The 72,089-nt window shown below is 42.0% G+C and overlaps 1 protein-coding gene across 1 annotated transcript; it reads left to right on the top strand.

The window, feature by feature from the left end:
• The first annotated feature begins 14,477 nt into the window (after window positions 1-14,477).
• Window positions 14,478-63,552, top strand: DSG2 (desmoglein 2). The gene is made up of 16 exons (XM_052660369.1): window positions 14,478-14,551; window positions 14,768-14,837; window positions 33,178-33,213; window positions 35,939-36,073; window positions 40,943-41,104; window positions 41,230-41,374; window positions 42,209-42,375; window positions 45,144-45,281; window positions 45,395-45,580; window positions 49,349-49,614; window positions 53,462-53,604; window positions 53,899-54,126; window positions 57,275-57,502; window positions 59,267-59,388; window positions 60,471-60,821; window positions 62,527-63,552. The coding sequence occupies exons 1-16, from the start codon at window positions 14,478-14,480 to the stop codon at window positions 63,550-63,552; spliced, it is 3,477 nt and encodes a 1,158-aa protein (XP_052516329.1).
• The last annotated feature ends 8,537 nt before the right edge of the window (window positions 63,553-72,089 follow it).

Genomic DNA, 72,089 nt, shown 5'->3' with positions numbered 1-72,089 from the left:
AGAAATAAAAAGGTAGGCACAGATGAAAGAATGCACGTACTTGATTTGCCACTATTTTGATGGCTATGTGAGTTTATTTTTCAGGTCACAGTAAGCAGCTTTCCTCCACATTTAATAACAGAAACAAGCTACCTGGAGGTCATGGAACCTCTTTCCCAATAAACTCCTTAAAAATTACTTTGATAACACATTTTAACAGAAGAGGTAATTTGACATGCATATAGATATAAAAATACTTTTATATGTTAAACTTTTTATTTGATATTTATGTATATTGCAAAATTATTATAATAAGTCTAGTTAATATCCTTTACCATACAAAAAAATCTTTTTTCTGTGATAAGGACTTTTAAGGTTTACTCTTAGCAACTTTTAAATATGCAGTTCAATACTGCTAACTATATGACCCTGCTGTACCTTACATCCCCAGAAGTTATTTATTTTTTAGCTAGAAGTTTGTACCTTTTGCTTCCACCCATTTTGCCCATCTCCCAACCACTTCACCTCTGGCAATCACCAGTCTTGCTCTGTATCTGTGAACTTGGTTTTTGTTTTTTAAAATAATAACTTTAAATGAGTCCTTCCACCTCAGTGTTTCCATGATTTGTGGGAAACAACACATTTTAAACAACTACAGCAAATATTTACTACTTAAAGCCAATTCTACTTATACCTTTATTCCCATGAAGGATATGGGACCACCTTATTTTTAATTTTATGCCTCAGAATATCCCTGATGTTTTCTATGGGCTGAATTTGTCACTATTAAGTTAGCAAACAATAAATTTCATATAAAAACAGAGCATCAAATTATGATAAAAGCAAAATACTGATACTGAATAAGTATGTCCTCATTTCTGTAGAAGGTAGAGGAAATATTTATATTCTTTCATAATCAAAAGAGGATTGCAAAGAACTTTCTTAATTATAAAGCAGTACAGAATCAGGTAACCCTGGATTTATGTAAATGGCATAATGATATGGTTTCTGCTCCTGCAAGGAGGCATTGTTACTAAACCAAAATTGGGTATTTAAACACAAAATGTGAGATTAGCTTAGTCATGCCTTTCATGTCCTGCTCACTAGTACTGACTGTTATGGTCCTAACTACTAGGAGAAACATACACACACACACACATATACACATGCACCACAGCACATGTATTTGCCACCAGTAACCATGTAGCTTGGTAAAGCTGAAGTGGTGTCTTTTCATTCTTAGACCCATGGACCAAATACTAATGCTCAGTGGTGCTGCAGACACAAAGTTTCTCCATACAAGGAATCTGCTCTCTAGATGCATAATTAAAAAGAAATAATCACCTAGATTTTCCACTTAAATTTCTTTCAGTAAGACACAATGAAGAGCCCTTGTTTGACCAAACTTTTATCTTTTTTAAACTAATCTTAATTATACTTATCCAGGGTGGACACCCACAACTTTTGATTAGTAAAAACATGTGTAATAGGAAATGAAGATATTAGTCAATGGGTACAAAGTTTCGGTTGTACCAGATGAATAAGTTCTACAGACTAATGTGTAGCATAAAGCTTATACTTAACAACTCTGTACTGTATACTTTAAATTTTATTAAGAGGGTAAGTCTTACGTTAAGTGTTCTTGTCACATGCACAAAGTAACGGTAATAAAGAGTGTAGGAGGAAACTTTTGAAGGTGACACATAAGTTTATGGTATAGATTATGATAATGGTTTCATGGGTTTATACTTATCTCAAACTCATCAAGTGGTATATATTAATTATGTACAACTTTTTGTATGTAAAAAAATTTTAATATATAATAAACCCTTAGTCCAACATCTTTTGACCATATTTTTCCGTATCTTCCCTTTCCTCTCAGTTATAAACTGCTATGGATTCTTCCTCAGAAGATATTTATGGCTGCTAGTGGTTGAAATCTAAGCTGATTTTCTAACTAGCCACTCTTTCTGTACACACTTTTGTGGGCCCTCTTTGTGTTGGTCTTTGAATATTCTTTCAAATTGCAAACTAACAACAAAGGCATATGCTGTTGGGATGACATAGGCCTTCTATTCTAGGGATCAAAGACTCTCCCAGGGCTTCCAGAACAAGCCAATGCACGCTATTACCACTTTGCCAACCTTGGTTAGGGAAGGCTGTCTTCACTGAAAGAACAAGTCGGGAGATGTTGAATATTTTGGTAGGAAACTATGAGTTGTCAAGCAAAGAAAATCTGCTAGTGGTGAAAAATCAAAACTTATTAGGAAGTTATAAGTTAAAACTTATTATAAGCTTTGTTATAACTAACAAAAGATAAACTTAAAACGTTTTTGCTTTGTTTTCAATTGTGTGTTTAAGTTAATGGTTAAGAGTTCGGGTTTTGGAGATAAACTACTTGAGTTTAAATCCCAGCTTCATCACTTACTAGTTGTGTGTCTTTGGCAAGTTACTTCAACTTTTCACACATCTCTGGACTATTCTTATGGAGACAGTAACAGTCCCTACTTCATGAAGTTTCTATCAAGAAGTAATAAGAATGTACTTAGGTCCAGTGGCTAAGACTCCACATTCCCAATGCAGGGGGCCTGGGTTCGATCACTAGTCAGGGAAATAGATCCCCTGTACCACACACACACACACACACACACAAAACAGAACACCCTTAGGACATATTAATAGAAGTACTCATGAAGATCTGACATAAAAGAATTTTTTTTCAATCTTCAAAATAAACTCAGAAAGTTATGAGGGTGACATCCAACGCCACTGAAACCATACAAACTCAAAACTTCTAGATTATCTGACCCAAAATCCTGTTTTACAGATGCTCAAACAGGCTGAAAAGTAATCTGTTGATCAAAGGTAGAGTTAGGAACTAACTAAGCCAATTCTCTTCTTGTGACTCCAAATTGTGAGTGCAGTATTTCTTTTTCCCTAATCTTTCGCCTTCACCACAGAGCCTGTCCTGTCTACCCTACATGGCACTAGAAATTCCTCTGAATACACAAGCAAATAGAGATGAATTCATTCATATCAAATTGTGATCTTGTAGCCAAAGTGATGAGAATCACCAGATCACTGGAATTTTTCAGCTGGGCTTCCTTAAAAGGACAGAATAGAGGCCTTTTTTTCCTGTTAAGAGTTCTAACTATGTCATTTCCACCAAATAGAACAGGGCAGCCAGGTAGCTTCAGGTGGAAAAAAAAGTAGTTATACTTGAAAATCAGCATAAAAAGAATGCTGCTACTGACCCAACCTCCAGTAGGAGACATGTTAGAATAGTAATTACTGTATGAAGAAAATTATCTCACTTTACAATTTTACAGGATTTATGGTGCCAGTTGAAAAGGAATTTTATTTACAAAAGCCAGTTGACTCAACATAAAATAGAAGGAAGTTAAACTGTCTTTACCTTTGCATATTGTATTACCTTATTTCCAGAATATAATACGGGAGATAGTGAAGGACAGGGAAGCCTGGCATGCTGCAGTTCATGGGGTCACAAAGAGTCGGATACAACAATAAAGGTTTTCATAATTACTTCCTATTTCCTTTAAAATGTGATCATAACTAGTTAATCAAGTTTTTAATTGTTTGATAAATTAATTCACGGCAAAGTATAAATCACAGAAAATGCTTTGTTCTCCTCCTTGAAGTATGTATCGTAAATACTTAAATATCTGCTGACTTAGAAAACAAAATAAAATTTCATTATCATAAGGTCATAGGTCAGGAGGTGGAGCGTTTCCTGCAGGGACATTTACCTGCGGAATCACACATGTGGGCCTCTACCTGTACATTAGGACCACCCAGGGCAAATCCAAGACTCAGGTTTCATATTCTGACCAAGTGACCTAACACATCCTCTCTAGAAACAAAAGTAAGCAAAATGTTCCTGAGAAATCCCATCACCTTTTGAGTCCTGAAAGCCTCAGAATAAAAATCTTCCTCTTTTTTTTATGTGTGTGTGTGTTTGGTTTTAGGTGGCTTATTCACACTTCTAAAGGGAAAATCGCAGGTATAAAGAACAGTAAATCAAACTCTGTGGACTTGAGAGTCTAATTACTGAAATTTCAAGGTCCAAACAATGGAAACTCACAATGGCACTTTATGAATCATAAACCAACTCTCCATGTGAGCTCTCACACTATTTTACTTTGTTCAACTCTTAAGCTTTCCTTGTAGTACTGTTCTGCCTGACTTGTTGTCATAAATTTACTGATTACTTCAATGTTCTAATCCTAAAGTTAAGAAAGAACAAGGATACACTCTCTTCTTTTGTACTCACAGAAGAATTAGTCACAAGAAGTCTTTATTGGCTGACTTACCTTTATTGTAGCTGATTCTGCATGAAATGGGCGTGACTCTCTCTCCAAAGGTATGACTCATTCAGATACTGTTTCAGTAGAAATTAAGAGAAGTTCACCCAAAATAATATGTTACCGTAAATTAGCAGACAACTGTCTTATAAAACAAGAGGTCCAAGGGCATACAGTAATATTCATAATAAATATTACGTTTTAACAAAAAAATCTTTAACCACAAATGTTTTCAGACAAGCTGGTAAGGGTTACTGTGGTCATTTAAAATATCAGGAGCAGATTCTTTCCTATTGTATTTTTTGTAACTAAGTTTTGTTTACCTGGTTTGGTAATGTTTGAACACATTTCTATCTAATAAAATCTCTAAATGGGAGCTAGAGAAGGTGATAAAACTCAAACTAAGTGAAAGTGTTAGTCGCTGAGTCACATCTAACTCCCTGCAACCCCATGGACCGTAGCCCACCAGGGTCCTCGGTCCATGGAATTCTCCAGGCAAGAATACTGGAGAGGATAGCCATTCCCTTCTCCAGGGGATCTGCTCAACCCAGGATTCGAACCTGGATCTCCTGCATTGCAGGCAGATTCTTTACTGTCTGAGCCACCAAGGAAGTCTGAAACTCAAACTAGGTCCACTGCAAAAACAAACCAAAAAAAAAAAAAGTTACAGTTCAGGCAAAACAGCTTTAAGAACACTTTTCTAAAATGCTCAGGCACCAGGGACATGATACCTGAATGACTGTTTCAACTTTCCAATTCCCTGGGCACATATAGATGTAAGTGAGTTAACTAAGTTGTTATTTATATTAAGAAACTTTTGATTATTTTTGTTATAAAGTTACTCCATAAAAACAATTTGTATTCATAATATCAAATCTGGGATTCAAGAATAACAATATCCAATGGCACCCCACTCCAGTACTCTTGCCTGGAAAATCGCATGGATGGAGGAGCCTGGAAGGCTGCAGTCCATGGGGTCACTGAGAGTCAGACACGACTGAGCGACTTCACTTTCACTTTTTACTTTCATGCATTGGAGAAGGAAATGGCAATCCACTCCAGTGTTCTTGCCTAGAGAATCCCAGGGACGGGGGAGCCTTGTGGGCTGCTGTCCATGGGGTCGCACAGAGTCGGACACAACTGAAGCGACTTAGCAGCAGCAGCAGCAACTTTTGCTCAGCAGAGCAGTGATTCCCAATATTTCTTCTGTGTAATTTGTGCAAATGACCTTCACAAGGTCATACCCTCCCTTGGACAAGTTCACCCTCGGGCACCGTTTGCCTCCCCCACTGGAATCAAGCCTCCTTTTCCACCCGAGGGGATGTCAAAAATGCAAGTAAATAACATCATTAAAAATAATAATAATAATAACATCATTACTAAATAACTTTAAATGTTCTCTAATCATTTTATAACAAGTAAATCAATCACAGATTTTGGAACTTGATACTTAACAAGTCACTGCATGGTACAATAATTTTTAAAAGCACCAACAAGGTTAGTTCGGAAAGTAAATCAAAATGAGTTAATTTCTTTGAATCCTTGCTTTCTCTTTAACATGGAAATTGTTGTTTATTTTTGAAATTCTGCTTCTCTTTGCTAAAGTATTTATAATCATCCATTGGACTGCTTTGAAAAGAACTTCAAAGCCAGTATTTTACATCCACCTTTTCCAAAGCCATCTTTCTCACTTTTTCTTGATATGCAAGAATGTTACTTGCTCATGTTCAAATGACTGAGGTAACTGCTGAGAAACCAGTATTCTTTTCTGTCTTCTGAGGGGTTTTTTTTTGGTGGGTCTTCCTCCGGAGGCTCATTAGTCACATTTGGGTCAACATGTCTGACACTCTCAGTAAACACTCCTGTACTGCCCATAAGCCCTACAGTTCGCATCTCACAGGCGATGGGCACCACTTCAGTGCTACTATTAGCAACCAAACTCTCCACCCTTATTCCCCAGCCACTTCCCTTATCTTTCCAAGAATTCTTATAAATAAACCCTAAGGTGAAATCAAAGCTAGAGATTTATTCTGAGATGTTTTTCAGAAAACGTAGGTGGCGAGATAAAACCAACATTCCCAAGTGCCAAGCTCTGGGAATGAATGCTAGCTTTGTTCATCTCCAGAGGGAAAAGGGATTTTCCATGTGGTTTATGGTTTTGCACTTTGTCCCTCCTGTAAGGAAGGGAGTCTCGAAGAAGGGGAAGAACACAGAAACACTCTCCACTGGCCTCTGAACTCCTCCAACTTGACATGGTTCAAGAAGCCCTAGCAGGCTTGTCTGGGATAAATTTGTGTGGTGGGGGGAGGTTGTCCACGGTATTGGAGACCTTCCAGTACACCCCCACCCCAGTTTGGTGAGATTTACATCCTTCCAGGAATATTAGTCTCTTCTCTTTTTATTTTACATGTACACACTCTCTCTCACACACACACCCTTTCCTCCAAAATAACCTTGAAAATATATTTGCTATTCTTTCGTTCACACATTCAACTAGTATAAACTGCTGCTGCTGCTGCTGCTAAGTCACTTCAGTCATGTCCGACTCTGTGTGACCCCATAGACAGCAGCCCACCAGGCTCCGCCGTCCCTGGGATTCTCCAGGCAAGAATACTGGAGTGGGTTGCCATTTCCTTCTCCAGTGCATGAAAGTGAAAAGTGAAAGTGAAGTCACTCATGTCCAACTCTTCACGACCCCATGGACTGTAGCCTATCAGGCTCCTCCGTCCATGGGATTTTCCAAGCTAGAGTTCTGGAGTGGGGTGCCAAACTGAAGACTTACAATTGATCAAGCACTGTTTAGGTGATCTCCGTTTTGTGTGTGTTAGTCACTCAGTCATGTCTGACCTTCGACCTCATGGACTATAGCCCACCAGGCTCCTAGGTCTATGGAATTCTCCAGGCAAGAATACTGGAGTGGGTGGCCATTCCCTTCTCCAGGGCATCTTCCCCACCCAGGAATCAAAATCAGGTCTCTTGCATTGCAGGCAGATTCTTTACCATCTGAGCCACCAGAATCCATCAGTTCAGTTCAGTTCAGTTCAGTTCAGTCGCTCAGTCGTGTCCGACTCTTTGCAACACCATGGACTGCAGCATGCCAGGCCTCCCTGTCCATCACCAACTCCCGGAGTCTACTCCGGGACTCCTGTCCACTGAGTCAGTGGTGCCATCCAACCATCTCATCTATTTGCCTGTGCTGGGTCTTAGTTGCAGCATGTCGGCTCTGTTTCCCGACCAGGGATTGAACCCAGGCCTCCTGCATTGGGAGTAACGAGTCTCAGCCACTAGACCATCAGGGAAGTCCCCATCAGAATCCATGGCAGTTCACAAGTAAAGGCCTCAGCCTTCAGGAAGTTTACATGCTAATGAATGGTGACAGATAATAAATAAGCAAATGCACCGCCTTTTAAGTTGCAATGTGCCAAGAAGAAAAATGAAGTAAGAAAGGTGAGTGGGGAGATTTGGGGGTGGGAGTTATTATAATTTTTATACGGGTAGCCGAAGATGTCACTGAGAAACTAATATTTGAGGAGAAGTGAAGAGCGAGGGAGTAACCCTTGTATGTGGCTGGAACAGAACCTTCTCGAGAAAAGGAACAGAGAGGACAAGGGCTCTCAGGTGGGGCTTGCCTGGTATATTTGTGGTGTCAGGCTATGATGTAAATGATTGATAAGGATTAGCACGCCACCCTCCCAGGAATATGCACGTCAAGGGAGCCTTCAGCTAAGGGATTTCAGATCTTAGTGGGAGGGTGAGGCATTCTAATGGGCCATCAAGACCTTGCCGAGGTTTTCTAGGCAATCCCTGTTTTGAACACACCTCAATTTAGGACTATTATAGTCTCATCACCTTGTAAAACTAGTGCATGATGTATTTCGAAAAAAATCTCTTATGATGTCGGTTCAGCACTCTGCTTAGACCCCAAAACAGACAACTTTGTTTTCTCTGCTGAGTCAAGTCTTCATTTTGCCCCTGTTGTGTCTCCCTCTGATTCTCTGGTCCACAAACACTGCTGACAATTTCCTGAAGTCATCTGGTTAGGGACTTTGCATGCAAGGAGTCAGTCCTCATCTACTGACTCACAGGAGGAGCCTGCGGGGAACAGCTCAGCTCCAGCCCGTGACTCACCACATGCGGCTCTCTATCTCTCGGGCAGGGTGTTGGCTTCCGTGGCTGTGCTCCCAGGACTGACTGTTGCTGCAGCACAGAGCGGTGACTGTTCACTAAGGACGTGCTGGTTTCTCTACAGTAGACCATGGGGCTTGCAGTCTGCTGGGCTTTGATTATTACTCTGCAAGTCCCAGCTCAGAAAGGCAGCAAAGCTTTTTCCCACCCTGTTATTAAGAGATCATCCCCCAACTGCAAGTCACCCAGTTCTCCCCTCTCACTGCCTAAGGTTCTTGGTCCAGCTAAGCCATGAAAATTTCAACACCCAGACACCTAATTTCTGTGATGTCACTCCTACTTTGGCTTCTGTGGAAAAGGACCATACTTCTTTTCTAGGATTAAGGGGGTGGACAATCCCTTGCAATTTCTCCACCCGCAGCTAACACACTCTTCTTAACCTATCCCTGAACTCCTTCAGCTTTGCTCTGTCCACACCCCTCCTGCCACACTCAACCCTGGAGACACCACATCCTGACACACCTCTGTCAGGCCACTCTGAAACTCTGACTCACACCCACCATTTGCCATTTCTCTCCTGCTCCTGGACTGTAGCATCCTTGGAGGAAACACACAAACATCCACCAACACACCTGTACATATGTTTGCATGCCTGTATGCATGTGTGTAACTCCCCCACACACATTCCCAGACCGTTTTCTGGCCAGATCCACTATTAATACATCCAGAGTGGATATATTCAAATACCTTCCCCTACAATACTCCTTTTTTACTTGTAATTATTCCCTTCTATGTGGGCTTGGTTCAACAACTCTTTATTGATCATCTTATATGTGCTGGATACGGAAGTCTGGGCCGACTATGAATATGATATAGCCTCTGCTCTTAAAGAAGTAACCATCTTGGGAAAGAAGAGGCATCACAGCAGCAGACGTGAATGAATTAACCATACATCACAGTGATGCCGCGATGCACATTCTGTGAATCATCTTGAACAGAGCCACAGAGAATGAAAGTACAATAATTGCAGAGAATACAAGAAGAAGAATTGAGAATGATTCTCGGGTTCCTGGCTTGAGTGGTCAAGGTGACCAAGCACAGGAGGAAGTAGCAAGCTTGAGCTGGAGAGGTGTATTTCTTTTTTATCAGTATGCTGTTTATCAGTATTCTGTTAGCACTTCCCTGGTGGCTCTGCTGGTAAAGAATCCACATGCAATGGGGGAGACGTGGGTTCGATCCCTGGGTTGGGAAGATGCCCTGGAGAAGGGCGTGGCAACCCACTCTGATATTCTTGCCTGGAGAATTCCATGGACTGTATAGTCCATGGGGTCGCAAAGAGTTAGACATGAATGAGTGACTTTCACAAAGTTATGATGATAGTTTGAGATCCTTATGAGATATCCAAATGGTAATGTCCCAAGTTTGAAGCTCAGGAGAGAAAGCTGTGAAGGATTTGCACAACGCAAGTGGCTACAGAGTCATGCTGGGTACCAAGTAAGAAAAGATGGAAAGGAAAGAACTCAAGAGGCATAAGCATTTAGCAGGTAGGCAAAGAATAAGAAATGTATTGAGAAACAACAGCCAAAGATAAAGAAAATTAGGTAACTTTTTCTGCCTCCTAAATCGTCCTGTAATTGTATTCTCATTTCAAACTACTTTCGAGACTTTTCTCATTGGATACTGCTCTTATATCTCAAATTCAATTTTGTCAATATGATTTAAAAAAAAAATTTTTTTTCAGATAAATCTGAAACTCTTGACTCTTCATGAATCCCCAACTCTTCACCAGCAGCATTTATGCTTTGAGTGACTCTATCCTGACTGGTGTCATGCCTCCTTCACAATTATTCATCCTTTAAGAGTCAGCTCACCATACCACTCCACCCCAACCTCACCGTCCAAAGCGTGAGTTCACTACTCTCTTCCCTCTGTTTGCTTCATACCATGCAGAGTTCTACCACTGCATCAATAAGTTTATGTTAGTTATAGCTATACTATTTCATAGGCATCTATTTTTGTTTCTTGGATTGCTTATCTGTATTGCCAATAAAATGCAAATTAAATGCTTGGCGAACAAACTCAGTTTGAATAAATGAAGAAACAAATGAATATAACCAAACCAGAAAACAATTTCCTCCTTTTTTCACCCTTCTTACTTTATTGACCTCGATGTATGTCATAAATTTTCCCTTTATCCAAGTAACCTTTTTTTTTCAACTGAAGTACAGTTGATGTGTTATATAAGTTACAGGTATACTCTACAGTGATTCATAATTTTTAAAAGTTATGCTCCATTTATAGCTATTATAAAATATTGGCTATATTCCCTGTTACACATACCCTTTACTAATCAATGTTGTATGAGTAAGCCTCCCAGCCATGATAACCATTTCTCATGTTGGAACAGCCACACATTTCTGTTCTTTGCTTCTAAGGCATGTCGTAGGAGAGCAGCAGATTCAGCATGTACCTCTTAGATGTTATTTCTAACACATACCCTCATTGGGATTTTCAATGGAATTAAATGGTCAGTGATCTATCAAACCATTAGCCATTTATACCATGATGATTTATAAAGTGATTTTTAAATGCTGGAGTGGGTGGGGAGTAAGGAAGAGGTGATGGTAGAAAGGGGACACATTAATTTTTGTTGATCTTTATGAAGGCTTTTTTTTAAAATAACATTTTTGTTTTAGATAATACTAAGAGATGATTCTAATAAGCTAATAATCACTTTTGTGTACATGTGAAACAAAATATGCTGGGAAATACAACACAGATATTTTGAATATATATAAATGTTAAAGCCAATTATGTGCACAAAGTACATTTTTTAACTGATGTATTGCAAGTATGTCTTAAGAAAATTAAGTCTTAAGAAAAGTACATTTACCATAATGCCCAACTAATTTAGAGGGAGAAAAACCTGTAAGTAATCTTTCATATCTTGTTAATTCATTTTAAAGCAATCAGCATGTCATTGGTAATGGCATTTGATGTTGTACAAAGAGATTTATGAAACAGATTGACTCTCATGCCAGCAGAAAGAAGTCAGGAGTGAGAGAGTGAGCTGTGTATGATCTAATTTCCAAGTGCCTTCAGCTCACTGAGTCATAGGTTTCAGTCATAGGTTTTTAAAGAGGAGCTAATTCAAGAATGTCATCCAATGGCACTGGATTGTACATCTTCTCTCAAAGCCTTGCAATACATGTCTTACAGAGGAACATCATCTTTAAATTGCCTTTGACAGCCTCCAGGGGAGAGTAAATAATCCAACAGAAATACAATTTGCATTAGCTTTTCTCATTCTGGAAGCTACAATTATCTTCATTACTAAACAGAGATCAAATTCTAGATAAAGAGGCATAAATACTTGCCTACAGGACTCAGTTGCAAGAGCACTCATTTTGGGTAGGACTTAAACTTCTTGGCCTTTTGGCTAAGATCAAGTGGTGGCTCAGACGGAAAGCGTCTGTCTACAATATGGGAGACCTGGATTTGATCCCTGGGTCGGGAAATTCCCTGGAGAAGGAAACGGCAACCCACTCCAGTACTCTTGCCTGGAAAATCCCATGGACAGAGGAGCCTGGTGTCCGTGGGATCGCAAAGAGTTGGACACGACTGAGCGACTTCACTTTTTTTTTTCCTTTTTTATGTATGTATAGTTTCCAGGGATGATTTGAGAGTGTTTTGGTCAAGTCTGCCTTGTTTAATTAGGAATCCTCCTGGCAGTGATGGGGAATGAGAATTATCTCCAAGATGTACTACCATCCACACGTAATTCAAGAAAAAGGTGTGGAAACTAGAAAACATTCTTCCCTCCTGACTCAGCTACCTGACCAGTATTTACTGAAAGTCTATCATGGTACTCAGCACTGTTCCAGGCACTGCAAACAGCGAAAAACTAAGCAGACACTCCTCCTAGACATTCAGTCCTCTATTTAGCTGCTGACCTTTAGTAACACTATGAGAAAAGTCACTGGCCAGTTAATCCCTAAACAAACAGAGTAAAAGGTGGTTCTGGTCCTTGGCAGTTGAGGAAGAAAGGGATTAAGGCCATTGTACTGGATCCTGAAAAGTGGCAAGATTAGAAATGGAGAAAGGGTAGGAGACACTGGGGAAGAGAGAGGGAGGTACATCTAATCACAAAAGGGACTCTGCTTTGTCGATCAACTTTGATGCCAAACATCTCTTTATAGTATCAAATCAACCCTTTATACTATTACAGGCTCTTCCAATAGGTCAGTGTCAATAATCAGACTTTCTTAGAAGTCTCCTTTCACTTTCCTGCATTGGAGAAGGAAATGGCAACCGGCTCCAGTGTTCTTGCCTGGAGAATCCCAGGGATGGGGGAGCCTGATGGGCTGCCGTCTATGGGGTCGCACAGAGTCGGACACTACTGAAGCGACTTAGCAGCAGCAGCAGAAGTCTCCTAATCTGGTGCTTATTCTAGAGATTCTGTTTTTCAAGAAGACTTCAACTTAATATTTACGCTTGCAAAAACAATCACACTATCACTGTTAGTTGATTCCGGTGCGCTAGGAGCTAGACACTATAAAATGCATTATAAAGATATTTCTGATTTAATCACAGCAGCCCTGTTTGCTGGTGGCTGAGTAGCCAAGCCATGTCCAACTCTTGCGACCCCATGGGCTGTAGCCCGTCAGGATCCTCTGTCCATGGGATTTTCCAAGTAAGAACACTGGAGTGGGTTGCCATTTCCTTCTCTTCTCGACCCAGGGATCAAACCCGGGGCTCCTGCATTGCAGGCAGATTCTTTACCGACTAAGCTATGAGGGAAGCCCCCTCTGTGGGGTGTGTGGTATCTGTTCCATTTGACAGATCGGGAAACTGAGGCACAGAAAGGTCGTCCAGGTCACACAGCTAAATAACTATGGGTTAGAGAATTCTGACTCCTAGTGACGCTATGTGATTTTGTAAATACAGCGAAGAGTGTGACTTTCCCTTAACCTTTCTAGACTTTTCTCCCAGTCGAGGTTAGTTAACAAGGGGACCAAAAAAAAAAAGAACAACAACAACCGTTCCTTGGGATCCTTTGTGATTCTTCTAATAACTGTTTTTCCCTGAGTCAGACAAGCGGCAAACCTGTGGGAAGGGGCCGTGGGAAGGAGGTGAGAAGCCTTCACGGAGACCACCACCGGAATCCGGCTCCAGAACCTTCGCTCCCGGAGAGCTGGCCCCGGACAGCAGGCCGCGCGGAGGACGCGGGGAGGACACGGGTCCGCGCGTCGCTCGTCCTTCTCCTCGGCGCCACCTGGGCCCCGCGCGCGGCCACCCAGCGCACCTCATCACGGCGGCCCCGGGCGCAGGGAGCCGGCCGCCCCCGGCGGAGAGGGGCTCGGGGAGGGGAGGCGGCGGGGCGGGGCCGGTCGCTCGGAGTTCCCAGCCCGGGGCGTCGCGGCTCCAGGTGCGCGTGCGGCGCGGGGCGGGCGTCCCCCCGGCGCCTCCCTCCTCCGCGCCATTCCCACCTCGGCCCGAGCCGCTCGGTCCGGCTCAGGGCTCCATTTTCTAGCGGAGGCCACACCTGGAGCCGCCCCTCTGGGCAGGGCCGGGCGGCCGCCGGCGGGGAGGGGACCCTTGGGGCGGGGGCGCCGGGGAGGAGCCGGCGCGCGCGCGCGGGGACGCGGGGAGCTGGCGGCGGAGGCGCGATGGCGCGGGGCGCGGAGGGCGCGCTGCTGCTTTTCCTGGTAAGTGCGGCGAGCCTGGCGGCACGGGGGCCGGGGCGGCGCCGGGCACAGGGCCCGCGCCTCGACCTGCCCGCTTCCGCCGGGGGAGGGCTGGCGCGCCCGGCGATCCCTCTTTGTGCCCCGAGGTGGGAGAGGGCCGGGCAGGCGGCCGCGAGCGGGGACCCTGCGGCTCCGCTGGGGCCGGGCGGCCGGTGGGAACCGGGCTGCCGTTCCGTTTCTCTTGCGGTCGCACACAGGCCCCAGCACGTTTCTGGATCTGCGATCTGCGGGTGCAGGGAGCCCTGAGGCGGGAACACCTTTCCTGGTGACCCGGCCTTTGTCCCGAGTCTCCTCCGACCGCAACATGGAGGCGGCGGCCGCGCCTACCTCCCCGGGCTCCCGCCGCTCGAGCGCGGCAGTGACCTGGGGAACACACCTGTATTCTGAGACTGCAGAAAGGGGCCCCAGAGAGTTTCTCTAATGTATTCTACAGAGTTTAGTTTTTTTCTTAAAGCCACGTTACGCTTCAAATCACCCACCTATAGCTAGAACTTAAAGTTCACAAAGTTGATGTTATAAAACATCGCCTAGTATTGAAGGTAATGAACATATGTAATCGTTTTAAGGTTTTTTTTTTTTTTTTCACTTTAAAAGATTACGGAAAGTCGACGTGCAGCGCAACAGTCAAATGGGGTTTTCGGAGGTTATTAAACTGGCAAACAATGTTCGCTCTCTAGATCTGCATTTCTTATGCTTTACTCCTATACTCGAATTGGTTTTTAAATACATTTTTCTGTTTGTTGAGGGAATTGCGCATAATTAAAGGGTTTGGCTTCTCTGGTGGCTTAAACGGTAAAGAATCCGCCTGCAATTTAGGAGACCCTGGTCAGAAAGATCCCCTGGAGGACGGCATGGCAATCCACTCCAGTATTCTTGCCTAGAGAATCCCATGGATAGCAGAGCCTGGAGGACTGCAGTCCATGGGGTCGCAAAGAGTTGGACAGGACTGAGACGTACTTGACTCTGGAAGAGGCTTGCCAAATGGGTTTTGATAAAGTGACAGTTATCCTGCTAATATAGGCTTGCCTTCACCTTACAGAGACTTAAATGTGTGTTCAGAGAGATTAGGTACAAAATCATATTCTGTTTTCTTATATAATGGTAAAAATAAAAAAATGCAAGTACATTCTCTGTAGTAAAAGTTCTAACTTCCAAAAGATTGCCTTCTCTCTATCCCAGAATTACAATGAAGGAAGGACATTTTCCCCTTGTGGGTTTTATATGTATGTATTCATGTCAAAGTCGGACACAACTTACAGACTGAACAACAGCACACATATTTATCACATAAGAAGAAACATGGCTAATACAATCTAGGAGTTTCAGTGAATTCTCACTTGTGAGCTGTTTAGGACCTGCAGATCTTTGTCACACCGTTTAATTTTCCTGCTTTTTATTTCATCTTGCCCAAGTCATTGAGGTCGTTGAGGTGATGTTCAATTCAAGTTTATTTTGTTAGTAAAACTTTTCAAAGATAATTTGCAGTTTCCTTTCTGGCCTTCAGAATAACAGAGCAACTAGTTCCCGCCTCATTGTATTTCCTAGCTAAAGGAAATTATCACGCTAGCATAGCACCTGGCTCAGTTTGAAGTTTAAATATTAAATCCTAGAAAAGAAATTGCCTTTATCCTCAAGTGGTATAACAAGCAGACCAATTAAAGTACATTTACAGAAAAATAGGTACATAACTTTGGCATATTTTTTACTCTAGCAATTCAGTATCTTTTGTTTACTGGACATGAACTGACTGCCTCTTTAAAAAGTGATTATAACTAATTGAATAAGCAAAACTCTTGGACAGTTCTTTGTATTTTCTGTAGTACTTTAAATGATACGAATTTGAGTGTGTTTATATTTGATCAAAGATCAGTGGGCAGTTCAGCATTTTGCCCCTGATGTGTTTGAAGTTGGAATTATAGATTTCAGGGAAGAATATTTGAGAAGCATGTATTCCAACAGAAGTAGTTCTCCAGGACACGGGTCTTTTATGGAAAGGAATATAAATTGTAGTGTCTGTGGGTCAGAGTTCAGTTGCAGATCACAGAATTCACTCTGGCTAGTTAAAGCAGGAAGGGCATTGTGTCCATTGCATCGGTGTGACAAAGACTGAGGAAGCACTCCATTCTGAGCTATCAGTAATGGCTTCAGAGCCATACAGCCAAGCCCAGGCACTTAGGGAACTGCTGCCTCTCCCATGATCAGGAACCCACACTGCCACCCCACAATGTGAAAACAGACAAATCGGGGTGTTACTTCTGTTGCCAGCTCCAGAACCATGCCATGTTTGCTAGGATGTATAACACCGATATATCCCAGGACCCTACATCTTGGCACTCAGGAATCTAATATGGATTTTACTAGATGGACCCTAGAGCTAGAGAAAGATGACTGCAAAGACCCAGCTCCATCCACATCTGTGCTTGCCAGCAAGAAGAGCAGACACACGGCTTCTGCTTCACTTCTTTCAAATCTCATGTAAATGCTGATTGTTCATGCTAGATCATACGCTGAACCTCAGCTTCTGAGTCTGTGATGTGTGGTCTCTAACTTTCTTCTGAAGTTCCGAGAGACAAACCAGAAGCAAGGTGCCGAGTGGCACTCACAGACCTAGCACACAAATAGAGCCCAACTCTGCTGTCAGATGGGAAACAGAAGCAATTTTGTAAATAAAGTCAGAGAACCTTTGCTTTCCTTGAGTTCTTTACATGGGATCTACTGACTTCCAAATGGTCCATGGAGAGAATTCAGAAGGTCCTTAGACATGGCTGGGAATAAATTCCATGTCCAGTCTCGTTATCTAACTGAAATTTAGTATTCCTTTGAATTACGGATGTAGGAAAGACACTACAGTAGCATAGCCACAGCATAGCTTTAGGGCTTTCCTGGTGGCTCAGTGGTAAAGAATGTGCCTGCCGATGCAGGAAAGGCAGGTTTGAACCCTGGGCTGGGAAGATCCCCTGAAGAAGGAAATGGCAACCCACTCCAGTATTCTTGCCTGGGAAATCCCATGGACAGAGGAGCCTGGTGACCTATAGTCCATGGGGTTGCAAGAGTCAGAAATAATTTAGCAACTAAACAACAGCAACAACTATATCAGGACTCACACTAGTGACCTCAACTTGGTTAAATCTGCAAAGACCTTGTTTCCAAATAAAGTCCTATTCTGTACTGGGGTTAAGACTTCAATATATCTTCTTTTAAGAGACATAATTTAACTTGTAACAAGTAGGTGTGACTACTTATAAATTATCAGTAACACTGGAGTTGTGCTTCAGATTCTAATATGCAAGTGGATGACAGATTTTAGAAGAAATTAAAATCTATGTGAGATGGTAAGTATTGAAGCTTATAAGAGTAAATTATCATATCCAGGGACTTTTAGAAATGTATGATTTCACATCTGTTTTTGTTCCTAAAAATTAATGGGAAATGGCAACTGTTTAACAGAAATTTCTTTAGTTATAAAATTAGGGGAAATTACTTTGCAAAAAGACATGATAATTGAGTTTAAATTCTCCCTGATCATTAGAAATATCTGATGAGATAAATTAAAATCCCCAAGGCTAAAGTCCAAAAATAGATATTGCTAGAAAATTTCACTTAGTTGTATCTGAGTCTGTGACCTCATGGACTGTAGCCTGCCAGGCTCCTCTGTTCATGGGATTTTTCAGGCAAGAATACTAGAGTGGGTTGCCATTTCCTCCTCCAGGGGACCTTCCTGACCCAGGGTTCAAACCCAGGTCTCCTGCATTGCAGGCAGGTTCTTTACTGTCTAAGCCATCAGGGAAGCCTTTAGATATTTTCCAGTTAATTTAATTATCAGACAGGTATAAGAGTGAGAATTACCAGTCTAAATTTTGCAAAATAGTTTATTGATCAGTAATGCATACAAACATTTATATGATAAAGAAATTACACATTGAATAAGGGTTTGTATTTTTAAAACTGCCAAATTGCAGTAAAAATCAGAGACCTTAATTAAAATTATAAATGTACTTTAGATCAATTTTAATATTTCTTAATAAACAGCAGCAACAACAAAAAATACAGCTATTTCTATCTTTCAGTGTGCCAAAGATTTTAGCAGCTGATAACACTTTTTAAACATATACCCCAAATATGACGGAAGATTATTTTCTTAGTTAAGTTTATCTTAAAGTTTCAGATGTATACCACATATTACATTGCACTGTTTTGTTGATTTCAAATTATTTTTTAAATTTTTTGAAATTTTTTATCATATGTAAAGCTTGGTGATTGGAGTTACAGAAGCTGGAACATCAAGATTTATACCATAGTCTAATGATAAGATGAACGATGCCCTCAAGAAAGTAAACTAGCTAAGAACTAACCACAGGTGACCACAGTTAGCAGCTCCCTGCTCAGTCTAGACAATGTATCAGATGTTGGGAGACGAAGAAAACTCCAGAAGTGTTGTGCCCTCATGATGCTTACAGTCTGGTAAAAAAGTAAATGGGAAAACCCCAGATGGTGATGCTAAAAAGAGTAATGATAACAGTACACATGGTGCCATGGAGCCTCCAGAAGGGGCCCTGGCACTGAGTGTCCAGCAAAGACCTGAGGGTAATTATAAATCATTAAGATGATACAAAGAGAAAAAGGGGGAAGAAGCTTCTAGGTAGAGAGAAGAGCTTGTGCAAAGGCCTGAAGACAAGGGTGCGTGGTTTCTTGAACAGAGTCCATGCAGCTGGAACACAGCATGCAGGACAGAAGGACATGCAGAAAGATGAGCCGGCAGCCTTCTTGGTACCAAGGAAGCCTCAAAAGATCTATTGACAAGTGAGTGTTTTTAGGGAGGTGTTCAAATCATTAAGAAAATGGAGAGATGAATGTTGGTTGAGTTGGTCATGAAAGGGTGGAGAAAGAAGAGATTGTAGTCGACTCATTTAATAATGAGGCAAAAATAATTTTGCCTCATTATGAAAAAAACCAGAGAGAGATCTTTCAGAATTTGGGAAGCTGTGATCTAAGGCTGGCAGAAAAGCCCAAGCAGTACAGTGGAGGGAGTGTGCAGCGTGGCAGGAGGCTTGGTTTGGAAACAAGGGACTTCCCAGGAGGCGCAGTGGCAAAGAATCTGCCTGCTGATGCAGCAAACACAGGAGACACAGGTTTGATACCCGGGTCAGGAAGATCCCCTGGAGAAGGAAATGGCAACCCACTCCAGTATTCTTGCCTGGGATATCCCACAGACAGAGGAGCCTGATGGGCACAGAATGCTGCTGGTATTTACTACTCCAAACGCAGGATGCTAAACTTCCAGCAATCCACAGAACCTTCAAGAAAAAAGTTAGCCACTCAAAAAGACTTTGCCTATCAGAAATGCCAGTAGCTCCCCCAGTGAGAAATGGTGATAGATTGTGAGAGATTCTCAGTAGGGATTCATCTTACCTCTTTTTAAAATGCAAATATCCTCTAGGCTGATTAAATTAAGCCTTGATACATTCATTTACTCATCAGGTATTGCTGAGCACCTACCTGCTCTGTGCCAAACACTTCCCTAGGTCTTGTCTCAAAATCCCACCTTCATGGGAATGCCTTTCATCAGTCCAGCAGGTACTGCCTGGCTGATGGGAAAATGAGAAGGGAGATTTGGGTGGAGACGAGAAGTGAGAGGTCCAATTTTCCCTATTCTAAAATACCTCCATCCCGCTATTTTTCCAAGTTCCCTATGATACAAACTAAATCAACTGAAATAGATGGCCTATAAAGTGCCTCGTGTTAGAGATCCAGTCTCCTTAGACCCCAAGAAATGGCACCAGTGGCCCAGCCCAGTCATCGTTTTTTTTTTTCCTTATTTTTTAAAATTTATTTTTAATTGGAGGATAATTGCTTCACAGTGTTGTGTTGGTTTCTGCCATACAACAGCGTATATCAGCCATAAGGATACATCCGTCCCCTCCCTCCTGAACCTCCTCCCACCCCCTCTAGGTTGTCACAGAGCACCGGGTTGAGTCCCCCGTGTTCTCCAGCAACCTCCCGTTAGCTCTTTTGCATATGGTAATGTGTGTTTCATTGCTACTCTCTCACTTCCCACTCTCATTCCCTCATGATGTCTGCAAACCCATTCTCTTTCCTCTATTTCTGCCCCGCAAATAGGTTCATCAGTCCCATTTTTCTTTTTTTTTTTTGTCAGTCCCATTTTTCTAGATTCCACATATATACAGTAATATACAATATTTGGTTTTCTCTTTCTGACTTCTCTCTGTATAACAGGCTCCCAACCAATCAGCTCTTCTTTTAATTTCCTCCTTCCTTTGTTTGCATAGTACTCTGCCGGGGGTCTCTTCACCTCAGGGAGGTTGTCGTGGTTTTCCAACCCAGCACAGAAGGACATGCTGGACCTACGACCCACAGGTGGGCAGCGGCAGCAGTGGCTGGCGGGGTGCCCCCTGGGGACCCTGCGCGTGACCCCTGCCTCGCTGTGAGCCGCAGCGCTGCACTGCCCAGTGTCTGCTGTCACCTCCCTACTCAAAGGAGGATGCTCAGGATGCTGCCTTAGCATCTCTGCAACCTGGGCTCTGAGAACTGCATCCTTCTAGCTACTCACACTTAAAATGTTGACACCATCTGCCGCCTTCTCCTATCCTTGACACGCAGGGCATTGCCAGGGGTTCATGTGGTCCCCATAAACACTCAACCCACCCATCCATCTGGGCGCCAGGACCCCATTCCCGGTCCTCACTGCATCTCCCTTGGCTTACACCCTAACCCTCAAACCGTCTCCTGGCTCCCGCCCTGCAGTACTGCCAAAAAATCTCGAAGCTCTGAATGCATAGAATCCCTCTTTGGAAGTTCATTCTTATAGGATCTGTGAAGATCTTAGCACAAGGCTTTGTCCTTATTTTCTGCTCATATGGTCTGGCTGTCAAAATCCACCCTTTCTTGTTCTTTGCCCTCTCCTTGTTCTGACACCTACAGTCCTTAAAGCAGATTGTTTCCTTCCACCTCCCATCTGCTCCCTCCCCTCATCCTCTCCCAGAGTCTCTAGAGGAGATCCTTTCTGCCTTTTCTGAGCTCCTCAGAACTGTTTTTGCAGCTGTTATTCACACAATGAAGTTGTTCTACCTCTTATAGTAATGTTGGAGAAGGAAATGGCAACCCACTCCAGTATTCTTGCCTGGGACGTCCCAGGGACAGAGGAGCCTGGCGGGCTACAGTCCACGGGGTCACAAAGCAAATAAACAACAACCACCTCTTGTAGTAAAGTGTGTGTTAGTTGCTCAGTCGTGTCCACCTCTTTGCAGCCCTGTGGACTGTAGCCCACCTGGCTCCTCTGTCCGTGATATTCTCTAGGCAAGAATACTGGAGTGGGTAACCATTCCCTTCTCCAGGGGATCGGCCTGACTCAGGGATCCAACCCCAGTCTCCTCCATTGCAGGCAGATTCTTTAGTGTCTGAGCCACTAGGGAAACCCTATGTCTACTTTACTCTCCTGACAAACTGAACCTCTTTGAAATAGAATTAGTGTACCATTTATCTATAAACTAGCTCAATGCGTTGGACACAGAAGAATCCTTTAAAAACCTAAGAGTTAATGTATCTTTCTATGTTTGGACAAAGTTGGAATAATAATCTGACTTTCGTTTGTTTAGAAGAAATCTTTAATGTCTGGATGGAGTGAGGGGTAAATTTTTGTTCGACTTGAACACATTCAGCAGTTACTAGCTGTGCTTCCACTGTGTGCCAACCTGCCTTCTAGATGCTTGTGAGCAGCCCCACGATCGTGGAGCCTACAGTAGGGGAAAGTCAGGTGTAGGGAAAACAATTTGACGTTTCTGGAGCAGCCACTGTGTGCCTTTTCATACTGAACACGGGGTGCTGCAAAAATGTCAGATTCTTTTCGGATGAGATGGTTGGATGGCATCACCGACTGAATGCATATGAGTTTGAGCAAGCTCTGGGAAATAGTGAAGGGGAGCCTGGCGTGCTGCAGTCCATGGGGACACAGAGTCGGACACGACTTAGCGACCGAACACCACCACCACCATGTGCCAGTAGCGGGATTTGGTGATTGTTGTTAATGCATGAAGCTGGGGAGAGCCCAGGTACCCCCGACACCAAATGCCTCTCTGTCAAGCCAAAGGCGAGGCCACCACCTCCACTGTAGCAGCTTCCTATAGTTAGACCACCACCTCCAAAATAAGCAGTTTCCCATAGTTAGTCATATGAAAGACTTGAATTTATGGAATTACATAATTGGTTTAGTTTCATTACAAGATAGAATCATTCAAGAAAGGGGAAAAAAAGGAGAAACATACATTGAAATTTGCCTAATTTCACTGTCCTGCAGAAGTATTCTCACCGCTTTCTAAAATCATTGCTTTTCACTGTTGGGTTTTGCCAGTTTGCTTATTTGAAGTCAATTGAAAAGCCTGTTTTCCACTTTGGACCTTGGAGACAGTTGTTGGGCTGCTGCTAAGCCGCTTCAGTCGTGTCCGACTCTGTGCCACCCCATAGACGGCAGCCCACCAGGCTCCACCGTCCCTGGGGTTCTCCAGGCAAGAACACTGGAGTGGGTTGTGCTGTTGGGCAGTTTTTGGCAATTCCTGCAGTTTGACTCACTGACAGAGCAGTGCCATCTAGTGATGTAAAAGGAAAACTTGAAGCTCTTGGTTTTCTTAAGCTTCTGGGCAGGAGGGGTCAGGGGGAATCTGGTTTTCTCCATTCTATTTTTAGTGTCATTTTCAGGAGTACATTGCAGCCTAAAGGTCGAAACAGCCTGTCACTTATGTCTCAGCAATTATGTATTATATAGATATATCTGAAAAGATGCATTATACAGGTTTCCTTATATTGTGCTGATTCTCAAAGCATTTGTAGCAGCTATAGAAAACACCAATACAATGGTAGATAAAATATTTCAAAAATGATAAATTCTCAGGATCAGTAAAACGTAAGCCAGAAGAAGAGAGATGAATCAGGAGAAAGGTGTGAACACCGTTTAAGGCAATCTTGTAGCCTATTTGATTACTGCTTGTGAAGTGGAAAATCTTGTGATGGGAATAATTCAGTTGCTGAATGTCCTTATTTGGAATAGACTATTGCATGCATCTCTGTAATTAAGGGCTCCTTATCCAGGCTGTGAATTATGCAGGCTCTCCTTCTCATTCCCCTGCTACTCTGTGATTTTACACAGTTGATTTCACAAGTGTGGTCCCTAGACCAGCAGCATCAGCGTTACCTGGAAACTTGTGTAGGAAATGCAGATTTTTATACCCCACTCCAGACCTGGGTGTGTGCATGCTAAGTTGCTTCATTCCTGTCCAACTCTTTGCGATCATATGGTCCATAGTCTGCCAGCCTTCTCTGTCCATGGGATTCTCCAGGCAAGAATATTGGAGTGGGGTTGCAGTGCCCTCCTCCGCAGGATCTTCCCAACCCAGGGATGGAACCCGAGTCTCCTATGTCTCCTGCATTGGCAGGCGGGTTCTTTACCACCGCGCTACTTGGGAAGCCTCATCCCAGACCTACTGAATCAGAAACTGCTTTTATGCGGCCCGGGAGTCTTCTGTTTTAACAAGATGATTCACATGCCACTCATACTTGAGAATCACTGCTTATTAACATCCCTCCTGGAAAATAATTGGGAATGGAAAAGAAAGTTAAATATTAAAAAGCATATTTAAATATTTGTTAGTAACTCTAATTTTTTAAAGATGTTTTAGAGGCCAAGGAAATTGGCACTAACTAAAATAATGTTGGCTTTTGGGGATCTTCAATTTGTCTATGCCAAGTTAAAAATAGGAGCTGTCCAAGATTATACAACTTCCCTTGAAATGACAGTTTGCAACATGATCTAACAACTCAAGTGTAGCACAGCATTGTTAACTCTCTGTTTTAAAATTCTTGGAAAACATTTATGTTTTCCCTTGGACTCTCAAGGAGATCAAACCAGTCAATCCTAAAGGAGCACAGTCCTGAATATTCATGGGAAGGACTGATGCAGAAGCTAAAGCTCCAATACTTTGGCCACCTGATGTGAAGAACTGACTCATTTGAAAAGACCCTGATGCTGGGAAAGATTGAAGGCGGGAGGAAAAGGGGATGACAGAGGATGAGATGGTTGGATGGCGTCACCAACTTGAGGAACATGAGTTTGAGCAAGTTCTGGGAGTTGGTGATGGACAGAGAAGCCTGGCATGCTGCAGTCCATGGGGTCGCAAAGTCAGACACAACTGAGCGACTGAACTGAACTGATCAGAGGAAACAAATGGCATCCATGGCCTTTATTTATCTCATTTTATTTCCCTTAAATTGTTTTAGCCAAAGCTGAAAACTTTAAGAATGGGTTGGGTGTAAGCCAGGGACCCTAAAGGCAGTTTCTGATTCTGCCTTGTGTTCGAAGAAAGGAAACAGAATTTGTAAAACACTCGGCCTGGTTGGAAGGGTGGATAAGAAAGGGAAGTAACAGGCGTTTCTGTGACTGTCGGGTGGTGGACATGAGATGGAAGAGCAGCAGCAGGCATGTTAGGTCACCTCTATTTGGGTCCCCAAACATCATCCATTGACCACCATTCTAAAGCAGGCTACAGTTCTTTCTGGCTGAATGGAAATAATAAGCCATTATAATGCCTCAAAGTTAAAACAATATTTTAAACATCTTTGTACTCCTCTGCATCTCATCTGCAATAAGTTATCGGTTAGTCTGAGATATTAAAGTTTAAGTGGTCACTTAACCAGACTCAGGAAGCAACAGTTAGAACTGGACATGGAGCAACAGACTGGTTCCAAATAGGAAAAGGAGTATGTCAAGGCTGTATATTGTCACCCTGCTTATTTAACTTCTATGCAGAGTACATCATGAGAAACGCTGGGCTGGAAGAAGCACAAGCTGGAATCAAGATTGCCTGGAGAAATAATAACCTCAGATATGCAGATGACACCACCCTTATGGCAAAAAGTGAAGAGGAACTAAAAAGCCTCTTGATGAAAGTGAAAGAGGAGAGCAAAAAAGTTGGCTTAAAGCTCAACATTCAGAAAACAAAGATCATGGCTTCTGGTCCCATCACTTCATGGGAAATAGATGAGGAAACAGTGGAGACAGTGTCAGACTTTATTTTTTGGGGCTCCAGAATCACTGCAGATGGTGATTGCAGCCATGAAATTAAAAGACGCTTACTCCTTGGAAGGAAAGTTATGACCAACCCAGATAGCATATTGAAAAGCAGAGACATTACTTTGCCAACAAAGGTCTGTCTAGTCAAGGCTATGGTTTTTCCTGTGGTCATGTATGGATGTGAGAGTTGGACTGTGAAGAAAGCTGAGCACCGAAGTATTGAGGCTTTTGAACTGTGGTGTTGGAGAAGACTCTTGAGAGTCCCTTGGACTGCAAGGAGATCCAATCAGTCCATTCTAAAGGAGATCAGTCCTGGGTGTTCTTTGGAAGGACTGATGCTGAAGCTGAAACTCCAATACTTTGGCCACCTCATGCGAAGAGTTGACTCATTGGAAAAGACTCTGATGCTGGGAGGGATTGGGGGCAGGAGGAGAAGGGGACGACCCAGGATGAGATGGCTGGATGGCATCACTGACTCGATGGACTTGAGTCTGAGTGAACCCCGGGAGTTGGTGATGGACAGGGAAGCCTGGCATGCTGCGATTCATGGGGTTGCAAAGAGTCGGACACGACTGAGCCACTGAACTGAACTGAACTAACCATGGACTCAAAGAATCACAACAGAAAGCTTAAAAATCATCTGCTTAAGGCCGATAGTCTATTAGCCAGGAGCAGCTGTCATCCAGTGACTTGTAAGTCCTCCTGGGTTCTGTTTGTTAAACTTGTCCTCCCGGGTTCTGTTTGTTAAGCTCATGAAGGTGACTTCAGAAAAGGAAGTCTTTTCTAAAGGTGCCGACCTCCGGAACAAAGAGGCATTGATTGTAAAACTGACCTTCCCCCATTCCTTTGCACGCACACACATATACACACACACAAAAACAATCATTTTCTTTCCAGTTACCAAGAAGGCCAGTTTTTACAAGATGCATAGGTTCTTCTAACGATAGAATTTTTTTTTTTCCTAAATCAGTAAATTGGGAATCTTTTGAAGGATGTGTCTGGTTCATCTAAAAACACTACTTGTTTGGCTACAGAAACTAGAAGCTTACTTTTCTTCTTCAGTCTTAAATGCTGAAGGCATGTCATATATGTGACATTTTTCAATCACCAAGTTCCTTGTGAGAAAAAAAAAAAAGTTACAGATTTCATAGTTGAGAGAAACCATAGTGTCCGCTTTGTCCAGACATCCTTCTAATGCTTGAAATCCTTTCATACCATCCCCACAGGGCATCCCTCAAACTTACAGGACTGAAACTATTCAAAGAGAAGTGGGAAGGAGTAGAAATGCGGGACAGAAGACAGCGTGTATCAGTTAGTCCATTTATATTGTCTGCACCAGTTTGGAAATTTCCATCAATTCATGGTCCTCCAGAACTTGTATGACCTACTTGACCCTAGTTACTGGGGTAACTTCGAATTAGAGACACATGGTCTAAGTTAGGGTTTCTGAAGCTTGGCACTTTGCCATTTAGAGCCAGAGAGAGCCGTGTTAGCGGAGGGGCTGTCCTGTGCATCGCAGGAGGTTGAGCAGCTTCTCTGGTCTCTTCTTCCCAATAGTTGTCAGTAGCACTCACTTCCTCTACTCCCCCACCCCAAGCCCCCCCAAAACAGAACTCTGCTTCGATAAGCAAAAACGTCTCCAGACTTTACCAGATATCCCAGGTGTCCACAGGGAGGTGGGGGCGGGTTTGGGGTGTGTGTGCACCAAATCTCCCCCAACTGAGAACTACTGTTCGAACTTAAGAGTGTGTGCTATGAGGTGCAAGCCCTAAGGAAACGTCCAAACCATCTCCTTTAGGAAGGAGTAGTAGGGCTGCCGTCTATGGGGTCGCACAGAGTCGGACACAACTGAAGCGACTTAGCAGCAGCCACAGTTAAGATTTCAGCCATCTCAGTCACACAGAGTTCCACAGTTGACAAAACGTTGGTACAGGTCTCTTGGGGTTTTTGTACCATAACTGTGGAGCAAATATCTCAGTCTGTCACCTCTTTATTAAGTGTCTGTGAAAATAGGCTACTGCAGTCAATGGTTCTAAAACGCAAATAGCAGAACTATTAGGTTGATTCCAAGAAACCCTCAGTTTTAAGTGTTTGTCGCTCGGTTGTCGGTCGTGCCTGACTTTGTGACCCCATGGACTGTAGCCCACCAGCCTCCTCTGTCCATGGAGTTCTTCAGGCAAGAATACTGGAATGGATTGCAATTTCCTTCTCCAGGGAATCTTCCCCACCCAGGGATCAAACCCCAGGTCTCCTGCTTTGCAGGCTGATTCTTTACCAGAGCCCCCAGGGGCTTCAAAATCTATTTTGGTAAGTTTTTAAGGAAGCATACTGAATTACTGGATTTTCACAAATTGAGCCTACCACGTAAACAGCAGCCAGATAAGAAATATAACCAGCACCGCAACACGATTTGCACCGACTCCCTCCCCCTAGCAGTACCGCTATGGTGCTCTCTCACACTCCTGGCCTGGCTGTTCCTTTTGCAGGGCTCTGCCTGACTTGCTGTCTCATCCCATTCCAGTCTCTCTAAAGATATAACCTCTGAGAGCCTCCCTGAAGTCCTAAATCCTCTCTGCCACCCTGAACTTGCTTGAATTTTCCTTACAGCTCTTATTATCACACCCTATTTGTGTCCATCTTCCCAACATGTAAGAATCCAAGAGGACAGAAACACTCTAATTTAGCATATGGTGGGAGCTTGGAAAATTAAAGGCATGGTTAAATCCAAATTTCTGAAATTTTAAGGTGAGAAAAATTCATTCAAGTCTTAGAAATGAGGAGATAGCATCATAATTCTGTTCATTGAGTGCCTGCTATGTGCCAGTCATTGCAATAAGTACATGTATGTATTATTTCTTCTACTTTTATAATAACTCTGCAAAATGGATGTTATTAGGCTGCTTTCAGATATAAGTACCAAAAGCCAGCTAAAAGATTAAATAAAAAGAATACTTATTATCTCATAAGAAATGGTCCAGAGATAGGGGCTGGTTCCATATTTGAGCAGTCCTGTAACTCAAAGATGTTATGGTTTCAGTTTGGCTTCTCTGCCATCTTATAAGCTTTCTGCTCATGGTCACAGGTGGCCCTCGCCATTCCAAATATCACATCCTTGCTCAGCAGTCTCCAGAAGCAGGTACAAAGAGAGGCTGTGCATTTGTTTTTTTCTTATCAGAGGGAAGAATCTTCTTCTGGAAGCTCCTTGATATCTCATTGGCTGAATTCTCTTACACGTTGTTATAAATGTAATGTTTGTGTCCTAACCCAAATTCATATGCGGAAGCCCTAACTTCCAATGTGATAGCATTTGAGGCTGGGGCCTTTGGGAGGTAATTAGGTTTAGATGAAACTTTTGCTACTCTAAATAATTAAAACAGCCTCTAGTAATAACAAAGTTCAGAAGAAAAGCCCTATCTTTATGCCCTCTCCTAAAAAGTGGCGCGGAGACTGGAAACAAGATTGTAAGGTACTACACCTACACACCCAGATCTTGGCTTCTGAATACCGTTCAGTATTAGAAATCAAGGCTTCCTGATGAAATGGTTCATTCTAAAGCTGGGACAGAGAAAATACCAGATGGATCTGGAATATCTAGTAATACTAGACAGTAAGAAAGAGTTCAAATACCAAAGCTTGGGGACGTGTCAGAGGGACATAGAATTTAACCGTCAAGATGTTCCAGTGGCCACAGCTGGAACTATTGGAACAACAAAATAAATAAAATAGTGTTGGATTATAACCCACAGAGTAACATCAATATGCATGAGTCCAAGCTGATAAAAATGATTGAATTAGTAAATGAGAGAGAAAAAGAGACAAATCTTTCTCACAAAAGAATTCCAAACAACAAGCATAGATTCCCAGCACCTGTGAAGCAGAGCTTAACCTCTCTCCTCCGGCATATGGCCATTCAGCATCTCCACTCTGAGGTGAGCTCGACTCAATGACTCACTTCAAAGAATACAGCACGTGAAGGGAGAGTCGCAGCTTTACAGAGGAGAAACCTACAAAGGCTGCTTTAACAAATACTGTCGCGTGGGTATCACGCACCCCGATGTGCTGTGATGAAAAGGGCACTTCACCACCACTCTGTGGTATTCTTTACAAAAACACACCGCCCAGTTCTAAATGTAAGAAAAATAACAGATACATCCAAGTAAGAAGATACTCTGCAGGATAATTGGCCAGAGTCAAGGCCTCAAAGCGGTCAAGGTCATAAACAAGGAAAGCCTGATAAATGGTCACAGACTAGAGTGGATTAAGGAAGCATGACAACTTCCTGCAACATGGGGCATTAATGGAGGAAATGCTGAAATCTGAAGTGTGGAGTTTAGTTAGCCGTAGCAATGTTGAGCTCTTAGGACTGAAGTATGGAGTTTAGTTAACTGTACCAATGTTGAGCTCTTAGTTTTGACAAATGTACCACAGTTATTTAAAATGTTAACTTTAGGGGAAAATGAATAAAGGCACTTGGTACTCTCTCTACAATATTTGTGTAAATCTACAAATAGCCCTGAATTAAAAATTTAGTTAAAAAGAAATGTGTGAGGAAACCAATATTGTATGTCAGATAATACTTCAATTAAAGAATTTAGGGAAATTCTCAAAAATCAAATGCTGCAATGGCAGAAGCAGGTAACAACAGTAAAAAGTAAATGGGATAAAACCCCTTGAGAAGCAATGGGCAATGAAAAAAACAAAGTGTATGCTAGACAGCTGTTGAAACTGGTTATGCGTATGTTCATTGTCCTGTTAACTCTGCTTTTGTATATATAGTCATAGCGCATCTTACTCCGTATCTGTAAGTTCTGTATCCGAAGTTCTCCATTCACAGAGTGATGAGTAAATTGCAATGTAAATTTTAAGCAGTTAAAAATAAGTAAATTCATGAAATAAAAGATTCTCTGCTTTCAAGATAATTAGCAATCAAGAGTGACAAAGCTTCTTGGGTCATCTACTGAGATAATAATGAATAGGTGAGCTTTGTTGTCTGTATCCCTCAGTGAATGAATGATGTTGCATACTGCAGCTCTACAACTTTTGCTACTCAAAGTGCGGTTCAAGAACCTGCAACATAGGCGTCATCTGAGAGCCGGTTAGAAATGCCAAGGGTAAAGCTTAAATTCAGGCATATTGAAATGAAGTCTTCATTTTAACAAGAGCCCCAGTGAACAAAATACAGATTAAAACTTAAGAAGCACTGCTTATAGTTATGTGGTTTTCTACATTTCTTAACAAGTAACATTTGAAAAGGTACACTCCAATAAAAAATGAAAATACTTTTATAAAGAGTTTACATGTGACTTGAAAACTATGAACTGCCCCCCTTTACTTACATCCTGGAATATATATTTGGTCAGAATAACATTTACGTAAAGTTACATATAATATCACACCTTTGCTAGCCCCAATAAGATTCTAGGGAAGAATAAAAGTGGTGAATATATTACCTGGGCAACTCCTCAGGAGAGTTTGTTCAGAGAAAACAGTGGTTAGGAGACTGGGCACGAAATGTATCACATTTTAAGAATGTCCCCTGATGATGTGACAATGAGGAATCCTGAATCTCATCCCTATTCTTTCCCTTTGAAAATACCCACCAGAGGAACATGCAGAGAGGAGTAATCCATTCAGCATTGCTTCCCTTTTTTGTTACATCACACCACCTTGGAAAGTACATAATTTGGGGAGCATGACTTTGGTCAGAGATACCTCTAGCCATTGCTAGCTGGTAAACTAGTAACAGGATGAGGAAGAGATAATATTCTGACTATAAAATAGAAAATTAGCCACAGTTGTTCATCTGTGCAAGAGAAACTCATACTACAGGCTGAACACTATCCTTAAGTACCTCTTTGCCAAGTAGAAACAAGAACACGTACTATAAGGTAGGGGAAAGAAAGGAAAATGAAAGATCAACGTGTAGAACAGACCCTGCGAGACGCTTCAAAAGGATGTAAGCGAAAGAGACTTAGGAATTTTAGGGAAAGCCCTGCTTTCCATGATGTACCCATCAAGGCTTCATGGATCCATGTGACCTGAGATGCCACATTAAAAAAGGCAGGAAAGCCTGAGAAAAATCCAAATTTAAGACAGATTACAAAGAATACATAAACAGCAGGTGAAGACGTAAAGGCAATGGAATCAGGATATGGAACAGTAGATTAAATGTTGGCAGAAACAAGGAAAAGTTCTGATTATTTTTAAGATGGTGAAGATCTAAATATGTTGGGTCATTGTTGGCGAAGGAAATAAACATTTGATTAGCAAATGAAGTAGCAAATCCAGGTAAAAGATAACTGGAAGGAATAAGGTTCTTGAGAAGGTAAGTGTGGGAGAGTAGGTGGGAAAGTTGCAAATAAAGCACACAGATGATGGCTAACCTTGAAAAGGCATTAGGACGGCTCTTCCTCAGGGAAAGAAGGGAAGGAGAGGGAAATCGGAGATACAATCCATCAAATAAAATGTGGGGCCGTTTCCTAAGAGTGAGTGGGCTCAGGAATGTGGTCAGTGTGAGGGGTGCAGTACAAGAAGCAAAGAGAAGGTGATTGTATAATGTATGGTCTGAGTGAGCACACTGTTGAGAGTGAAGGAGATGCTCACAGACAGGATGTCTGCACAACAGAGCTCCTCTGAACAAACATAAACATACCCTGGAAACATCACTGCTGTGAAGGAAGCATGGATGTGTGGCGGGTCCCTTCAGCCTCTATGGCCCTTCCCAGCAATGTTGCCAATACAAGGTCCAAGAGAATCAGAGTTAGGCTTCCAGAGTTGGGGAAAAAGTGAGGCCAGAATATTATAACAGCAAGAGACTGAGAATCCCTGAGTCATAGACAACAACTTTGGAATGGGTGCAGCCATGTGCTAGCATTGTCCAACAGAATTGTCTGCAATGATGGAAGTGTTCTTAAGCCTCTTACCTCATGTGGCAACCGGGCAAATGAATGATTAATTGAAAATAATTAGCTTCCCTGATGACTCAGCGGTAAAGAATCGGCCTGCCAATGCAGGAGATGTGGGTTCAATCCCTGAATGGGGAATATCCCTTGGAGAAGGAGGTGGCAACACACTCCAGTATTCTTGCCTGGCAAATCCCATGGACAGAGGAGCCTGATGGGCTACAGTCCATGGGGTTGAAAAAGTCACACATGACTTAGTATCTAAACAACAGCAACTAGTCACGTGAAGCTACCCTACTAGAAGTGCTGGTTCATATTAAGCCAAGAGATTAGTGGACTATAAAGAATGCAGCAGGTGTCGGAAGGCAAAATGGGAGTTTGTTGTGCAGATTGAGCGTATATGTAACTATATTTACATTTACATGGTTGTGAATAATGATGTACTTAGTTGTGAATAGCGATGAAATCCCAAGTGTGACAGTGCTTGATAAGAACCAAAGAAAACAGCTAGTGGGAGTGGGGGTGGGGGCGGGTGGTTGTTGAGGAATGAAGTCTGAATATGGGCAGTCATGTGTGACCCGCAGGGCATGATGGGAGTTAGTAGGGGGCAGGGCTGGGGGCGCATCTCGCACTAAAGACCTTGAGGAAAGCTACGTGGGGCCCCGAGAACACGAGGTGAAAACCACCAGCTAAGGAGAGAAGGATCAGGGAGTGGCTCAGATTCAAGACGAGAGTCTTTGCCTTTGTTTTTCAGATGGTAGCTGTGTTCTGAGTTGCTGGGGGAGGCAGTGTGCATCTAAAAGAAGCTGGATTTGGGTTCTGCTCTCCGGCTCTGGTCTTGGTGGGGAACAAATAGGAGAATTAAAATGTGTTTCCTTTTGACAAAGGAGGAGAGTGGTGGTTAAACACACACATCCTTTTTTAGTGTCTATAATATGCTAGGTGGTAGGTTACTCATTAGTGAAATATTTAAGCTGAATTGACTGATACGTTGTATTAAACAACAAATAATTTTTATTTTCTAGATCTGCTTTGACTTTGGAAATGGACTCCATTTTGAGGTAAGAAACAAAGGGGATTATTCCTATCTTGAACTTTATAGAAGACAGTTGTGCCTTTACCAGATTGAAAGCACACACTCCCACTGAAACCGCTAGGTGGCGTTTTGAGGGAGGTGCCTCGGAGCTGTGGTCCTTTATGTTTCCGCACATGAAAGAGTTCAGCGAGAGGCAGGCATAGTGATAGGTCAGAGATTTACTAGAATAGGATGATTGTGAGGCTTCCAGGCAGTTAGGTGGTCAGTGTTGTGCTGCCCGGAATATTAGTGGGTTACATTTTTATAAATAAAAGGAAGAAAGGAATGGAAAGAAGATCACCTTGTTTTTCATTCTTTGAGTCTTAGGTCATTAACTCCTGTGTGTTGGGTGGGGGTGTTATTGACCCTATATGGTGCATCCTTCATGGCACTTTGGAAAAATTATATTAGGTCTCAGTACAGTGAGGGTCTTTCACTTTGAAATGTCACCTTCCCGTAAATTATTGTTTTTTGTATTTGCAGAGAGTATGTCTTAAGGGTCATTAACTTGATGTCACTGGGCAGGTTTGGGGCCTTATTTTCCACTATTTTTTTTTGTTTATTTCGGGACATGTCTTTTGCTTCTGTTACATGGTTTTGTTGTTAAGCAAGTTAACTTGGTTTTCTTGTTAAGCAAACCCATCTAGCTTCGATGCTAAGCGACTTGTTCAGCTTTATGAATTAAGTAAGCCCACATTGTTTTGGGATTTTTCCATTACTTGCTTGAGTGATTATTTACTTACTGTGGTCTCCCAAAGCCCACTAAAGTTCCCTCTCTATTAACAGTCTCCTAATGGGATTTCTGAGCTAGCTTTTGGTTATCCTACTCTATCCCTGGGGCTTCCCAGGTGCATCAGTTGTAAATATCAGGTGGATTCAGGTAAATTCCCAGGTGGATCATTTCCCGCCTACCAAGCAGGAAATGTGGGTTTAATCCCTGGGTCAGGAAGATCCCTTGGAGAAAGAAATGACTACCCACTCCAGTATTCTTGCCTGGGAAATCCCATGGACAGAGGAGCCTGGTGGGCTACAGTCTCAGTTCAGCTGCTCAGTCGTGTCCGACTCTTTGCGACCCCATGGACTGCAGCACACTAGGCTTCCCTGTCCATCACCAACTCAACAGTCTATGCGGTGGGCTACAGTCTGTGGGGTTGCAAAGAGTCAGACGTGACTTAGCAACTAAACAACAACTCTATCCTATCACCTCAGACTCAGCCATTCCCACTGAACCACATTCACAGGAACCTCTACCCAGGGAAGATTATGCAGCATTTTTGACAATCTAAATATCCGTCAGTGAGAGAATGGTAAAAGTAAAACAACTCATGGTACATGAAGGAATGTCCATGATGAGGTACTGAATGAAAAATCAAGGGACAGAATGTGATGTATAGTATTGGGTTGGCCATGGAGTTTGGGGTTTTCCATAAGCTGTTGCAGAAAAAAACCTGAATGAACTTTTTGGCCATCCTAATATAATTCCATTTTTATGGGAAAAAAGAAGGAGACCTTTTTTACATGTGCAGCTGTATGATCATAAGAAAATATCAAAAGATATTTATCAAGCTGTTAACAATGCATTTTCTAAAACATGAGTGAAAAACTGGAAGGCTGTTTTACATTTTTACATTATACACTTTATATTATTTTAATGTTTTGATACATAATTAATTTTTTAATTATAGAAGAATTTTTCCACTGAAAACAAAGGAAAAAAATCAGTGATCTAGTGATAACCAGTGTAAATATTTTGAAGTAAAATGCAAGTTATTATATAAAGCAATAAAATGAATAAAATGGTAAACAGTATAAAAATCATCTCTGATCTTAAAATACTAGGTCATTTAATTTTAATACTGCATTAAAATTTTCCTTGGATAAAATATATATTCATCTATTAAAGCCCAACTGAAAACTTATAGATTAGTTTTCTGCCTAGTTTTTGATAAACCAGAGATGGGCCATTTAATCCTTTAACTTCATTCTTAAAACAATAAATTCATTAACTGACACTTTCAGTAGTTTTAGTTAAGTTGATATCAACAGGTTACTGATAATTTTGTCTTAAAGCATTAGTAATTCATTTTTAAATTATAAGCCACCACAGAAAAATAAGACTTCATTTTCAGTTAGAAACGTTTCTTGACTTGCCGTGTTAATTGTAATTTGCCCATTTGTAAGTTCACTAAACTACTCTAGCCTTTTTAAGTCCTCCCTCTGGGAGATCTTTCCTTGCAGATAAAAAAACAACAAAACAAAACTGCTTTACTGGTTTGGAAACAAGCTCTTCAGGTAGATAGTGTTTGTTCCAGAGTATATGTTTTCTCTTTGAAAATGAAACCTGTGCATGTGTGCCAAGCCGCTTTAGTCATGTCCAACTCTTTGTAACCATATCGACTGTAGCCCTCCAGACTCCCCTGTCCATGGGATTCTCCAAGTAAGGATACTGGAGTGGGTTGCCGTGCCCTCCTCCAGGGGATGTTCCTCACCCAGAGATTGAACCTGTTTTTCTCTTATGTCTCCTACGTTGGCAGGTGGGTTCTTTACCACTAGCACCACCTGGGAAGTCCAAAGCCTATATTAAAGCCATATCAAAAAGTATGAAATAATTTATACCTTAGAATTTGCACAGCTTTCTCTCAACTTCTAGTACATTTTATGATTCCTTACTAATGTTTTACTAATTTTTGGGCAACATTTTATTTCTTTAGGCCTTACACTCAAGAAATGAAAGCAAGTTGCTTCCTAAACACATTCACCCAGTGAGACAGAAGCGTGCTTGGATCACCGCCCCTGTGGCCCTCCGGGAGGGAGAGGACCTGTCCAGGAAGAATCCAATTGCCAAGGTACTGTCTAAAGAGGGAAAGGAAGTACACGTATGAAATGTGGTCTGAGATCGTCCATGTTCACTGTAAAATTTTAGGACTGTTACATGAGGTACTCACTGAACTTTTTAATATTCTTGATGTCACCCTGAAGATCCACTTTCCTGTTCTAGAAGATGCAGCATTAGTGGTAAACATGTATTTTATGGAGGGCTTTGATTCAGCTGGGCCTCCCTGGTAGCTCAGCTGGTAAAGAATGTGCCTGCAATGCAGGAGACCCTGGTTCGATTCCTGGGGTGGGAAGATCTGCTACAGAAGGGAGAGGCTACTACTCCAGTATTCTTGGGCTTCCCTGGTAGCTCAGCTTGTGAAGAATCTGCCTGCAATGAGGGAGACCTGGGTTCGATCCCTGGGTTGGGAAGATCCCCTGGAGAAGGGAACAGCTACCCACTCCAGTATTCTGGCCTGGAGAAGTCCAGGGGATCTCAAAGAGTTGGACATGATTGAGTGACTTTCAGTGTTTGATTCAACGAAGAGTGGACTCAGGCACCAGCTGAATCCTTGTTTAACAGAGTGTTAACAATGCTTAAAAGGAGATCTCATCATCTGTTTTCTCTAGAACCTACCTAGGTTCTCTGGCAGGAGCCCTGTGAATTGGACTGACGAAAAATAATTAACAAGAGAAAAACAAGCTTAGTAACGTGTCTGTATGTGCTCTGTGCTCAGTCACTTCAGTCCTGTCTGACTCTGCTGCCCCGTGGACTATAGCCCGCCAGGCTCCTCAGTTCATGGGATTCTCCAGGCAAGAATACTGGAGTGGGTTGCCATGCCCTCCTCCAGGGGATTTTTCCAGACCCAGAGATTGAACCGCATCGCCTGTGTCTCCTACATTACAGGCAGATTCTTTACCCGTTGAGCCACCTGGGAACCCCCTAGAAACTTGTCTATCCCGCATGAAACATGTGGGAGTACCCTGAGATGAGTAAATCAAAGGTTTGGTTAGGATTTGGGTTTATATAAGCTACATAGTAGAAGGACAATAAATTTTTAGAAAAGTGACAAGACAGACAAGAAAGACCTCGAATCCCCAGGGGCAGCAACCTGGAAAGGCAAATAGATGGGCAACTAATACTAGAAAAAGCTAGTTAGTCAGGTTTGTTTTGTAGATTCTCCTGGTCCTGTCTCCAGGCTGATAGGGATGTAAACTCCCCTCCAGTGATTAACTTTTTTGTCCTTGCTGTCGAGAGGGGTAGAAAGGGCACCTTTACAAACTTATGTCCTGCTCTTGGGCAAGTAAGGCTTCCCAGGTGGCTCTGTGGTAAGGAACCCATCTGCCAGTGCAAGAGATGTAAGAGACACTAGTTCAGTTCATGAGTTGGGAAGATCCCCTGGAGACGGGCATGGCAACCCACCCCAGTATTCTCACCTGAGAAATTCCAGGAAAAAGGAGCCAGGCGGGCTTCAATCTGTGGGGTTGCAAGAGTCAGACACGACTTAATGACTAAACCACAACAGTCTTAGGCAAATAGGAGGAGGACAGAGAGTTTTTCTTGTATCTGCTTCTTCTCAATCGCTTTCAGCTTAAAACTATTATATCAGAGTCATGCATTCTGCCGCCCTACCCATGAAAGTAGTTTTCAAAATGAAAAGAAACTGCTATCTAACTCATCTTGCCTGAAACAGTCTGGGTTTACGGCCATTGTCCTGACCTAATTATTAATAACTCCCCTTTCAACTCTCAAAATGCCCTATTGTTTTGATAAATAATATGGTAGTTCCATTCATTTGTATCTTAGATTTAGCACGTGCAAAGTCTGAACGCTTGCTTTTTCCGAAAGCTGTTCTCCCTAAGTTCTATCCATTTCAGTAAATGGTACTATAATTTTTTTCAGTATTTTCAAAACTGTAGCAGATACTGTCAGTTCTATGCCAAAAGTGTATTCTGAACCTGCCCACTTATCTCCACTGCCACGCTTCTCATACCCATCAATGTCAGCTCTGACCTGTGTTGCCAAAAGCATCCTGACCTGGTCTCCCTGCCTTCACTCTTGCCTGCCCCTCCCCCAACACAGTCCATTCTCCAGAAAGCAGCCAAAGTGGTCTTCTGAACTGAAATTTTCATCCCCTTCATGAGGCCCTTTCAACAGCTGTACACTGCAGTGGAAGAAATACACTCCTCACTTCTGCCAACAAGAGCTCTCTTAGGATTTGTTGACTTTGACCTCCTCTCTGACCCCAGCTCCTCTCAGCCTGTATCCCACACTCTGCCACCTCCCAAAGCTGACGCAAGCCCAAAGCCCATGCCAGCCTCCCACCCTTTCGTTGTTCAGTCGCTTAGTCGTGTCTGATTCTTTTCGACCCCATGGATTGCAGCACTCCAGGCTTCCCTGTCCTTCACTATCTCGCAGAGTATGCTCAAACTCATGTCCATTGAGTCGGTGATGCCATCCAACCATCTCATTCTCTATCTTCCCCTTCTCCTGCCCTCAATCTTGCCCAGCATCAGGGTCTTTTCCAATGAGTCAGCTCTTCTCATCAGGTGGCCAAAGTATTAGAGCTTCAGCTTTAGCATCAGTCCTTAGCACTTGCTGTTCCCTCTGCTTGGAACCCCTCCCCATAGGTATTTGCAGTATCTCACAGCATAAAGCCTCTGGCCAAGAATTCCCTTCCCGGCCTCACCCCATCCACTTTGATCAGCTCGGTTTATAGCTCATTCACCTCCAGGCGGAAAAGGCAATGGCAACCCACTCCAGTACTCTTGCCTGGAAAATCCCATGGACGTAGGAGCCTGGTAGGCTGCAAGTCCATGGGGTCACGGAGAGTCGGACACGACTGAGCGACTTCACTTTCACTTTTCACTTTCATGCACTGGAGAAGGAAATGGCAACCCACTCCAGTGTTCTTGCCTGGAAAATCCCAGGGACGGGGGATCCTGGTGGGCTGCTATCTATGGGGTCACACAGAGTCGGACATGACTGAAGCAACTTAGCAGCAGCAGCAGCAGCACCTCCAGGACATTATGTCATAAGTTGCTTGCTTGTTGTCTGGTTTCCTCAGTACAGTATAAGCTCCCTGAGGGCAGGGCTTGGTCCTCAGGACTCACAGCTCGTGCACACCCTGTGCCCCGAGCGAAGCCAACATCCTGTAAACATTTGTGTGAATGAATAAATGTTCATGGGCAAGTGGTACCTTCATCTTTCCAACCTTATAAACAGCACACACAACAAGCTCCTTTAAAAAAAGAGCAGCCAGGAACAGAAGACACTTTTCCTTTTTCCAGCAATATATTATTTTGATAAAAGCCCTCTTAAATCTAAATGTTTGATTATGGCTTTACATGAAATGAGTGAAAGTTGCTTAGTCGTGTCCGACTCTATGCAACCCCACGGACAGTAGTCTGCCAGTCTCCTCTGTCCATAGGATTTCCCAGGCAAGCATACTGGAGTGGATAGCCAACCTGGGTCTCTTGCATTGCAAGCAGATTCTTTACAGTCTGAGCCTCCAGTGAAGCCCATGACTTTACATAATAGTTTGTATATAAGCAGTTAAGCTTTCTGGTTTGGTTAGTGCTGATTTGATGAGATATCTGAGTTATTCACTCATTCTTTCAATAGGTTTCCCTAAAATACATGGGATTCAGTAAGCATTAGCTATTCTTCTTACTAATTTTAATTATAAAAGTTTTTAAGAGTAAAATTTACATAAAAAGCAAAACATTCTGTTGTATTTCCCCAACTTTATAGATTCTTTATCTAAAAGTAATACTGTCAACAGCTTAGTATCTTCCATATCTTTTGAAATACATAAGTATGTATATACTTACATACTCTTATGTGCATACATATGTATATGCAAACCAACTGCTAGATTCACACACAGTTTGATTTTATTTTTAATATAAGTGAAATTATATATATAGTCAGCACATAAAGATCTAGGATATTCTCTAAAATACTGATGTATGTGTATACACATACACATGGGTTGTGTGTGTGTATGCATGTACTTGGCAAAAAAAAAAAAGAGAGAGAGAAAGATGAAACACAGGGAAAAACAGTGAAAAGTGATCACCGGACCGCCCCAGGGTCCCCATTCCTCCAGGAGCAGAGCAGGCGTGGCAGGAGATTGGAGTCGCATCTCATTCTCAGCAGCACCCTCAGCCCCAGAGCATGTTGGGAATCCTGTGGGAAGCATGTGTAGCTAATTCTGAGATTTCAGGATGAAGAACTGGATGGGCAAAGGTGGGTAATGGCTTCAGTGATGTCTGAAAAGAGAAATTGAGGATCCAGTAGGGGGCGACAGAAATACACTTAGCGATGAAGAATTAGAGATAACAGAAATGGCAAACAAACAAGTTAGAGATACAACTAGAGCTCTTTCTAGGGGAGGAAGGTGTTAACTACAGAAGTCCCCCAGGTTAGAAACTCTAATCTGCAGGAACATTCCAAGTAGGCGAAGCGCTTGACTATTTTAACCTTCCTGTGAAAGGATGCCTTACTCATACCTTCCTGATGATCAGAGTTATTAAGGTGGTTTTGAGTCTGCAAATGTTACCTTACCTAAATTTAAAATCCACTCTTACCAAGATGTACCCCCCTAATGATATCTTAATTTCATAACAACCCTAAGAGGTAAGCAGAAGTGTCTCTTCACATTGCAGGTAAGAACACTGACGCGTGGGAGGGTAGGTAACCATCAGCATCCCACCTAGTGTAGCTGTGACATGCCTAGACCCAGGTGCTGTGACCCCAGCACCTCTGCTCTGGATCACCTGTGTCTCCCACCTCCCTCCTTTCAACATCCAACAGCTTTAGAGCGAAATTTTCAATTAAAACCATTACCTGTAAGTTAGCGTTTAACTTGAAGCATTCCTTCTTATTTTTATGTTAGATACACTCTGATCTTGCAGAAGAAAAAAAACTAAAAATTACATACAAATACACTGGAAAGGGGATCACGGAGCCGCCTTTTGGTGTGTTTGTCTTTAATAAAGACACCGGAGAACTGAACGTTACCACCATTCTAGATCGAGAAGAAACGCCATTTTTTCTGGTAAGAACGATTTATGCATTTGTAGCTTTTCTTGGGTAATAGTTATGTTTTATTATGTTTTTGAAATTGTTCTACTTGAATGACCTCAGCCTAAATGCCTTCTATTATGTATGTCATGATTCCAGCTAACTGGTTATGCTTTGGATGAAAGAGGGAAAAACTTAGAGAAACCAATAGAACTCAAAGTTAAAGTTCTTGACATCAATGACAACGAGCCAGTGTTCACACAGGACGTCTTTGTTGGGTCTGTTGAAGAGCTGAGTGCAGCAAGTAAGAGTTTATTGTTTTTATGAATGAGTACCCAAGATCATTCTGTGCCCAGCATGTCACTGAACACTGAAGCCTCTGTCTTAGTGGAGTCTGACTATTACCCACAGGAAAAATAATAATAAACTGATTGGTCTAGGTTTGGAACTGATTTTCTGTTTTAAGTTTTTTTACCCTCAAAACAGATACGGTAGATTGATGTGCCAGGTTAGGTATGTGTTGCAACTTGTCAGTTTCACCCTGTGTCAGGAAAGCGGCCATAAGATGCTATGTAAACAAATAGGTATGGTTGTGTTCCAGTAAAGTTTTATTCACAGAATCAGGTGGCTGGCTGGCTTGGGCCCACTGTCTGTAGTTTGCTAACCTTAGACATATTATTTCTACCTCCAGGCTTCAATGCAAATGTTAAATGCAGCTTTCTATATGGGGGCTTGCAGGAGAAATTTCTCTTTGATCTGAATGTAAAGAATAGCTATGCTTTTCCTGAATTGCTTGTATTTTAATAAGCATGTATGTGTATCTGTTCATTTTTCTTTTTTTGTATTGGTTATTAGAAATGTGATAAGCAAATCTGTATACCTCCTATAGCGTGTCCAGGACTTCATCTTAAAAATTATATATACTAACCTCAGCCTCACTTTTATCTTATTTTTCCTATTTCTACCTCCATTCACACTTGCTCCCTCAAGCAATTAAATTCTTTGATCTTAGTAAACTGAATTTGATACATACCTAAAATCCTTTTTGGAACAAGCTGATATGATATATAAAATAATAACAACATAAGTGTGCTAAAAGTTGTGTTTCATCTTGGACCCCTTCGTTTTCTGCTATCAGATACACTTGTGATGAAAATCACCGCAACCGATGCAGATGAGCCCAACACTCTGAATTCTAAAATTTCCTATAGGATCGTGTCTCAGGAGCCTGCTAGTTCTCCAGTGTTTTACCTAAATAAAGATACAGGAGAGATCTATACAACCAGTATTACCTTGGACAGAGAGGTAAATTAATATTTCATGTTATTCATCTTTTCTGCTCTCCTCTCCTTCCAGTTTATTCTCTCTCTAGTCTAATTTTCTGACTTTGTTTTGTGTTACTCACTCATAGGATAACTCAGAATGATCCTCCTCTAGGGATGTGCTGTCTAGTATCATAGCCATCAGTCATATGTGGCCATTGGCCACTCGGAATGTGACTAGTCCCAATTGAGATGTGCTGTAAGTGGAAAATATACACCAGATTGGGAAGATATAATATGAAGGAAAAAAAAGAAGAAGAATGTTAAAATATCACCTTAATAATTTTTGGTTGATCACTTGTTGAATTGATAACATTTTGGATAACGTGGGTTAAATGAAATTTCTTTGTTTAAAACTAGTATCACCTGGTGTTTAAACAATCCCCTGTCATTACTGTAAGTAGGCATCATGGTAAAGGAAGAGGAAGATAATCAACCAGAAAACCCCCCAAATGTTTTTATAAATGAAAAAGCAAACCAATATACTTCTACTCTCCCAAAGGAAAAATAAAATTAGTATCAACTGTCTCTTTTTACTTTTTTTTTAAAAATTATTTATTTATTTGGCCACACCATGTGGTTGTGGGATCTTAGTTCCCTGACCAAGGATTGAACCCAGGCCCCAGCAGTGAAGTGCCAAGTCCTAACCACTGGACCACCAAGGAATTCCCTCTTTATTTCTTTTTCATGTGGCTCCTGGAAATTTTTAAATTACATAAGCATTGACCTAGGGCCTCTCCAGTCAGGATCTGTTTGCTAGAGAGTTCTAAAGCAATGTTCCTTACTTTGTGGTTCTGTAATGAAACTTCAGGAATCTTTCCTACTGCTAATACATTTTCAGAGGGAGGAAAAGAGATTCTATTACTCCTGTTTAGAGTAACAGAAGTATTTGTAAAGGAAAGAGTTATTGTAAATCCCAAATTGGAGGAAAATTTGAGTTGTTTCCTAAAGGATATTTTCTCAAACATTTCATTTTTTAATTTCTAAGTCAAAGGGAACATTTTAGTTGAAAAGAGAAGACAAGATTTCGTAAATGCTACACATATAAAGATGTTAACAGCATGCATGGTAAAATGTTGATGATCCTTAGAGTGCTGTATTGTCATCAAATATAAATCATCATCAGAAACAATCAGTGTATTTTGTAATGCTTAAAAAAATGATTTAACTCTGGCCAGAGAGGAAGAGGATTCGGGTCAACATTCCTTTGATATCTTTCTAAAGGATAGTTAAAATGTTAGTCACTCAGTTGTATCTGACTCTTTACAACCCCATGGACTGTAGCCCACCAGACTTCTCTGTCCGTGTGATTCTCCAGACAAGAGTACTGGAGTGGGTTGCCATTCCCTTCTCCAGGGGATCTTCCTGACCCAGGGATTGAACCTGGGTCTCCTGCATTGCAGGCACATTCTTTACCATCTGAACCACCAGGGAATCCCTAAAGAATATTATTACTCCTAGAATTCTACTCTACCTTTTCACATAAAATGAGAATGGAAAAGTACTATTTTGAAGTAGTAGTGTGATTCTGTCTCTGAAACATTTAGCAAAAGAAAATACTGGCTGTCACTTGCTGGGCAAGCCATGTGCCCAGTGCTATTCCAAGCCTTTTACGTGGATTAACTCAGTTAATGAACCTGTAAACCCTGTGAAGCAGATCCAGTTATTATCCTCATTTTATGTAGAAGGCAACCAAGAGTCAAAGGGATAATGTGTGTCCGACATAGCTAGCATGTCAGAATTGGAACTCAGGCAGCTGGTCCCAGAGTCTCTGCCATCCTGCCTTTCACTGAGCAGTTTTGCTCTGCACAGGGTCCCAGGCATGGGCACTCGCTGCCTGGCTCCTTCTTAAACTTCAACCACACTGATGGAGCCATCAGAAGGGACCACATGGAAGAGACGGATCCCCTTTGGAGTAACATCTGACATGTTGTTCTCTAGGTCTTGTTCTCCAAGAATCTTCTTTCCCGTGCACCAAGTTTTGCCTTTACTGACCCAGTGTTCTTGGGGGGTTAAGTCTTCATGACTTAACTTGTAACCTAAAATGAAGTGTGGGCTAGAAAAAAACTAATTTCTAGAGTCTCATCACTTCCAGTGTAATGCTGGCTACCTTTGAAAGCACTTTTGTGCTCAGACTATTTTAAGGAGAGACTCATCTCCTGATAAATATCACCAATGATGTAATTAAGAATTTTGATGTCAACAACTGCTCTAGGTTTTTCTGCCCTTTTAAAAAAAGCTCTGATGGCAAACAGACAGCATCTTCATAGAATTAACAGCAGGTCATGAGATGTCTTTTAATATTTACTTATTTATTTTTGGCTGCTCTAGGTCTTTGTTGCTGTACTGGCTTTTCTCTAGTGGCAGCGAGCAGGAGCTACTCTCTAGTTATGGTGCACAGACTGCTCATTGCGGTGGCTTCTCTTGTTGTTTAGCACAAACTGTAGGGCCCTCAGGCTTCAGTAGTTGCAGCTCCTGGGGTCTAGAGCACAGGCTCAGTATTTGCGGCGTACAGGCTTACTTGTTCCGAGGTATGTGGGATCATCCCAGATCAGGGATCGAACCTGTGTGTCCTGCATTGGCAGGCAGATTCTTTACCACTGAGCCACCAGGGAAGCCCCCATGAAACTTACTTATGAATAAAATGTACTGAGGTTCATTCCCCTGATGATAAAGTGAACTCAAACCAGAAAGACAGATTTGGGAGCAATTCATCTTCACCCCAGCTGGATCTTTTTCATTGCCTTGCAGGAGTACAGCAGCTACACTTTGACGGTAGAAGCAAGAGATGGCAATGGACAAATAACAGATAAACCAGTAAAACAAGCTCAAGTTCAGATTCGTATTTTGGATGTCAATGACAATATACCTGTAGTTGACAGAAACGTGGTAACTATTATTTTTATAACAAATGTGCCTACTTACATGTCAGTCATAACTAAAAATATATCACTTATGCTTGTGTTCCATCAGAATAAAAACCTCCTGTTTGTGTTTTGCAGTATGAAGGATCAGTTGAAGAAAACCAAGCCAACGTAGAGGTTTTACGCATAAAAGTGTCTGATGCAGATGAAGTAGGCTCGGATAATTGGTTAGCAAATTTTACTTTTGCATCAGGAAACGAAGGGGGTTATTTCCGCATAGAAACTGATACTCAAACTAATGAAGGAATCGTGACCCTGATTAAGGTAAGGACTTAGGGTTCAAACCTGGAATGAGAGAAGTTGGTCAAGAGGAAGACTCTGATGTATTTTGAGCTTCAAATATTTATTTATTAGTACTGGTGCCACAACGTTAGAGATAGGCGCCATCCCTATTTGCCCAAGTTCTATGGTTGTAAGTGGTCACACTCTTTGTATTTCTAATGTCAGTAGTGTGAGGGTCACATTTTGAAACACAGTGTATAATTCTGCTTAATTGAATCAATAAAAATTAAATCATGTTATAAGTATGTGGGTCGTAAACATTTAAAACCCTGACTCCTACAGAATTTTTTAAACAAATTTAGAGGATGGATTTTTTTTTTTAAACAAAATTAAAAAGGAAGAATACCACTATATGTTAAATGGTTAATGATAGAATATCAAATTTTAAAATAAAATGCAAAGCTAAAGCTTTCAAAACATTTCATTAAGTCACAGACAAAAAATTGATTCCAGAAGCATCCACATTTTTACAACTTTATTATACAGTAAAGTAAGTAAATCCTAATAAAGGAATGATGATAATATAATGTATAACAGAATAGAGGAAAATTAACTTGAAGTTTCATTGTAATAATTATGGATACCATTTATCAATAGGCTACCATATGTATATAGACCACATTTTGTAAAGCAGAGGAAAACAGAATAAAATTCAGTTCAGTTCAGTTCAGTCGCTCAGTTGTGTCTGACTCTTTGCAACCCCATGGATTACAGCATGCCAGACCTCCCTGTCCATCACCAACTCCCGGAGTTCACTCAAACTCATGTCCATCGAGTCAGTGATGCCATCCAGCCATCTCATCCTCTGTTGTCCCGTTTTCCTCCTGCCCCCAATCCCTTCCAGCATCAGAGTCTTTTCCAATGAGTCAACTTTTCACATGAGGTGGCCAGAGTACTGGAGTTTCAGCTTTAGCATCAGTCCTTCCAAAGAACACCCAGGACTGATCTCCTTTAGAATGGACTGATTGGATCTCCTTGCAGTCCAAGGGACTCTCAAGAGTCTTCTCCAACACCACAGTTCAGAAGCATCAATTCTTCGGTGCTCAGCTTTCTTCACAGTCTAACTCTCACATCCATACATGACCACTGGAAAAACCATAGCCTTGACTAGATGGACCTTTGTTTGCAAAGTAATGTCTCCGCTTTTGAGTATACTATCTAGGTTGGTCATAACTTTCCTTCCAAAGAGTAAGCGTCTTTTAATTTCATGGCTGCAAGCACCATCTGCAGTGATTTTGAATTAAAGGGAAGATAAATTTTATGATTACTGAATAAATAGATAATGGCATTAGAGACAAAATCAATTTACCTTCTTGTATTGAACTAAGCATCCTTTTTTAGTCATAGATTATAGGTGCAACCCTGCTCAGTGCCTGAGATTAAAAGCCAGTAATATACAGAAGGAGAAGCAGTCACATAGTGATGAATAATAAAAATACCCTCAATGCACCATGGTAGCACAAAAAGGGACAGAGTTACTGTAAATTTAGTAGTAAAATGACAGCACCAGATTAAGAAAATTATGAATTTACTTTCTCAATTGTATAAAGAATCACTTCCAAAGTATAAGGGCAACCATCAGATTCCATTCACAGGAAGTTAGAGACGATATGCAAATAGTAAGTGTGCCCGTAAAGGATACCCGGCATCAGTAGCCATTAGGGAAGGTGCAGATTAAGCCTGTGTGGGCTATCACTGCACGCCTGGCTAGAAAGAAGCTACAATCAGAAAAGACCAACACCACCAAGTATCAGTGAGAATATAGACAAACCAGAGCTCCTGTATATTGCCAGTGGAAACATTAAATGGGAGAGCCTGTTTGGCAGTTTCATAAAAATTAAATAGAGTACTAATCCAGTGACCCAACAATTTAGTCCTAGGTGTTCACCCAAGAAAAATAAAAACATATACATTATCTCCAAAAAAACTTGCATGCAAATGTTCAGAGCAGTGTTAATTGCAAATAGTCCAAATGCCTAATAACAGAATAGCTAAGTAAATAAAGTGTATTTAAATAGTACAACACTATAGAAATGTTTATAAAAAGAAAATGGACAAATTGGAAAATATATATAGAGAGAGTGATAAACTGACCGAATCAAATGTAATACCACAATTTGCAAAGAACAGAGTATTTGGAAAAGGGTTAATCTTTTATGGCATTAATAGCAAACCAGTTATTAATAGACATCATGTTATAAAGAAAGGGGTTAGATTCTCTTCTTAAACATTAGGCTTCCCAGGTGGCGCTAGTGATAAAGAATCCTGCAAATACAGGAGATGCAAGACTCATGGGTTCAATTCCTGGGTCAGGACTATCCCTTGGAGAAGGAAATGGCAACCTGCTCCAGTATTCTTGCCTGGGAAATCCCATGGACAGAGGAGACAGTGGGCTGCAGTCCATGGGGCTGCAGATTTTTAAACAAATTTGAAAACCCCTTCCTGGGTTTATATTAATATAGTCAAATTTTTTTTTTTCTCTCCAGGAGGCCTCCTTTTATTTTTTTTATACTAACAGAAACAAACATAAATAGAAAATTTGCAGAGAAATGGGGAACTTAAATAGTTTCAAAGTACTGCCACACAAAATACACGTGAATCACAAAGGCCAAAAAGTAACTTTACAGTGGGGAAGCCTCAGAGACAGCACCTTGATCAAAGGATCAAAATGAACATCATTAATGAGACAAATTAATATTATGTGTTACCTAATAAGATGCAGTGAGGTCTCAGCTTTATGATATGCTATGGGACAGAGCTGGCAGTCTGCTGCTACTTCTATAGCCCTTTTTGCCAGAACAAACCCATGGAACAGTTTTTAAGGAATATTAACCTATATTGAATGTCCCTTAACTTTTTTTAATTAAGCGAAGAATCACTTCAGATTGCTAAAGATAATATATATATTTGAAATGATTTTGATCTTAAATAAAATAAAATTGGGGATGCTTCCTAAACATCCTTAGGCTTCCCAGGTGGTGCTAGTGATAAAGAATCCACCTGCAAACGCAGGAGGATTTGATTTCCTGGGTCGGGACTATCCCTTGGAGAAGGAAATGGCAACCTGCTCCAGCATTCTTGCCTGGGAAATCCCATGGACAGAGGAGCGTAGCGGGCTGCAGTCCATGGGGCTGCAGATTTTTAATGACATGGTATCAATTTAAGAGTTGGAGTACAGTAAGTCCCCTATATACAAGCCTTCAGGTAGTGAACTTGCAAAAATGAGAATGTGCATTTGTGTGTCCAATCACGTTAAAGTATGGGTGAAACTGCAACTCGCCCTCCATCTCCTGTTGCTGACGATCCTTCAACTCTACCACCTCCCTCCTCCTCTCCCACCTCTACTCCATAACTCTTCTTGGCAGTTCACTGGATGCCAGCCCCAGTATGCTATCTGTTGTACGGTACTACTGTACTTCTCAAGGTACTGTACTGTAAGATTAAAAATGTTTTCTTTATTTTTTGTGTTTGTTTTTTATGTATTATTTGTTTGACAGTATTATTACAGTACTGTATAGCCAGTTGTGTTAGTTGGATACCTAGGCTAGCTTTGTTGGACTTAATGAACAAAGTTGGACTACGAACGTGCTCTCAGAATGGAATTCATTTATATATTGGGGATTTACTGTAGTCATTACTGCTCTATTTTTCATGTTTTAAATGACTATATAATATCTGACACCGAAACCACACGCATGTGTTCTGTTGTTTTCCCTTTTAAAAGAATTCCCTCTGATTTTGCCTTTCTAGGAAGTAGACTATGAAACAATGAAGAATCTTGACTTGAGCATTATCGTCACTAACAAAGCAGCTTTTCACAAATCAATTAAGGATAAATACAAGCCGACATCCATTCCCATCAAAGTCAAAGTGAAAAATGTGAAAGAAGGCATTTATTTTAAAAGCAGCACAATCCGATTTCACACTAGCGAGAGCATGGAGAAATTAAGCCAGGGCCAAATACTGGGAAAATTTCAAGCTTTTGATGAAGACACTGGAAAAGTAACCAATGTAAAGTAAGAGATGGTTATGAATATTATTTCCTCATTTTAAGTTACTTTGAATGCATCTTTTCAAAAATCATAATGGAATTTGGACACTTCAGTCCTTTGAACCCTGCCATTGGGGGCCTACAAACCCCAAAAGGCCTGTAAATGAAGTTTCTGGAGTTGTGTTGTCACTGAGAGGCCAGGTGTTTCCCCGGGAACCCCCTTCCCTCCATGACCCGAGTGGGAGGCAAAGGCTGGCTGGGTTCAGAAAAATGATGCTGATGAACCAATTTGCAGGGGAGGAAAGGAGACACAGACATAGAGAAGGGAGGTGGGGGAGGGAGAGAGTGAGAAGAATGGAGAAAGTGGCGTCAGCATGCATAGACCATCGGGTGTAAGATGGAGAGCTAGTGAGGAGTTGCACGTGGCACAGGGAGCCCCCTTTGGTGCTCCATGATGACCTGGAGAGATGGGCTCGGGGGAGGGGAGGGAGACTAGGGAGGGAGGGAGTGTATGTATAATTATGGCTGATTTGCATTGTTGTATGGCAGAAACCAATGCAACATTGTAATTTTTTTTTTAATTAAAAAGTTCTGGGTTGAGAAGGCTAAATAGCAACAAAGAAAAAGTTCAGAAAGAAACTTTCTAAAATCTGTCTTTAGAGGTAAGAAAGTAGCAAGTAAAATTTACTGCAAGTTCACTTTAATTTTGATTAAGGGGAAAAAAGCTGCATAATGCATTGAAATTTTAATAATGGGGACACCAGTTTTAATTGATCATCAGCCTTGAAAATTGGTCTTCATTCAAACCAGGCTCTTTGGTCCAGGGATTAATGAAACTTGTAACGTTTGTCTTGATCCTGGTGACCTGTATTCAGAATATATTATTAGGAACCTACTAGATGCCTGAAAAGAAATGATACAAACGAACTTCTTTACAAAACGGAAAGAGACTCACAGACTTCAATAACCAACTTATGGTTGCCAAGGTGAAGAATTGGGGGGACAGGATAGAGTTTGTGTTCAACATGTACACACTGCTATATTTAAAATGGATAACCAACAAGGACCTACTCTAAAGCACAGGGAACTCTGTTCAATGTTATAGAGCAGCCTGGATGGGAGGGGAGTTTGGAGGAGAAACTATGGCAACATTGTTAATTGGCTATCTTCCAATACAAAATTTAAAAAAAAAAATTTTTTTTTTTTAAAGAACCTATTATATGCCAACCCTATATTGTACCCATTCCGTAGCAGCGCCTTAGGTTTGCATGATCCATTCACATTTGCAAAGTGAGTTTACAGCTTAGCTCTCAGAGCCTTGCCATCAAGAGATAACTCTACAGAGCTGTAATTGATGAAGGTCTGCTTACCTGTAGTTATTTGGTTGAAGTTAAGCTTCCCTGGTAGCTCAACTGGTAAAGAATCTCTTGCAATGAAGGAGACCCTGGTTCAATTCCTGGGTTGGGAAGATTCCCTGGAGAAGGGATAGGCTACCCACTCCAGTATTCTTGAGCTTCCCTGGTGGCTCAAGACAGTAAAGAATCCGCCTGCAATGTAGGAGACCTGGCTTTGATCCCTGGATTGGGAAGATCCCCTGGAGGAGGGCATGGCAACCCACTCCAATATTCTTGCCTGGAGAATCCCCAAAGACAGAGAAGCCTGGTGAGCTCCAGTCCATGGGGTCACAAAGAGTCAGACACAACTGAGTCTCTAAGCACAGCACAGTACAAGAATCCTCACCTGCCACCCAAGATGACCGTCAGGGGGCACTGCAAGTATCCCGCTTGGTGTCGTTGAAGGTCTTGCAGTGGCTGACCAGGGGCAGCCGTGTGCTTCAGCACGTGCTCCTGATGTCTACAGCCTCTGTGGAATCCTGGATGTCCATCACGTGGCTCCTGTTTTCCTGCCGTCAATACCAGAGTTATTCGGTTGCTTCACTCTGCTTGGGCCCGTGTCCCTGGGTGCCAGCACTTCATGAAACACTGCCAACCATAGCAAGAATGGGGATATGGAGGAAGCTTTTCAACAATCTCTTTCGTTTTGGAGAATCTCCTCATAGACTTCATCAGCCAATAGTAGCAAATGACCTTTTTCCAAAATAATATTAACAAGCAGTTTCCATTGTGTTTTCTGCAATGTCTTTGGTGATCCTTTTTTGTGCAGCTTACCTTCAGGCACCAGTCCAGCTTCTCTTGAGTTTTGTAGCCTAATTTTTATTTCTGTGGCTCTAAACCTGAGGATGCACATTCCTTATGACTTCTCAGACTGTCTGCTGAGAGGCTTAAGTGTTCTGATTAATTACTCTCCAATAATACTGTGGCTGTCTACTGGAACTTCTATTTCCATCTACCTATTTAATTTTGGTTGGTGTTTTCAGTAAGAGTTATGACCATATCAAAAGATGATGTGTGCTACCTTGAAAAATAATGAACCATGTTTCTTCTCAAAAGTACCTTATTCTTTAGCATACAACTTTAGAAAGAGAGTGATCTTAAAGATTAAGTCAAACCTTATTTTACAGATAAGGAATGAGAGGCACAGCTAAGTGAAATAATTTTCCAGTATTCACCTAATTGAAATGTCGACGAGAACAGTAGAAGAAACTTTGTCATGATTTACTTTAACTGATTATCCATGTGCATCAGTTGTACGGATATTTGACATGACATGTGAGCCACCATCCTACCTTGAATGGTGTCTAATTTTAACAATAGGAAACAGAAAATTCCTTAAATGAGATCACACAAAGCATTCCATTGTGAAATGTGATTCTTAGCACTGTAGCTCTGTCTTGGTTATAAGTATAATGTGGGAAAACATTGAGCTCAGTTCAAGCTTTAAAATTCCAGCCATGAAATTCAAAAATATCTGTGACTATCCAAAGGTATCGTCATTTACTGGTAAAATTATTAAAAGGCAGGAAAATTTAGTTCAAGTGTATAATTGGAATTTTTTAATGGTAACTATAAATAAATATTGCTGTATGTTAGCCACTCATTTTTGTATGCCTAAACTGCCACTTAATACAAAATAATAATCTGACTGCTTGAACCAAATACTCTATGTTTATTTAGTTTATGTTTGTGTTTGGATACATTTTAAACTCTATGGGATTAAATTAACATACGTTTGTGAAAACATACTATGAAAGTTCTACTTGCCTTCCTGAAGCTGTCTTTCCACTCTAATTTTCCTTTGCTTTGAGAAAAGAAAACCAGAAGTCACCTTATCAGCTTTGTTTTCACTTTTAGCTGTTTATAACCAAAAGAAGATTGTTGTTCCTAACAACCAACAATATCCTGCAAATTTATTTATTTATTTATTTTTCAGTTGAAGGATAATTGCTTTACAGAATTGTATTGTTTCTTGTCAGACATCAACATGAGTCAGCCATAGGTGTACATATGTCCAGCAAATTTAAAGCACTTCCATTTAAGGCATTGATTTTTTTTTAAAAACTGTTATTTTTTAAATATTGGTAATATGCGAAGAAACAATAGGATGTAAGGTGGCTTTTCTCCATGAGTTCTTGTTGGGTGACTTAAGTTATCCTCAAAAGGTTAACTCCAAATTTAAGGGACACTAGATTGAAAGCTGTAAGGCAGGCTAAGAGCAACTCATAAACCTCCCAAGTGAGTAGGCAGGGGGTAGTTGCCCTTGCACACATGTCTGGGGTATGTTACAGAAATAAGGAGGATTCCAAAGTAGGTGTGATAAACAGAGGGGCTTTTAGGATAGTCTCAAGAACACTCCAAACATGCCTGTAATAAGAACATATATAATAAAGCAGAAATTAAGCTTAAAGGAGTTATAGATATTAGTTTATAGATAGTTTATCCAGAGTTCAGAATTAATTTCCTCTTTTCTAACAGGTATGCCAAATTTGAAGATATAGACAATTGGATCTCTGTGAATTCTGCCACATCTGAAATTAAACTCGTGAAGATTCCTGATTATGAATCCAGATATGTCCAAAATGGTACATACACTGCAAAGATTTTGGCTATAACAGAAGGTAAGTTATTAAAGAAACATCTTTTCTTGGTTATATGTATTTAGATTTTATTTTCCAACCATGGAGACCTTTGTTTTGCCCTTATAGAAAGGTCACATGGGTAAACCTTCACATTTCTACATATTTAGTGGATTGAAAGACATTACTTGATCTGAATATGAAAGCACATCCAAGATAAGAAGTGTCCTAATTTGGATACTAGTTCTCCTTATGAAATTGACTAGAGAATTCAAACCATGTCCATTTTGAGCAGTATGACCAAAGTGTACTTTTTTTTTTTCCCCTATCTTTAAGAATATCCTAGAAAAACCATCACTGGCACTATTGTTATCAATGTTGAAGACATCAATGACAATTGTCCCACACTGGTTGACCCTGTGCAGACTGTCTGTGACTACGTGCCGTTCGTGAACGTGACTGCTCAGGACCTGGACGGACCCCAAAACAGCTGGCCTTTCAGTTTCTCTGTCATTAATAAACCAGCTGGAATGGCAGAAAGATGGAAAATAGTACGCCGAGAAGGTAAGCAAAAATCACTAGACTATATATTTAAATGTTAAACCTGATAGAAATCTATTTGCAAAGCAAAATCTTCATAATAACAGTTATTTATTTGCTTTGCATAAATTGTATTTCCAATACAGTTGAGTTTATAAAATGAAGTTCTGAACCTCAGGCATAGTGTCTTTGATCTGCCTAATGATAAATAATCTACCTGGAGGGAAAGAAGAAAAATGGATGTCTAATACCTTTTTTTAAATTTACTTATTTATTTATATCTTAGCTACGGCATGCTGGATCTTCCTTGTGGTATGTCGACTCTCAAGTTATGGTGCCAGGCTCAGTAGTAGTTATCAGGCTTCCCAGGTGGTACTAGTGGTAAAGAACCCACCTGCCAATGCAGGAGACATAAGAGACATGGGTTTGATCCCTGGGTTGGGAAGATCGCCTGGAGGAGGGCATGGCAACCCACTCCAGTATTCTTGCCTGGAGGATCTCATGGACAGAGGAGCCTGGTGGGCTACAGTCCATGGGGTCACAAAGAGTTGGACAAGACTGAAGCGACATCAGGTGCACACACACACGCAGTAGTTGTAGTGGGCTGGATCCTAGTTCCCAGACCAGGAGTCAAACCCACATCCCCTGCATTGCATTGTGGATTCTTAACCACTGGACCACCAAGGAAGTCCCCTCTAATATCTTAAAAGTAGCTGGGTATTCCCCAAATCACTCTTGAAGTAGTTGTCTTATAAGCTTGAGGAGTGCTTTGCCTTTCTAAGTACAGTAATCCTAGTAGATGCCGTCTAAAAATCTTGAGGTATGGTAATGATGACTCCATTAAAAATAACACTTGTGGAGCATATACCATGTGCCGGACACTCTGCTAACCCTTCTTTATCACATTTATTCCGTACCCCGTACCATCATTCCCTGATCACAGCTGAGAGAATTTTGACTTAAGTAGAATTAGGTAGCTTGTCTGAAGTCACAGAGCTGGTGAGTGATGGACATAACATGAAAAGGAAGCTGCCTGTCCTTCTACCCCCGTGCCAGAAGGACATGAGCATATATCCAAATCTTGGGACATATTCCTTTGTTGACATGTTCTTTTGGGTTTCGAATGCTGAAAAATAATCTCCAGAAGACTCTCTTGTTTTAAACAGTTGGTACTGAACTGAACTGATTCATTTCAGAAGAGTTTTTAACATAATACCTCAGTTTTTCTTAACTTACAAGTTTACTGGTTTTTTCAGTTCAGTTCAGTTGCTCAGTCGTGTCCGACTCTCTGCGACCCCATGAATCACAGCACGCCAGGCCTCCCTGTCCATCACCAACTCCCGGAGTTCACTCAAACTCATGTCCATCGAGTCAGTGATGCCATCCAGCCATCTCATCCTCTGTCGTCCCCTTCTCCTCCTGCCCCCAATCCCTCCCAGCATCAGAGTCTTTTCCAATGAGTCAACTCTGCATCAGGTCGCCAAAGTATTGGAGTTTCAGCCTCAGCATCAGTCCTTCCAAAGAACACCCAGGACTGGTCTCCTTTAGGATGGACTGGTTGGATCTCCTTGCAGTCCAAGGGACTCGCAAGAGTCTTCTCCAGCACCATAGTTCAAAAGCATCAATTCTTTGGCGCTCAGCTTTCTTCACAGTCCAACTCTCACATCTATACATGACCACTGGAAAAACCATAGCCTTGACTAGATGGACCTTTGTTGGCAAAGTAATGAGCATAAAGCCACAGAGAGAGAGAATTATAAAGGATGTTTTTACAACAGTTGAAAAGTTTGAATATGAGTTATATGTTAGATATTATATCAATAATTAATTCTTGGCTTAATATCCTTTGGTCTTAGAAGATATATGCTGAAGGAGGTCTTGAGATCTGCAGCTTACCTTAAAATAGAGGAGTGGGATGGGGAGGGAGATGGGAGGGAGGTTTAAAAGGGAAGGGATATATGTATACCTGTGGCTGATTCATGTTGAGGTTTGACAGAAAACAACAAAATTCTGTAAAGCAATTATCCTTCAATTAAAAAAAAAAGTGTGCTTGTAGAGAGATAGTATTGTTATAAAATGTAAACAATTCATGAAGAGTATATCAAAATTCATTGTATCAGTAATAGTCTTTCAAGTTTTCTGTAGATTTGAAATGTTTCAAAATTTCAGACATACCACATTGGGAACAAAAAGGATGGAACAAGATTGGCCCATTCTTGAAAATGATTAAAGCTGGAGATGGGTACCATGAGGGTTAATTATGTTCTTTTCTTGATCACTCTCTGTTTGAAATTTGCCTTGATAAAGTTCTTTTAAGAAATGGTAGGATAGGAACGTCCCTGCTGGTCCAGTGGCTAAGACTCTGAGCTCCTGATCCAGGGAGACCAGGTTCGATCCCTGCTCGAGGGAACTAGGCCACACAGGTCGCAACTAAGAGTTCACATGAAACACAACTAAAGATCCCAAATTCCACAATGAAGTTCAGAGATCCTGCAACTAAGACCCAGTGCAGCCAAATAAGTAATTATTTTAAACAGGAAAAACTAAATTTTAAAAAAATGGTCATTCGATGGAAATATTGTTTAACCCACCACTTATTTGTCACTGTATCCCAGTAATGGAAAGAGTTCCTAGCATCAGATAGATTACACACATTTGTTAACATTAGTCATCATAAAAGGAAGGTGTGTTCAGAAATGATGCTGTGATCTTCACCTGTATATTTGGACTACTCTCATCGAGCACACTGTGAATTCAACACAGAAATTATGGAATAATAAAACTAACTGGAACTAAATATGGTTAGCAATTAAAGAATGTTTCTGTAGACTCAGGGATACAATAAACAAACTGATGGTTACCACTGGGGGAGGCTAGTGAGGAGGAACCAGACAGGGGTAGGGGATTAAGAGGTACCATCTACTATGTTAAAATAAATAAGCTGCAAGGATATATTATATATCACAGGGGTTATAGCCAATATTTTACAATAACTGTAAATGGAGTATAACCTTTAAAAAGTGTGAATTGCAGTGTTGTATACCTGAAACTTATATAATATTGTAAATTAAATATACCTCAATAAATTGAAGAAAAAAAGAGAGACTGTTTCTGTAATTTAATCTTGCCCCTTTCTTAGTAACCACTCACTTTATTTTCTTGTCCCTTACAGATACCAGTGTGCTACTGCAACAAACCAAAAGACAGCATGGGACAAGTGAAATTCGCTTCCGGATCGCAGATAGTCAAGGCTTCAGCTGTCCTGAAGAGCAGATCCTTAAACTCACAGTTTGCAATTGTGTGGAAGGCAGTGGCTGTGTAAACATGTGGGCTGACTCCTACGTTGGCTTGGGACCTGCAGCAATTGCACTCATAATTCTTGCCCTTCTGTTCTTGCTACGTAAGTATTTTAAAAGCTGAACGTTACCTTTTGGGGGCCTTCCCAGGTGGCTCAGTGGTCAAGAATCTGCCTGCCAAGCAGGAGAGTCGCATTTGATTCCTGAGTCAGAAGGATCCCCTGGAGGAAGAATGACAACCCACTCCAGTATCCTTGCCTGGAAAATCCCATGGACAGAGGAGCCCGGTCGGCTACGGTCCATGGGTCCGTGAAGAGCCGGACATAACTGAGCACTTCCTCTTTTAGTAATTTCTAGTGTCTTTTTAGGGTGTTTTTACTACTTTGTTACTATAGTACTCATTGATTTCTTTAGTTTTTCTGTAATCACACTAGAATGCTATTGAGGGTGAGAAGGGAAGCAAGAATTGATCATTGATCAATTCATCAAAAGTTACCAGAGCTCTCTTCAGAATTTTGTTTTATAAAAATGTATCATTTCCTGATTTCAGTAACCAAGATTATTAGACATACGTTTCAACCTTGTGGGTGTCCCCACTTTGTTAAGCTCTGTGAGGGAGGTGGGTTATCTGTTCTTTCACACACAGTGCCTTGTGCGTGGAAAACTCTCAGAAAAGACTTGTTGCGTGGTTCAAGGTTATTTTACAAACCCATCTGATTCCCATCAGTTCTTGCTTTTTGCACACTTGACTCGTCAGAGCTCCACCTCCGCACAAGCTCTGCTTGGCTTACCCCTTCCCCTGCACCAACAGGAGCCAGACCCTCTGAGCACTTTCATGTTTCCCAGCAGTGACAACCGTCCCATCCCTTCCTGCCTGCCCTCCAGTGCCCTCCAGTGACTTTGGGTTTCCCTTCATGGAAGAACAGAAGACTGCAGCCTGGGGTCACATGGAACCACTCCACTTGCCCACCGCTCATGGGCAGACAGCCACCTCCAAGGCAGCCTCCACTATTTCTCTGTTAGAAGAGGGGTACATCCAAGCCATCAGTGGATGTGCAGTTGAATACACAGCACTCAACAGTTTACAGTGCACTTTTATATCATCATCTGCATTTAATGGGTTAAAATACTGACCTGATGATAATGACTTGTCTCAGCTGACCAACCTGGGATTCCTTGCATGACCGTCTCACCTCAGATTTCCCAGGGTTTAATGGGGGTGCTTAGCACATGGCAGACACTTGATAAACATTTGCTATCTTCAGGCTTTTTATTACACACAGTAACCATAGTCGGTGAAAGTATTAGTCACTCAGTTGTGTCTGTTTGCAACCCCATGGACTGTAGCCCACCAGGCTCCTCTGTCCATAGAATTCTCCAGGCAAGAATACTAGAGTGGGTAGCCATTCCCTTCTCCAGGGGATCTTCCCCACCCAGGAATCAAACTCGGGTCCCCTGCAATGCAGGCAGATTCTTTACCTTTTGAGCCATTGTGGAAGCATATGTTAAAAATTAAAGTGGTTTTTTAAAAATTAAGCTATTAAATTGATTTTGATGATTTGGATAGTGTCAAATCCAGTCTTGATGTTCCACTGAGTGACCACAGACAGTGACCACAGTCTTTGTGATGGACAGGAACTCTGAATCTGTAAGACTCCCTCATTCTGCTTTTCAGCTTTGGTATGACTCACCCAAAACAGACTTGGTGAGTTTGGATAAGGGGAAGAAAAGAAAAACAGAAAAATAGGGCTATAAGTAAGTGAAGACTGAACTCTAGAAAGTGATATGCAAATTCCAAAACTATGCAAGATAAATTCAAAAATCTGTCAAGACTAACCTTCTCTGTGCTGGATTTTGTTTCTCTGCAGTTATACCACTTCTGCTGCTGGTGTGCCATTGTGGAAAGGGCGCCAAAGGCTTTACCCCCATCCCAGGTACCATAGAGATGCTGCATCCGTGGAACAACGAGGGGGCACCACCTGAAGACAAGGTCAGATAATCCAGTGTCAGTGGAATGTGTCTTCTTTTCTGCTTTAAAGGAGTCTTAGGAAGTGTCTCTGACATCACAGGTCATGAGAGTAAGCTAGTTCCTACAGATTTCATTCACATGCCTTCGTTAAATACAGCCTACTTTGTATTTGTTGCCAGGGCAGTGTTGAGTTGGTTTTGCTCTACTGCCGCAGGTCCTGAGTTACAGAGAACGTGGACGGAGGGTCAGGTAGTGATGCCAGGAATGTAGAACAAATGCTAAGCAAGTGAGCAAGAGTGTGTAGGGGTTTAGATAGGAAGATTTGTCCCAATATTTAAATGGGCAATCCTTCATAACCAGGTGCTTCTCCATTTCCAGTCCAAACAATACATAAGGTCCGCAGAGGTGCACCCACAGCCCCCATGACAGTTGTAAAATGTTGCAAAATCCCCTTCCTTACCCACTTACTGGGCGTCCCAGGTGGCACAAGTGGTAAAGAACCTGCCTGCCAATGCAGGAGACATAAGAGATGCAGGTTCGATCCTAGGATGGGGAAGATCCCCTGGAGAAAGAAATGGCAACCCACTCCAGTATTCTGGCCTGGAGAGTCCCATGGACAGAGGAGCCTGGCAGGCTACCGTGCTTGGGGTTTCAAAGAGTCAAACATGACTGAAGTGACTTAGCACACAAGAGAATGAGAAGTTAGAGCAGAGATCTTCAGAAGACTCAGAGAAGTCATTCAGACAAAGTTTTTACTAATTTGCCTTGGGCAAATATCTTACTCCCTTCATATGCTTGGGCTTCCCTGGTGGCTCAGATGGTAAAGAATCCGCCTGCGATGCAGGAGACCCAGGTTTGTTCTCTGGTGGGGAAGATCCCCTGGAGAAGGGAATGACAGCCCACTCCAGTGTTCTGGCCTGGAGAATTCCATGGACAGAGGAGCCTGGCAGGCTACAGTCTATGGGGTCGCAGAGTCAGACACGACTGAGGTTGCAGTGAGTGACTGACTAACAGTCTCACCGGCTCACTTAGCTCAGAACCTCACTTAGCTCAGACGGTCAGCGTACTGGCCGTCCATGACTCGATGGTATGTGCTCTCACAGGTGGTGCTGCCTCTTCTGGGGGCGGATCTCAGAGATGGCGCCGCGGTAGGCGCTGCGGTAGGCGCTGGGGTAGGCGGAGGTGTGACGGCCAAGGAAGCTATCGTGAAAGGAAGCAGCTCTGCCTCCTTTACCAAAGGGCAGCAGGAGATGTCCGCGGCGGAAGGCCGCTGGGAAGAATACAGAAGCCTCGTCTCAGGCGGGGCCACCCAGGTCACTGGGACGACCGGGGCCATGGTGACCTCGGACACCTTCAGGGCCACGAGAGCCACGGAGGCAGCCAGAGAAGTGGCCGGAGCTCGGGCAGGCGCGGTGGCGGTGAACGAGGAGTTCCTGAGAAGTTACTTCACTGAGGTAAGCGTTGGTTTCTCTGTGTGGGAGAAGTTGCATCTATATGTGAACATGATGTTATGAGGGGAATCGTTTTCTTGGGTCTAAATGGGACTGTGTTCCTTTGAAGAGGGTGCTTACAGGCAGTGAGGAAGGAGAGATGGGACCAAGTTAGTCCATTGTGTGGTGGTGACAAGTGGCCTCACAGGTTTACTTCTCACCAGGGCATCTTTCCCACAGTCATGCTTTTGCCATTCCGTGCAGCTCAGCTCAGGTTGTGCCCAGGAAGCTCCCGTCCTTGGGACGTGGAGAACAGAACAATGAGAACCCGGTAATTGCGCCCCCTAAAGCCACGCCCACTCATGTGTCATTGGCCAGAGCACGTCACATGACCAGGCTGATATAGGTGGGTCCGAAACTGCGGTCCTCTGCAGAGCCGGTAGGGTGGGAGGGGGGAGACTACGTAACCTAAAAAACACAATCTACTACGCCTGTTTAAGTGTTTTCTTTTGAAGGCAAGTACTTGGTTCACCATTGCGGCAGTTTACATAAAATTAGGAGCAAGTTGCAGAAAAGATGATGCAATGCAGTCAGGAAGTTGATGACTAGAATTAGGAATTAGAAGCCTTTCTGGAGAACAGGATCATGCCTGGGCATGGGATGGGCAGAGTCAGATTGCTAGGGACCCGATGGGCTTCCATAGAGGCCACTTTATTCCTGCCATCTCCTTTCTACATGGCCACAAAGTACCTGAGTGCTTCCCTGCTTTCTGCTTTCATCCCAGCTGCCCACCCCCAAGTATCAGCTAGACCCCCAGGGAGATGGTGGTTTGGTCAGTGTCAAGGAAAAGCGCTTCTCATCCATTTTCTGTCTCATGGCCAGGCTCCATTCTGGTACCCTGTTTGTTTTATTTTAGTATCTTTTTCCCACTCTGCTCTAATCCTGCGTGAGTCAGTCTTAATTATGTATGTGTGCACAGCTTTCAATGGGGAAATAATTTCAAACTCATCTGGAAATTTGCAAGAATAATATAAAGTTTGAACTCCTATGTATGCTTTACTCAGGGCCTCTCGGGTGGTGCTAGTGGTAAAGAACCTGTCTGCCAATGCAAGAGACATAGAGATGCAAGTATGATCCCTGGGTTGGGAGGATCCCCTGGAGGAAGGCATGGCAACCCACTCCAGTTTTCTTGCCCGAGAATCCCATGGTCAGAGGAGCCTGGTGGGCTACAGTCTGTGGCGTTGCAAACAGTCAGACACAACTGAAGCGACTTAGCATGCACACACACATCCCAGATTACCCAAATGTTAGCATTTTGCCACATTTGCTTGCTTTCTCTCTCACACGCACGCATGCACATACATCCTCTTACATCACCATGGTACAGAGACTTAATGACAGATTCCATGTCTTGGTTTAGCCAATCATCCCATTAATGTCTTTTATACCCATTGTTTTCCCATCTCAGACCCACTCCAGGGTGCTGCTTTGCATTCACTTGTCATGGCCCTTGTTTCTCCTCTTAATCCGAAACCATTCCCTCTGCCTTTCTCATCTATTAATACTATTTTAAGAATACAGGCCAGTCGTGTGGTAGGATGTCCTTCAATTTGTGTTTCTCTGATGTTTCCTTCTAATTAGAGGTTTCACATTTTGAGCAGGAATCGAGAGCACTGTCCTTAAACGAAGTGTGTCACTGGTTATATGCCTGTTTCTCTTTCTGTTTCAGAAAGCAGCCTCTTACACCGAGGAAGATGACATCCACACAGCCAAAGATTGCCTTCTGGTTTATTCTCAGGAAGAAACGGAGTCTCTCCGGGGTTCCATCGGCTGCTGCAGTTTCATTGAAGGAGAGCTAGATGACCACTTCTTAGATGACTTAGGATTGAAATTCAAGACCCTTGCTGAAGTTTGCTTGGGTCGAAAAATAGAGATGGATGTGGAAACTCAGAAGAGGGCAAAACCCGCAAGAGAAGCAGACGGGAAGGCGGTTTCACGGTCCCTCTATGAGCAAACCAGGCTTAACTCTGAGAATGCTTATGCCTCAGGTGGCAGCTTTCAGGGTCCCAAGCCTTTGCATGAGGCAGACACAGAGAAGGTAACTCAGGAAATAGTCAATGAAAAGTCTGTTATATCCGCTAGGCAGGCTCAAAAGGTCACTGCACCACTTCCTGATACACTGGCTTCCGGTAGCGTGATAGTGACCGAAACGTCCTATGCCACGGGCGCCACGGGGCCCCCGAGTACAGTGGTCCTGGGCCCCCAACAGTCCCAGGGCCTGATTGTGACAGAGCGAGTCTACGCCCCAGCATCCACCCTAGGGAACCAGCAGTATGCTAGCGAGGGGCACGTGGTGGTCACCGAGAGGGTCATCCAACCCCACGGGGGCATGTCTGTCCCCCTGGAAGACACCCCGCCTCTGCCTGACGCTCACTATGTCATGGTGCAGGAAAGAGAGCGCTTCCTCACCCCCAGCTCCAGCCTGCAGCCCCTGCTGGCCGCGCCCAGTGTAGCCTTAGGTCAGAACGTGACAGTGACGGAAACAGTGCTGACGCCAGCCTCCGCTCTGCAATCTAATTACCAGATCCCTGCCGAAACCTCGGTAATGGCCAGAAAGACTGTGGCTTCTGCAGCTGGAGTCCCAGGTTCCCTGCCAGACTCAGGCTTAGAGGAGTCTAGTCATTCTAAATACACGGTAACCACGTCTTCCACCAGGGTCTCCAAGCAGAGCACCGTCCAGCAGTCCTTCTCCTAAGCAGCCGTCAGCCACTCCAGAGTTTAGCGATCAGTGACTCATGTCATGTTCTCAAAGGACCTGGCTTTTCAGGAGCCTTGTAGATGTAAGGGGCATACATCCTATGGGCCTCAAATTTTTCTCAGTCACTATTACACAAAGAGCCTCACTGTCTCAGCTTCTAGGATTGCACTTCAGAGATACCCCAGGACTTCCTGAAGGGACAGAATGATGAAGCTGGTCTTAGGTGCCTTTGAGTGACTTATGGCCAAATAATACTCACCAAAAAAGTTAATTAGAGAGTAAATCTGGCTTCTGACTTATCAGATTCACAGTGTCTGTAGTGCATGAGCCTTCTGGTAGAGCTGTCCATGAAACTGAGTGGGTTCTTGGCCTGCCGTGTTAACATTTAACTTTGCTGTTCTGTGTTCCATACTTCTTGCACCTAGCAGATTACCAACAGCTTCTTTATCCAAAGATACTTGTATAGTCGGAATGACCTGTTTTGCTTGTTTGGATTCTTTAAAACTAGGTGCCCTTCCATCCATGTAAGGTTAATTGAATTTTGGAACATGATATGGTAAAACATTGTGTGTTCTGTGCATGTAAATGTGTGTGTGTGTGTGTGTGTGTGTGTGATATGACCTAAAAAATAGCATCATTCCTTTTCTTTGTCTCTCAGTAATCATGAAAATATTAAATACTTCAAGTTCAGTAGAATAATCCAGGGTGAAATTCATAAATATAAAATCACTTTATTTTTATAGCAATAATAGACTATTAAAAAAACTCAGGATACATTATCTTCTAATTTAGTAAAACACAATAATCCATGTGCACTGTGGTAAGAGCCCTTTGCACTGCTGTATATCCTCAAGTGCCAACCGTGGGTGCCAAGTCAACATGTATACAATTAGGCAACTTTTAGAATTCACTCTCTTTTTATCTACGATTGCAAAAAAATATTGGAAGTCCTTATAACTGCTGTAATTTTGAGTTTGAAATTATGATTTATTCCATGTCTCAAAGTCATTGGCTAATTGGCCATGGCTGACTACGTGGACTACTGAATATTGTAGAGCTAACCTGAATTTCTATAGCATCTTACCTTTCTTTCTGAAAAGTGATCTGGATGTTTTGGCCAAATAAATAGATTGTATTTTTATTCCTCCTTGAAGAAATGATCTATTTCAAGTTTCAAAGTGTAAGTGCCTATCAGTCATCAATTATATAAATATTCTCCGCAACAAAATAATTTCCATAAAATCTAAAGGCTATAATTTCGAGAATTTTGAGTATATTTTACTAGGAAAGTGAAATCTCGAAAAACTCATTTTGTAGCACATTAAAAAAAAATATTGATGACCTCTGTTATGCAAAAGATTTATACTTTTCTACTCCCACTAATATGTACAAAGAAAAAGCAAATATTTTTATACACCTTAAACCTGTGGCCAAAATGAAGGTCTCTCTTTGATACTCTAAATTTTGTACTCTCTACTTGTAATTATTGTTGCTTTTGTCTTTGTGTTATAGACTTAGTAATTATTGTGTGCCAAGTCTGCCACAAGACCATCACTACTGTGTGAACTTGTGAATGTGACCTGCATACGCCAAGCAAAACCTGGTCTTAAACTTCCTGTAAAGTCATCATATTTTCTAGATGATTTTCTTTGTTTCTGAAAGGGTGATAATTTGTATTAGTTTTTACATTTGTCCTACAGAAGAAACATTATATTTGTATGTATATCAACAAAATATTTAAATAAAAAGATGATCTTTGTGCAACCCTCTGCCTGTATCTTTTTATTGGCCCCATCATAATTTACAAGAAATACAGCCCGTCGTTAGGGAGGAGGCAGGTGTTTGTGGACCTTGGTATTTTAATTATTAACAGAACTGCTTACATCCTGCTCAGCCAGACTCCCTGGAAGAATATATTTCCCTTCCTAAGTAGGGTAGAACACAGAAGGCCTGTCTGAAACTTGAGTCTCAGATCAATAATGAATAGTATTTTTAGTGTAAATTATGTCCCATAGGTAAAAAATTACCTTTTTTCTGAAATTCAAATTTAACAGGGAGCTCTGTATTTCTATTTGCCAAGTGTGGGAACCTTGTTCTAAGGGGCTGAGGTTTACTCTCTGCCCAGAAAGTAACAGTTGACCCCAAGAGATGAAATCATTCAATGATGTAGACAGGCTGTTTTAATTGCTTATAGCTTACAAGAGAAAAGATGAGTTTCTGCCTATACTGAAGTGTCATATCAGTAAGTATTTCATAACGCAGGTATGTCAACACATCCTAAAGCATGAAGCCTGCCCTGCTGTAACCCCTGGGCTCCTATTCCGAGTGGCACATGGGAGCAATTCTTCACTGATTTCATGAAACGCTACAGACATATGCCATTCACCATGACATCAAAATTTATACAGTAAACACTGCTTATCAAGTGTCATCTAGAAATGAGGGGTTTTCACAGAACAACTATCAGTTAAATATTCCTTAACACAAATTTCTCGGTTTCACTGTATTGGCGTAGCTAAAATCCTCTGTATGCTTATTGATTTTTTGTCTACTTTTTCCATTAATTGTTGAGAGAGGAAAGTTACAGTCACCAGTTGATTGTGGTTTTCCCTGTTTCCTCTTTATTTCTTTCTGTTTATTTCTTAACAATACTTTGAAACTTGTTACACCTGTGTTATTAGATACAAATACATTTAGAATTATTGTCTCTGAAGAATTAACTCATAGAAGGTCTTTTCTCTGGTTATATTTTTTGTCTTGAATCTACTTTTCCTAATAATGTCACCACACCAGCTTCCTGAAGCCTACTGTTAGCATGGTACATTTTTTTGACCCTTCTACTTTATACTTCTATGTGTGATTCTTGTAAACATCATACAGGTAGATCTTGCTTTCTTATGGAAAATGTTAATCTACTTAACAGCAGTTATTCACATGGATGACTTTTTGTTTTCTCTTGGTCCCATCTGTCCTTACATTTCTTTGCCCCTTTTCTGCCTTCTTTTGTGTGCTGTGTGTTCTAGAATTCCACTCGTGGTTCTTCTACTCACCTTTCAACTATACTTCTTTGCGTTTATTTTAATAACTGGTTGCTCTTGTGGAAATCTAACTAAAACCAAAATCTCCTGCCAACCTAGAAAAACTGTCACAAAAATAGAAAACAGTTTTATTACGGAATAAGCACCAAGTCAGAATGCGATGAGCGTCACAGGCAACACACAAGGAAACTGCAAAGACGGAAAGAAATCTCTCCACCAAGCAGACACAACTGATTACATACTTGTTCACAAAATAAACGATAGGTTGTCCTCAAGCAAGGCTCCGGCACCGTTTTCATACACAGCTCATCTTACATTCAACTGATAACTGAAGTGGCCATTGTGTGTGTTGATGACCTTTATCCAAAGAAATAAAACTTCTAATATTAGTTGATGATTTGGAGCCAGGCATCAGGTGGCACTAATGATAAAAAGAACCCGTCTGTGAGTACAGGTAGATGGCGGAGACAAGGGTTTGATCCTTGGGTCCAGAAGATGCCCTGGAGAGGGGCATGGCAACCACTCCAGTATTCTTGCCTGGAGAATCCCACTGACAGAGAAGCCTGGAGGGCTGCAGTCCATGGGGCTGCAAAGAGTTGGACACAACTGAAGTGAAAGCACACACCCATAGAGGAGGAGAGAAAAGGGTCCTTACTTCCTTGATGTTCAAAGAGATAGCTCCCAAGTCCTTGAGAAAGATAGCCCTGCTTGTAAAGCTGGCAAGAGGCTCACTTAGTTTTTAAAAGATCAATATACCATCCAAACAGGGCAGAGAAAGAATTAACGATGACAAGTTTTCTAAAGAGGATTCAGGGAAGATATATTTCCTTTTTGCATCAGGAAAATTCCATTTTTTCATTTTTAAGATTTCTGCTTGCTCTTAAATTCTAGGGCTGCACTGTAAGTGGCAAATGACTAACAACAAGGCAAGTACAGACCCTTGTTATCATTGTGGAAAGGTTTCTGGCACCATAGCGCTAGAATTACAGACTGCAGCTTTACTGTCGTCTGCCTTCAAATATTCTACTTCACGATGTACATAAGCTTTGAACTTTCACTTTGTGGATTTTGAAAGTCACTAGTCTCTGAGCTTCACACCCATACTGTCATTCAGAGACCCTCAAACGTGGTCTCTTCCATCCCCCACCCCTTCCTTTATACACCTCAGTGACTGTTATGCATTATTGCCGTGAAGATTCTGAAACTCCATCAAGCCCATTTATGAGTGGAAATGGACTCAAAAGTTCACAGATTACAGAAGCACCACACACCCAGGAATCAAGTGGAGAAAATGAGGGATATACCCCTTATAAATCCACACACCCCTGGAGTTGTCGATTCTCCAGATGTCCCTTCGTGTTGTTCTCTGCCCTTCCTCGCCTGTTTTAACAACAGGTGCTTCACCAGGCATCCTTGCCGCCTGGCTTGTAGATGGGTTCCGCCAGTGCAAGACATTGGCTGGAGATTGGAGAGGAAGAAAAATAGGATCCGGGCATTTCTTCCCCGTCTCCTACTTCCTGCACCAGCCAGGCGTCTCTCCACCACAGCAACTCCCTGTCTGACTTCCCTTCTGCATCTGGAGGTCTGCTGGTGTGACCGTCTCCTCCTCAAATGTCACCAGACTTGAAGTACTGGACCATCCCATGAGGGTTCCCCCACCTGCCCCACCTTTAGTGTTTGATGCACTAAACCCCCCTCACGTCTGTCTGCCCCCCAAGGGGACACTCACTGGCTCAGGATTCAGCAACTAAATGATGATTCATTTGTAAAGTCATAAGAGGGACTTCCCTGGTGGTCCAGTGGTTGAGAATCAGCCTTGCGATGCAGAGGACTCTTGGGTTTGACCTGGGCAAGGAGCGAAGATCCTACTTGCCGCAGAGCTATTGAGCCTGCGGCCAAAACTGGAGAATCTGCGTGTGCCAAACTGGGGAGATCCCACAAGACACAAAGACCCAGTGTAGCCAAACTAATTAACAAAAGATCATAAGAATTCTTGTTTTAATACTATTATATCAGTCGTCTTGCACTGCCAATGCAAAGCACCTCAGACTGGGGGGCTTAAACCGTAGACATTTACCTTCTCACACATCTAGAGGCCAGAAGTCTAATATCAAGTTGTCAGCAGGGTTGGTTGCTTCTGAGGCCTCTTTTCTTAGGTTGTAGACAGCTGTCTTCCCCTATATCTTTACTCTATGTGTCTATGTCCAAATTTTTCTTATAAGGACCCTGGTTATACTGAATTAGGCCCATCCTGATGACCTCATTGTAACTTAACTACCCTATTTTAGCTTAGCTCCACATGCAGTCACATTCCATGGTTCTAAGAACTAGGATTTCAACAGATGAACTTTGAGGGAACAGAACTCAGCTGGTAACATCCAGTAAACAAACAGCATGCATGCATGCTCTGTCCCTTCAGTCATGTCTGGGTCTTTGTGACCCCATGGACTGGAGCCCGCCAGACTTCTCCATCCATGGGATTTTCCAGGCAGGAATACTGAAGTGGGTTGCCACGTCCTCCTCCAGGGGATCTTACCAACCCAGGGATCAAGCCCATGTCTCCTGTGACTGCTGAGTTGGAGGCAGAATCTTTATTTGCTGAGCCATCGGGGAAGCAGTAAACAGACTTAGCCTGAAAAGCTGCACTGTTTTTTTCCCCATGTAATCCAGGAGTTTCTTCATCCAACTATTTGGTTAATAATTAACACAGATTGCTTGAAACAGTAATAAAATTTAAAGCTGGCTTGAAAGTAGCCTGAATGAAGAGACTACAGAGTATCTATTGAATCTTTAGAGAAAACTTCAAAGTCAATCAAAGCAAAAGTACACTTGTAATATGTACAGTTTCCAGAGTCCAAGACCTATGATTGTGGACACCCCAGTCCAGTGGCATCAGACACGGGCTTTATGTAGAAAATGTCTGCTTCCTCAGAGGTTTTCGCAGCACCACAAATGACTCTTCAGCTAATCGAGGGGAAGCACAATGATCCTCTCCCATGGAACCCATTCTAAGGATTAATTTTTTTTTTTCACTTGCTTCTAAGGCCCATACATAGCTCATGGGGCCTTTTTCTCTTGTAATCTAAATTTAGATCAGTACAAATACTCTCCCTCTATCTTGCCTTCTAGTTTTACAAAATGATGTGCATTCAGTCACTCAATCATGTCCAACTCTTTGCGGCCCCCTGGACTGTAGCCCAACAGTCTCCTCTGTCCATGGGATTCTCCAGGCAAGAATACTGGAGTGGGTTACCATTTCCTTCTCCAGGGGACCTTCCCAACCCAGGGATCAAACCCCGGGTCTCCTGCTTGGTGTATGGATTCTACACCACTGCGCCAACCGGGAGTCCCACTATAGTCACTATGCTGTGATAAATCATAATGGAAAAGAATATCTAAAAAGAATGTGTGTATATGTGTGTGTATGTGTAACAGAATCACTTCGCTGCACAGCAGTAACCAACACATTGTAAACCAATTATATTTCAATTAAAAATATATTTTAAAAAAATCCACATTGGAAGATTGGCTAATTAGCACAAGGGATAGAAGTTTGTTAATTGGTGAAGTAAGTAGTAAGTCAATCTTAAGAGAGATCAACCCTGAATATTCACTGGAAGGACTGATGCTGAAGATGAAGCTCCAGTATTTTGGTTATCTGACTGTGAACAGATGATTCATTGGAAAAGTCCCTGATGCTGGGAAAGATTGAAAGCAGGAGGAGAAGAGGGCATCAGAGGATGAGATGGCTAGATGGCATCACCGATGCAATGAACATGAACTTGGGGAAACTCCAGGAGACGGTGAGGGACAGGGAGGCCCGGCATGCTGCAGTCCATGGGGTTGCAAAGAGCTGGATGTGACTGGGCGTTTGAACAATCACAAGTGGTTTTGAGACTGGCGATTGCTGAGACATTGGGTACATCACCCCCCAGCATGCAGATCCACGAAGGAAGCATGAGAATACGGAGGCTCCAAGACTCTGATGGGTCCACTGAAGCACTGGAGTTTCACCAGCCGTGTGTTCTTCTCCTTCTGGGAGATTCCCACCATCTGGCCAAACACAATGCTGGCTCGTCCCGTCATCTGAACACAATTCCGTCCACCTTTCATCAACTGCTAGTCAGAAGGGTTAGGGCAAAGAGTAGAAATGCCCTGAGTTACAAAAGCAGGTTGTTTGACTTTCTGTGCATGTCTGCTAATAAATATTTGTACATTTTGTCGACTTGGTTTAATATTTACTTGCTTTGTAATAAACCCTTGGTATGGCCCCCTAATTACCTCCAACTAGCAGAAATATCAATATTTAAAATCTTAAAAAGTTGTCATTTGCTAAACAGAATTTTCATTTAATCCAGTTATTTTTCTTTGCAGATGTACTACTGCCTAGGTTCAATCTCTTTTCTCTATCACTCCAATTTTCTCACTTTTAAAGTATTATTTTACCAAAATGTTTTTATTGTATTATATGTACTCTGTTGGGGAATAAAAGGCAAAATACAGATTAAAGAAGCAAAAGACAAACTATTTTGTTTCTGTTAATCTTGTTTCTTATCCCTATCCGCCCTAGGAATTGAGATCACTGAAGGCAGGAATGGGCCTTTTTGATGTGTCTTCTCACGATACACTCAAACAACTGTGAATTTTGAAAATCCAACAAAATTTTGAAAGTGGATTTCCTAAACCTTTGTGTTCTATGATGTCACTGTCTCATCTGTCCGTCCTTCATTTAACTTGCAACCTCTAACTTGCTGCATCCCAAACCCAAGTTTGTTCTCACTGTAGAGTCTTATCAGTAAATTCTGAGAAGGGACCAGGGGGTTCTGATATAAAGAGAACTATGGGGACTTCTCTGGAGGTTCAGTAGTTAAGACTTTGCCTTCCAATGCAGCAGGGGCAGGTCTAGGTTAGGGCAGAGAGTAGAAATGCTGGTGCTGGTCGGGGAGCTACGATCTCACACACCTTGGGGCCAAAAAACCAAAACATAAAACAGAAGCAATATTACAATGAATAAAGACTTTTAAAATGGTCCATATCAAAAAATCTTTTTAAAAACACTATGAAGGTTTTAGTGCAGAGTGGAAACTGTTTGCAATGACTCAGCAAGTCTGTTTATTTCAGAGTTTCTTTCTATAATCTGGTTACTTAGATGGTCAAGACATTTTACTCACTGTATTAAAGACCCGTTTCATTGTTCTGTCCTTTTACCCACGGCTGACACTGGGATGGAACCCAGATGTCCTGCTTCCCTTCATCTACTGCGTTCAGCTTCTTCTAGCAGGAAGTGGTTTCACAACGCTTTGAGCTGGACCCAGTTAGAGTACTCTCCTGTTTTGTTATTCCCAGCCTCTCCAAGGACCACACCTACCATCGCCCCAGTTTTACAGGACTCTTTCTCAGAGGAAAACTACTGGGATGAGAAGCGAAAAACATGCCTTGGAGTACTGCTATGAGAAGGTGAAAAAACGCACAAAGGACGAACACCATAAACCCTGC

The sequence above is a fragment of the Budorcas taxicolor genome, chromosome 22 (genome assembly GCF_023091745.1).
Source record: "Budorcas taxicolor isolate Tak-1 chromosome 22, Takin1.1, whole genome shotgun sequence".
In the NCBI taxonomy this organism is placed as follows: Eukaryota; Metazoa; Chordata; class Mammalia; order Artiodactyla; family Bovidae; genus Budorcas; species Budorcas taxicolor.
This window is presented reverse-complemented; position numbering and strand designations above follow the sequence as displayed.

What these genes read in the sequence shown, in the direction of transcription:
- DSG2 (XM_052660369.1), top strand. Translation starts at nt 14,478, where the DNA reads ATGGAGGCGGCGGCCGCGCCTACCTCCCCGGGCTCCCGCCGCTCGAGC. An exon ending in TGAAGAGCTGAGTGCAGCAA is followed by an intron (nt 41,375 to 42,208) that starts GTAAGAGTTTAT and finishes TTCTGCTATCAG; the next exon opens with ATACACTTGTGATGAAAATC. An exon ending in GTATTACCTTGGACAGAGAG is followed by an intron (nt 42,376 to 45,143) that starts GTAAATTAATAT and finishes ATTGCCTTGCAG; the next exon opens with GAGTACAGCAGCTACACTTT.